At 45.5% G+C, this 71229-nt stretch overlaps 3 protein-coding genes across 9 annotated transcripts in view; 1 reads left to right on the top strand and 2 right to left on the bottom strand.

The window, feature by feature from the left end:
- The window catches only part of CDKL2 (cyclin dependent kinase like 2), a 31770-nt gene extending 10115 nt beyond the window's left edge, over window positions 1–21655 (bottom strand). Inside the window, exons 1-12 of one of the 3 annotated variants that reach the window (XM_080976794.1) lie at window positions 21504–21655; window positions 19030–19178; window positions 18137–18334; window positions 15041–15235; window positions 12686–12864; window positions 11939–12051; window positions 10923–11062; window positions 9110–9198; window positions 7635–7758; window positions 5569–5861; window positions 3142–3235; window positions 1–74 (exon numbers count right to left, since the gene is read on the bottom strand). The exon at window positions 1–74 is cut by the window's left edge and continues 44 nt beyond it. In XM_080976794.1, the coding sequence (XP_080832920.1) occupies window positions 1–74; window positions 3142–3235; window positions 5569–5861; window positions 7635–7758; window positions 9110–9198; window positions 10923–11062; window positions 11939–12051; window positions 12686–12864; window positions 15041–15235; window positions 18137–18304 (1469 nt within the window). In that variant the 5' untranslated portion in view covers window positions 18305–18334; window positions 19030–19178; window positions 21504–21655. Of the gene's footprint in view, window positions 75–3141; window positions 3236–5568; window positions 5862–7634; window positions 7759–9109; window positions 9199–10922; window positions 11063–11938; window positions 12052–12685; window positions 12865–15040; window positions 15236–18136; window positions 18335–19029; window positions 19179–21409; window positions 21425–21503 lie in introns of those variants that run through there. The other 2 variants (XM_080976796.1, XM_080976795.1) reach the window with 2 other exon arrangements.
- Window positions 21656–28465: 6810 nt separating this feature from the next.
- G3BP2 (G3BP stress granule assembly factor 2) lies at window positions 28466–65687 on the bottom strand. Of its 2 annotated transcripts, XM_080976859.1 has the most exons (12): window positions 65489–65687; window positions 56999–57117; window positions 52605–52686; window positions 49044–49217; window positions 48529–48619; window positions 46129–46231; window positions 44232–44412; window positions 42556–42654; window positions 39386–39488; window positions 38064–38192; window positions 37780–37898; window positions 28466–29786 (listed from the first exon to the last, which is right to left on the bottom strand). In XM_080976859.1, exons 2-12 carry the CDS (start codon window positions 57091–57093, stop codon window positions 29514–29516), a joined length of 1449 nt encoding a protein of 482 aa, XP_080832985.1. In that variant the 5' UTR covers window positions 57094–57117; window positions 65489–65687; the 3' UTR covers window positions 28466–29513. The 2 variants fall into 2 exon arrangements, with proteins under 2 accessions (XP_080832985.1, XP_080832986.1); XM_080976860.1 differs by lacking the exon at window positions 42556–42654.
- Window positions 65688–69355: 3668 nt separating this feature from the next.
- Window positions 69356–71229, top strand: part of USO1 (USO1 vesicle transport factor) — a 54397-nt gene continuing 52523 nt past the window's right edge. For all 4 annotated transcript variants that reach the window (XM_080976589.1, XM_080976587.1, XM_080976588.1 and 1 more), the window contains exon 1: window positions 69356–69541. In XM_080976589.1, the coding sequence (XP_080832715.1) occupies window positions 69476–69541 (66 nt within the window). In that variant the 5' untranslated portion in view covers window positions 69356–69475. The remainder of the gene's footprint in view (window positions 69542–71229) is intronic.

Raw genomic sequence — 71229 nt, 5'->3', positions numbered from 1 at the left:
GGCAAACGTACATCTGTTTTGGAAAACTCCCATCGTTTCTTGTTTGTCTGAAGAACGTTGTTTTCATTCGAGACCTGTTACCAAGCCGTTAATTGGCGAAAACATGAAGAAAACGTTGCTTTTAAAAAACAACAACCCTAATCCATGGTCTACATTTAGTACTTTTTAAAGGCCACTTTCCATAACATACAAAGATTATACAAATTACCAACATCCACTATCTCTGGGCTCCCTCATCTGACTGGCCAAGGCAGGAATGGTTAAAAGCAGAGTTTCATTCAGATATACTAGGCTCCAGACAGGAAACGAGATCTGGACCAAGAGAGATACTATTCAAAAGCATAGCTGTCAACTTACAGATTTGAAAATAAGGGACCAGCGGCCTCGAAAATAAGGGATCAGCAGCCAAAATAAGGGATTTTTCAGAGCACAGGTATGTTCAACTTCTGAGCCCCTCCGAGCCAAAGGCAGAAAGCCCAGCCAGCAGCCAAACGAAGCCTCAAGCGGTGGTTCCCACAGCGCAGCAACCCGGCAAAGGGGATGCAGCAAGGAAAACCACACTGTCACCTCTCCGCTGGGAAGCGCTGAGCAAAGGCGAGTCCCCAGGCAACGCCGTCAATTTGATCGGCACAAGGCATGCAAGCTCCACCCCCCCGGTCGTTCTTAGACTCCTTATTGGGTGAGCAGTGCAGCCAAGCAACACAGTTGGAGCCTCCCTCCTCCCTGGCCGACAGGGAGGAGCTGCTTCCTTTGAAACCTGGGAAATTTAAGGGACATCATCAATAAGGGACAGCAGCAGGACATGGCGCTGGGATAAGGGACTTTCCCGCCAAATAAGGGATGGTTGACAGCTATGTTCAAAAGCAGTCTAGATTTGAAAGCAAATCAGCCCAGTTGGCGCGATGTCTCCCAAGGCTGAGAAGGAGGAAGCCGTGGAGAAGGGAGCCAGTGGAGATATCCAGTACCGTTTCAGGTGGGGGTCTCTCCCAGTCCTGCCTGAAAATGCTGGGACCCTCCTACATGCACTCTGACATTGAGCCGTAGTTCTGCGTGTTATAGGAATTCTAAGGTCTCAAATATAGAATAAATGCTGTCGAAATATGATTTTTTTAAAAAAATAATTGTCCATTTATTTTATATATTTCGATTGCGTCAGACCAACCTACCTGAATCCAGAATAAATGCTGATAATTGCACACACACATACCATATTTTTCTGTGTATAACACCCCACCGTGTATAAGACTTTTTGGGGACTCCAACTTAAGGAAATGGGGGGAGATTGCCCAGAGTTTTTGAGCTTTTTTGGGGGGGGGGAGTTGCCAGAAATTAAGCTGCCTATCGTCTGTCCCCTCGCCGGCAGAAGCCGCCAATCGCTTGCCCAATTGCTGCAGCAACAGCAAATCAACACCAGTCCTTGTCTCAGCCACCAATAAGATGCACAATAGCCTCTGACAATCTCTGGCTAGCGGAAGCAACCAATCCCATGTCACCAATATGCACTGACCGTGTATAAGACGTCCCTGCCCCAATTTTTTAATATCATTTTAAAAGAAAAAGCCATCATCTTATACACAGAAAAGTACGGTAAGTATATAAACCACATGTCTAAGATAGTACAGGGGAGCAAACCAAAGCCATCTTAGCTTTCCTAAAGACTCTCAGTATTTCCTCTGCCTCCTTCATCCCCCTTGCTTGAGAACACTTAGGCAGAGAACAACCAGGGGAAGTTCCTGAAGGGATTCCTCTCCTATATCTAGGAACCTCCTTTGTATTAATTGTCATTGTTTGCCCAGATGCTCCACATTGAGGGATGTCTGAGGGGCATCTCGATGGTCTTATTCAGGGGTCAGCAAACTTTTTCAGCGGAGGGCCAGTCCACTGTCCCTCAGACCTTGTGGGGGGCTGGACTATATTTTGGAAGGGGGGAAATGAACAAATTCCTATGCCCCACAAATAACCCAGAGATGCATTTTAAATAAAAGGACACATTCTACTCATGTCAAAACACCAGGCAGGCCCCACAAATAACCCAGAGATGCATTTTAAATAAAAGGACACATTCCACTCATGTAAAAACACGCTGATTCCCGGACCGTCCGCAGGCCGGATTTAGAAGGCGACTGGGCTGGATCAGGCCCCCAGGCCTTAGTTTGCCTACCCATGGTTTTATCAAATGCTAATGTTTTGTGTAAACTGTGTCTGGAACTATGTAAAACTTGCTAAATCCTCAGGAAAATCACACCTTGGCCTGTCTGAGGCAGAGTAACCCCACCTTACGTGTGATGTAATTTCTGACTTTTCGTAGAGAGGATGTCCTCCTTCTCCACACCAAAATGAAAACCCTTAAAAGAAAGGTTTTCTTCTGGGTTCTGGGTCTCTCTTGCCTCCTTGCTGGGGGGGGGGGGGGAGGAATTCAGTTGCAGCAGAAAAATAAAGATCTGTCTTGCTTTCACTGCCTCCTGCCTCCATCCATTCATATCTGAAGGAGCGTCTCCACCTCCATCGTTCAGCCTGGACACTGAGGTCCAGCGCCAAGGGCCTTCTGGCAGTTCCCTCACTGCGAGAAGCCAGGTTACAGGGAACCAGGCAGAGGGCCTTCTCGGTAGTGGCACCCGCCCTGTGAAACACCCTCCCACCAGATGTCAAAGAGAACAACAACTACCAGACTTTTAGACGACATCTGAAGGCAGCCCTGTTTAGGGAAGCTTTTAATGTTTGATGCATTACTGTATTTTAATATTTTGTTGGAAGCCGCCCAGAGTGGCTGGGGAAGCCCGGCCAGATGGGCGGGGTAGAAATAATAAATTATTATTATTATTATTATTATTATTATTATTATTATTATCATCATCATCATCATCATCATCATCTCTGTCCGATCATGGACTTAGAGGACTCAGTCCCTTAGGGAGCTGGGCAGCAAAAACCAACCACTCCTATTGTTTCTATATCATGCACTTCAAGCAGAACACAGTGCTTGCATTAGGACGTTAGCCAAGAATTGCAACACAACCAACTCTCAAACAAAGAGAAAGGAATTGAATTCAAACCTAGGACAGGTATTAGAACAAGGCGTTCCGTGACAGAGTCTCTGAAGCATGCTTGCTCTCACTGAAATTTTTTTTTTAAAGAGCTTACCGATGCGGTCAGGTTGATGTTATAGTGTCCTACGGGTGATTTTTTCCCTTGCTTTAGGAAAGGGTTGAGGTATCTTTTAGACTTCTCATCAATCCTGGAAATGCAACACACAAAAATCCAGAGATTGCGTGAAATTATTTTAAAAACCCATTTCCAAACATTGCATCATGGCTAACAGACAGAACTATTTCCGGGCATGGCTGGGAAGCAAGCATCGTGCAGAAACGTTGCTGGAATTAAATACAGTGGTACCTTGGGTTAAGTACTTAATTCGTTCTGGAAGTCCGTTCTTAACCTGAAGTACCACTTTAGCTAATGGGGCCTCCTGCTGCTGCCGCGCCGCCGGAGCACGATTTCTGTTCTCATCCTGAAGCAAAGTTCTTAACCCGAGGTACTATTTCTGGGTTAGCGGAGTCTGTAACCTGAAGCGTATGTAACTTGAAGCGTATGTAACCCGAGGTACCACTGTACTAGGCAGCAAGCCCAGGGAAGAGTAATGAAGATAGGGGCTGCAGATAGGGTCTCTGGCCTGGTTCAAAGAGTTGCAGGGCACCTAAAAGACTGGAAGATTTATCGTGGCGTAAGTTGTTGTGGGCCACTTCCCTAAAAATCACACAGGTTCCTCAGCCCTTCACGTCAAAGAGTGGAGCAGGTTGGCTAGGACTGAGGAAGACCTGTTTGTCTGCAAAAGCCTTTAGAGGGGCAAAACGAAAAAAGAATGAGCTCCACTCTGAATCCAGCATTTACCAATCAAATCAAAAGTCGTATCTTGAGAATACCATCCTGTTTCCCCCAGTGGCCAGCCGGATGCCTCTGAGAAGCACACAAGCAGGAAGTTATAAGCTCAGAAGACAGACGTGGGCTTAATTAGGCCACTTAATTAGCAAATGGAAGTTGTGTCAACACGCTACTCTAGCACAGTTAATGGGAAGAACTCACACATAAAAAATCCATGATAGTGAACATGGGATACTTTTAAGTACCTATTCAGTATATGTCCTATGGAAAACAGACCTAACTTTGTCATAAAAAGGTATACCAAGGACTCAGAAATCCTGGAACCCAGAAAAGCCAACCAAAAGCCATGAATCACCGGGATTGATCCATTCACTTCAACTTAAGCCTGAAGCTGTGTCAAGTCCTGACTCAAATCTCGCCTCAGTCACAAATGTACCCAGTGGTTTTAGGACCAGCAAACTTAAGCCCTCGACCCCCATTCCCTTTCTGCAACGCAAGGATAATATATTAAGAGACACTGAAAGGAGGTTGACTATTTTATCAGAGCACTGTAGAAAGTGCTAAGCATTAAGGACTGTTTCATACAACAATATCCTCAGCACCAACCATGGAGGTTGGTGCAGCCAATCACAGCTCCCTAACGAGCTACTATGCTTGTTAAAATATTTACATGGTTAAAGGTAAAGGTAAAGGGACCCCTGACTATTAGGTCCAGTCGTGGCCAACTCTGGGGTTGCGGCGCTCATCTCGCTTTATTGGCCGAAGGAGCTGGCGTACAGCTTCCGGGTCATGTGGCCAGCATGACTAAGCGAACCAGAGCAGCACACGGAAACACCGTTTACCTTCCCGCCGGAGCGGTACCTATTTATCTACTTGCACATTGATGTGCTTTCGAACTGCTAGGTGGGCAGGAGCTGGAACCGAACAACAGGAGCTCACCCCGTCGCAGGGATTCGAACTGCCGACCTTCTGATCGGCAAGCCCTACGCTCTGTGGTTTAGACCACTGAATAAACGCTTGTAAATATGCTTACATATGCCTCTGTCTGCTACTTCCGTTGCAAAGAGTTCTTACCTCTGCTGGCTTGCGTGCTCAGTCCCTAATGGTCTCTGAGGCTTGAGTCACAGTTTTGATGCTGTTCTGAGAACCAGAGTTCTCCCAGCTGCTGGCCAGTGGCCTGGAGCCAGCTGGGGCCTGCCAAATGCCCCCGCCTCCCCAGACGCATCCCAACACTACTATTCTTGTTAAAATATTTACCGTATTTTTTGCTCTATAAGACTCACTTTTTCCCTCCTAAAAAGTAAGAGGAAATGTGTGTGCGTTTTATGGAGCGAATGCAGGCTGCACAGCTATCCCAGAAGCCAGAACAGCAAGAGGGATTGCTGCTTTCACTGTGTAGCGATCCCTCTTGCTGTTCTGGTTTCTGAGATTCAGAATATTTTTTTTCTTGTTTTCCTCCTCCAAAAACTAGGTGCGTCTTGTGGTCTGGTGCGTCTTATAGAGCGAAAAATACGGTACATGGTTAAACAAGTATAATTATTCTTGTATAATTATAAATGTAATGTGTGAAGTGGGTCTTAGCTTGAATTAGGCAAGATGCAAGGGCATCTACATGCTCAATATACAGCGCCAGACCTATGCTAGAATGAAGCAGGGAGCCCTGAAAGGTACTTTGTTATTTTACTTTACCTGTAATTATGCATTCCCAGTTTTGACCCCAAGCCAGGGTTTCCACCGATGCTGGAGGATATGGTGGAATAATTCTGTGTAATGGGAGGGATCACAGTGCCGGGATTTTTCACATAATCCAGGCTGCTACTGGAATCTTTCAAAGCTGTCGAGGGAATCGCCTTGACCTGCCCAGCTCCACTCTCATACAGGAAACTCGCATTTGAAGCTCTGTCCGATTTCTCAGTGTCAACCTTGGACAACTTCATTCTGAACAGCTTGGAGTCTTTCAGCTTGGATTCCATGCCTAAGTCCTGTTTCAAACACAAGCATCGTAGTGTTAAAAAAATGAGTGTCAGGTGGCTTGGGGGAAAGCCCTGGAGAAGAGGGGATGGGTGACTTTGGGGAGAAGGGGAATTTCAGTCTCTGTAACTGATTCATGGGTCCAGAACGACTGGGGATAAGCTGCTCAGGCCTGACAGCTAAGTCTGCGGATATCGTGTTGTTATAAGAATTCTAAGGTCCCAAACATAAATTAAACATTCATAAATGTACAAGGCAAACACATACATAATTAGAAATTATTTATTGTAACTGTTGAGTGGATTTCTGTCTAACTTTTATATGTTGATATTCAACAATTATTAGAATAGTATAAAATAATAACGTTACTTTTTTATGTAGGTTGCTTATTTTAAAGTTCTGTTTCATTATCACATTTTTGAATTGCATTAGATTGTTATAAGATGCACGTTTTTTGTTTCTTCAGCTTGTAAACCGCCTTGAGTATTGTTAAGATAGAAAGACGATGATGAAAATGATGAAGTATATAAACCACGTGTCTGAAATAGTACAGGAGAGCAGTCCTGAAGCCATTTTGATTCTCCCAAATTGACCTCAAATATTTCTCTGCAAGGAGAAAGGAAATGGGAAAACCTCCCCGCTGTCTTTTGCTTGCAAATCCTGTCTGTAGGGCATATTTTTGTATGAATAGGTCGAGCCTGTGTCCTGCAATCAGGAACTAAAGCAAGCATAGGCAAGCTTGGCCCTCCAGATGTTTTGGGACTACAATTCCCATCATCCCTGACCCCTGGTCCTGTTAGCTAGGGATGATGGGAGTTGTAGTCCCAAAACATCCGGAGGGCTGAGTTTGCCACCACCAAAGAATGGCCAGGCTGCCCAGGTAATGCAACCAGCGACCATTAACAGGTATCCTGGCAGACAGGATTTCTGCTGTAGACCCGCCTCCTTCTGTGATGCGTGTATGATGTTTTAGGGGGGTGGTCTTGGGCTACAGGGTGGGCAATTTCAAAAGTCTATATAAGGGCTTGCACACCATTGTTCTGGGTTCCTCCTCCCTCCTTCGTGTGATGAGTGGGGACCCTGTTGCAACAGTTTAATAGAGATCAGGCTTACTAGCTGCTTTGCTTCTCAATATTCTCTGGTTGGCCTCTGTTATTTTCTCCTGCCAATAGGGAACCCACATAAGGACTCTATACGGGCTCTTGGATACCCCATAAGGGGAAAAGAGCACGTTTTCCCCCCTTATAACAGTGTTTTTGCTAACAAAGAGTTAATTCCAACTTTGAACAGTGTGATTTACTGCCTGCTGGCATCTACCGTATTTTTCGCTCTATAAGACGCACCAGACCAAAAGACGCAGCTAGTTTTTGGAGGAGGAAAACAAGAAAAAAAATATTCTGAATCTCAGAAGCCAGAACAGCAAGAGGGATCGCTGCGCAGTGAAAGCAGCAATCCCTCTTCCTGTTCTGGCTTCTGGGATAGCTGCACATCCTACATTCCCTCCATAAGACGCACACACATTTCCCTTTACTTTTTAGGAGGGAAAAAGTGAGTCTTATAGAGCAAAAAATACGGTATCTTGCATGGCATGAATTTGCTAGTGGCATCACCAACAATTCTTCTTCCTAATCAGGAACTATCCTCCTTCCTTCTTGTTCTCCTCCATTCTCAGCAACTTTTAACTTGAGAACTTCATCAGCAGAGACAAGACCAGTGGAGATGGTCTGACTCAGAACATGGCATTACAGATAGGAATACGGAAGAATAAACCAAGTTCCACATACCTGGATTACAAGCGCTTTCTTTTCATCACCGGAATCGTCTTTGTCTTTCCTGCTTATTTTCGATTTCTTGGGCAAAGGGTGGTCTCTTTCTTTCTGGATCTTTGCTTTAAGTTCCTGGGTGAATCTTTATTTTTTGTGTTTGAAGAAGAAGAGCACATGTACAAAATGAAACCTTTTTTAAATTAATTGCACTGTAGACGAAATTCTGAACACACTGAAGGCAGCCCTGTTTAGGGAAGTTTTTAATGTTTAATGCTGTGTTGTGTTTTTAATATTTGGTTGGGAGCCGCCCAGAGTGGCTGGGGAAACCCAGCCAGATGGGCGGGGCATAATAATAAATTATATTATTATTATTATTATTATTATTATTATTATACTGGAATCCTCTCCCTTGCGACAAGGACTCTGGATAATATGTTCTGCCTCAACCTTAATATCACCACAAACTTGTAAGGTAAATGAACAGCGAAACTCAAAGCGACCCTTGGAGATAAAAAAGGAAGAAGAGAAATATAACTCCAGCATCTTCAGAGGGGAAGGAAAAGAGATCAGAACAAGAAGCATGCATATAATCTGTGGACTTAAAATTCACACATGATATCCCATTGCTCCCCTCTCTCCATTTCCCCCCTCAGTTCATACGGCTCACGTGAAAAGATGGTAATCTGAGCTGGGGATTCAGAAATTTCACTACAGCAACTTCCATGACTGCAAATGGTAGCTTTTTTTTTTTTTTTTTTAAAGGACAATGTGGGAAATCACACATTCTACTCATGTGAAAACCCACTGCCTACCCATTGCATGGGTAGGCAAACTAAGGCCCGGGGGCCGGATCCGGCCCAATCGCCTTCTCAATCCGGCCCCCGGATAGCCCGGGAATCAGCATGTATTTACATGAGTAGAATGTGTCCTTTTATTTAAATTCATCTCTGGGTTATTTGTGGGGCTTGCCTGGTGTTTTTACATGAGTAGAATGCGTGCTTTTATTTAAAATGCATCTCTGGGTTATTTGTGGGGCATAGGAATTTGTTCATCCCCCCCCCAAAAAAATATAGTCCGGCCCCCCACAAGGTCTGAGGGACAGTGGACTGGCCCCCTGCTGATGAAGTCTGCTGACCCCTGCCTTAAGGGGAACCGCCCTAAATCTGGTGGTGGTACTAGACATTTGGCAGTGGTACTTCAAAATTCACTTCCGACAGCAGAGAGTGGGGGTTTGTAGTGAAGTAGTCAAAGGAGAACCAGAAAGTACTAAACCTTTTCTTTGCACCTCTCCCCTGGAAAGCTTTCATTTCCCAAGATGGGCTCTGAGATCCAGTATGTAAATTTAAAGCCCACTAGAAGCACATTCTTCCCCTCAAGGAATTATGGGCACTGACAGAGTTATAGGAAACCCTTAACTGACTGCAATGCCCAAAAATTCTCAGTACTGTTTCCTTTTAAGGCCCAGCTCCGCTAAACAAGGAAAAGCCACACACCTTTCAGTGAAGGAATCTTTGTTGAACAGATCACACTGCAGCAGCTCAGTACAGGATGGTCTTTTGTCCGGATCAGTCTGCAGACATTGCTAACATAAGATCAAAATTTTTCTTGTAAATACAGTGGAGGGGGGAAAAGGAAAATCCCAAAGGTTGAATTTCATTGATATTTGCCGGGATCAAAAGAACAACGCAAGCAGTTCTGCACCCGCAAGGTTTCAGGTAAACCGTAGCTACTCTCCTCGTACCACATAACAAACAACGTTTGAAATGGTGAGGGCTTTTAAAAACAGTTTGCAATATTATGGGGTTGTAAGGACATTGCAAGGGGACAATCAACTGAGCATCTTCAAGCAAGCTTAAAATACCGTATTTTTCGCTCTATAAGATGCACCAGACCACAAGACGCACCTAGTTTTTGGAGGAGGAAAACAAGAAAAAAAAATATTCTGAATCTCAGAAGCCAGAACATCAAGAGGGATCGCTGCGCAGTGAAAGCAGCAATCCCTCTTGCTGTTCTGGCTTCTGGGATAGCTGCGCAGCCTGCATTCGCTCCATAAGACGTACACCCATTTCCCCTTACTTTTTAGGAGGGAAAAAGTGAGTCTTATAGAGCAAAAAATACGGTAGCTCACCGGGTCCTGTCTATTAAGTCATGGAAGGAAAGAAGGAGAGAGAAATGATTTACCATTGACTTTTAGAGAAAGAAAATGCAGCTTTCTCTAGGCTAGGGTCTCACTGTCGGTCACAAACTCTATGGCTGAGACGTAACTACACATACGACATTATGTGCCCACTGGTGAAACTGGTTAGGCCGACAAGCACATGAGATTACGGGGCCTTCTTGATGGTGGCCCTGCAGTTCTGGACCTTTCGGGCCTTAAAACCACAACTTTTTGCTACTGCCTCTCCTTAAAGGAACTGTGGCTATCTAATTCCGCAGCTGTCATGCCCCGGTTTATCTCCATTCACTCAGTGCTTCATGTGTTGCCTGAAGTTCTGTTGCTTTATTTCTGTCTCTCCACTGCTTTGTGAGGACTTGACCCTGATAAGCAGCTAATAAATAACTGGAATATATAGTGTGTTACAGCTTATAATGTGCGTATGCATGACAGGAGTTTGAGAGCAGCAAACAGAGAGGTACTGCTCTGCTGACCAGGCCAGGACAGGTTAGGCATCAGGTATTTATACGAGGGGATGCGGGTGGCGCTGTGGGTTAAACCACAGAGCCTAGGACTTGCCGATCAGAAGGTCGGCGGTTCAAATCCCCGTGATGGAGTGAGCTCCCGTTGCTCGGTCCCTGCTCCTGCCAACCTAGCAGTTCGAAAGCACGTCAAAGTGCAAGTAGATAAATAGGTACCGCTCTGGCAGGAAGGTAAACGGCGTTTCCGTTCGCTGCTCTGGTTCGCCAGAAGCGGCTTCGTCATGCTGGCCAAATGACCCGGAAGCTGTACGCCGGCTCCTTCGGCCAATAAAGCGAGATGAGCGCTGCAACCACAGAATCGACCACGACTGGACCTAATAGTCAGGGGTCCCTTTACCTTTATTTATACAAGGCCTGGCTAATTTAGGGGCTTTATACTTCCTGCCAATCTCAGGGGCTGATACTGGACAGCTGTATTCCTTTCTGTGTCTGAAAAGGCCTCTAGCCCCTGAACAAAAGCAAATCTGGGTAGGCTGACTCAGCTCACAGTTAAGTTCCCACTGATCTCAATCTTCCTAACTCATTATCAAGGGCTGGCTGCTGAAAGCAAACAGAAGGCTTTGCCAACAGGAACAAAATGGAAAGCTACGGAATCGGCAAGGCACGTACCTTAGCAAATTCTATGACGGCAACAGAGAGTTTGGGATACCGTTTTTCAAGCGGTTCGAGTTCCTTGACTTCAGGCAACCGCACGCCAGCAAAAAGAGGGTTTTTGTAGAACAGCTCTTGGTGCCTTGGGATTAAGTTACCTGGAATTAATAATCATTTATAAGACTGTTCAGTTTTCAGAACGCAAAACTGCAGACAGCTTAAGCCAAATTATTTGATCCCTGAGTTTTCTGCTACTTCCCTGCGCTTGGCTTTGAACCTGGTGTTTTAATCCACTGTTTCCGCTTACCTTGCTTTAGGATAGCTGTGTAGTTTATCTTTTATTTGCTTTCTTTAATTCTGCAAACCGACTCTGTGTGTCCTGGAGACAAACAGGTTGCTGCTGATAATAAATTACTGTGGGTTAAACTACAGAGTCTAGGACTTGCCGATCGGAAGGTCGGCGGTTCAAATCCCCGTGATGGGGTGAGCTCCCATTGCTTGGTCCCTGCTCCTGCCCACCTAGCAGTTCGAAAGCACACCAGTGCAAGTAGATAAATAGGTACCGCTCCGGTGGGAAGGTAAACGGCGTTTCCGTGCGCTGCTCTGGTTCACCAGAAGTGGCTTAGTCATGCTGGCCACAAGACCCGGAAGCTGTACGCCGGCTCCTCGCCCAGTAAAGCGAGATGAGCGCCGCAACCCCAGAGTCGGTCATGACTGGACCTAATGGTCAGGGGTCCTTTTACCTTTACCTTTAATCATGAATTATTATTACTAATCATAATCCAGTTGTGCTACATGGATCAGACCTATTGCACTCTGCCATCCTTAATGGCGTGCAAAATCTCTTGCTGTCAACTCATAGAAGGGCCATCTGGATTTACAAGCCAGGACCCTGAAGGATTTAGGAACTGATCAACATAATCTTATCCAACAACCTAAGTATTTCAGGCTCTCTTTCTTCTGCCTTCGCTATCAGCTTGAAGGTTCCAAAGCTCTGCTGGCTGCACAGAGGAAAACAAGGGATGCTTTCTCACCCAAACATTTCATAATATGGTACAATTGGTCAATATCCGAGTCTCCAGGGAAAAGCGCCTCTCCGGTAAGCATTTCTGTTACCAGGCAGCCAATGGCCCACACATCAACAGCCCTGGGGAGGGAAAACAGGCGCCATATTTAGAGACAGCTCCACCAAAAATACGTTTTACAACAGTAACAGGCAGCTGATTGTGACTGGCTACACCTGAGGCAGCATATATTCATTACGGCCTCGGCCCAGTATACCTGAAGGAGCATCTCCACCCCCATTGTTCAGTCTGGACATTGAGGTCCAGCTCAGAGGGCCTTCTGGCGGTTCCCTCGCTGTGAGAAGTGAGGTTACAGGGAACCAGGCAGAGGGCCTTCTCGGTGGTGGCGCCCGCCTTGTGGAACGCCCTCCCATCAGATGTCAAGGAAATAAACAACCATCTGACTTTTAGAAGACACCTGAAGGCAGCCCTGTTTAGGGAAGTTTTTAATGTTTGATGTTTTATTCTGTTTTTAATATCCTGTTGGAAGCCGCCCAGAGTGGCTGGGGAGGCCACTTGTAATTAATTAATTGTAATTAATAATAATTACAGGGATGGTGCCAAAACCAGCCTCCCTACAGTGACCAAACCTTGCTTTGGCTGCAATTTATCACCCCCTGAGCTTGAACAGCAACATTTCTGTTGTCATTAATAATAATAATGATCTATTCCTGGAAATGTAGGGGAAACCCCATACCGTATTCTACGATTCCTTACTTGCCATATTTGATATCTCCAACAAGCAGCTCAGGAGCCCGATACCATCGCGTTGCCACGTAATCTGTGTAAGCTTCGCCAGGGGCTGCCAGGGTTCGAGCAAATCCAAAATCGCAGAGTTTGATAATTCCAGAATAGGAGACCAATATATTCTCAGGTTTAATATCTCGGTGTATGATCTTAAAAAAAAAGCAGAATGCGTGTGTTTAGATTAGCCCTGGTTCTTTGCCCTTAAGCACCAAGGTGGCCGGCTAGTCCACATGGAAACACTCCAAATTTGATGACTGCAACATCGAGTGATGATTTGCAACTACTGGCCAAAAAACATCCATCTTTATCACATCACATACCATGCTTTAAATATATTAATGCAAATTGAAGCACACTAATAAAATAATAATATAAATTTGCTACAAGAAGGCAAAAAACCTGAAGCAATTCCTTTTTATCCATTAACATGTACGGAATGAAGTAAAATGTCATATGTACTGTCCCTGCACTAAAAGCGCTCTCCACACAATCAGAAATATTGTTTCTCAGGCTTCCAGATTATGCAGAGTGTTTTTAAAACACTGTGTTCCTGATCCTAGAAGCAGATTTTTTGTTTTTGTTTTTTTAAAAAAATAATATTTATTACTTTTCCAAAAACATTAAACACTAAAAGAAAAGAAAAAACACATACAATACAATACATTAAACTAACAAAACAATGCAACAACAATAAAATAAATCAAATTTCATTCAATATCTTATATTTCATTTACTTATTTCCAGTGACTTCCTCACACCTCCCTTTTTGTATTCCACTTCTATTATTTGTTTCAGCAATTCCTTTCCATCTTACTCTGTTTTCTGTTCTATAATTATCTTAACACATTCTTGCCATACTTTTCCTTTAATTTTCTATTAATCTATTTATACTTAATTCCTTATGACATTTCTACTAAAGCCATGTAATTTCATTCCAACATTTTTCTAACATTCCTTAATTTTACAATATTTCTGTAAATAGTCTTTAAACTTTTTCCAATCTTCTTCCACCGACTCTTCACCCTGGTCTCGGATCTTGCCAGTCATTTCCGCCAATTCCCTATAGTCCATCAACTTCGTCTGCCATTGTCCAACACTTCAGTGTTTTCAAGAAGCAACCATTCTCTCAACCAGCAAAAGGCAGATGGTTCACAACGAAATTTAAAGGTCTGGCAGGGCAGGTCCACCTCCTTCTTTAGCATCCATCAATATCTTAAGTTTAACTCGAGGCTTCCTGCCCTGCCAAACAACTCTAGGAGCATCCCTCTGCCACCTCCTGAGACCCTCCATCCCATCCAGAGCTTGCAATGTTTGAAACAAAAGCAACATCCCCAGCAACACAGCAGCCCTCATCCCCACCACAAAAAATTTAGAAGCAGATTTTTTGAATGTTCAAGAGGAGACTATGAAAACTGTTACCTTACATGAGCATAAAATCTACATGCAAAAACATTCATATGCTATCATCTATGCCTATTTTCCAGAGGAATCCATATTGTGCCATAAGGCTGAAGTTATATTGCATCTTAAATTATGAGGCCAAACCATTTTTCCTTGACAAAAAAAGATGGCAAGATGTTTAAGAACCTCATTTTTTTCTATACCGAGGTCATCAGTCTAGACTGTAGTGAAAACCCTGAAATTACACCACAAAATTCCTAAATTCTCAGAAATTCTCAGAATTTCCTAAATTCTTAGAAATTCAAAAGCAAATGTATTTTGAGTAGATGGAATCGGCACATCTAGCAAACATTCTACCCAGCTAACACTCAAAATTAGGTTTGTTGCAATGATAATTCCCATTGTTAACTTGGGTAATTTGAACTAACTCTTACTACTGTAACATATAGGTAAAGGTAAAGGGACCCCTGACCATTAGGTCCAGTTGTAGCCGACTCTGGGGTTGCGGCGCTCATCTCGCTTTATTGGCCAAGGGAGCCGGCGCACAGCTTCCGGGTCATGTGGCCAGCATGACTAAGCTGCTTCTGGCAAACCAGAGCAGCGCACGGAAACGCCGTTTACCTTCCCACTGGAGCGGCACCTATTTATCTACTTGCACTTTGACGTTCTTTCGAACTGCTAGGTTGGCAGGAGCAGGGACCAAGCAACGAGAGCTCACCCCGTCGCAGGGATTTGAACTGCTGACCTTCTGATTGGCAAGTCCTAGGCTCTGTGGTTTAACCCACAGCGCCACCTGCGTCCCTTACTGTGACATATATTTGAAACTAAAAGCTCAGATCCTTGAATCGATAAATCTGATGTGTTCGACCAAGAACAAACAGCACAGCAACACAAATAACCAAGCGGACGTAACAGCTTACTTACATTATGACTATGGCAAAATCCTATCCCTTTTATAATCTGAAATAAGTATTTCCGAACTCTGTTGTAATCCAGGCCATTTGGAAACATCTCAAGATCATCAAGGACTGTGTGGTCCACGAATTCAAACACCAGATACCATCGTTTCTTCTTCTTACAGACTTCCAGCAGGTTCACCAAGTTCTCGTGCCTTAATTGCTATCAGGAGACAGCAAATGCGTCACAAAACTACAGCAGACAGAGAGTCTGAAAACACTCACTATAATTGCCCCTTGGATACATACAACGCTAAGGAAATAGAGAATAATATTTGCAGCCTGATCCTGTGCATGTTTACTTGGAAGCAAGTCCCTCTGCGTTCCACAGGGCTTACTCCCAAGTAGACATGACTTAGGATTGCAGCTTTTGTTTTCACACGATGCTTTTTAAAATTACTCAAAATGCTTCACATGCTCCAGCAATCCCGACAAACGCTCTCATATAGTTTATTTCACGGTACTAGAATTGCAACCTTTAATACATACAGCTAAATGTAATTGACGGAAGAGGCTGAAAGTTAAGAACTGCCCTGGTTCTGGCGCCTAACTTGTATTAGGGAATTTGTCGGAGGGAAGCCCTCTTTGCCTAACAATGTCTAGAACATAGTGGCTTCTTTGAATTTAATGCTAAGCAATACTGTGGCTGAACACGAACAAGCAAATGTGTGCGTACTCAAGAGCTAAAATTGTGGCGACTTGGCGCCTGCCCTGGTTCTGTTGCTACCATGCTACCCAGCGCTGAATGCACGCCAAAGCTTATGATGGTTTGTATTCCCCAGAAAACCCACAAGCTATAAGCCAAGAACATAATAATAATAATAATAATAATAATAATAATAATAATAATAATTTATTATTTGTACCCCGCCCATCTGGCTGGGTTTCCCCAGCCACTCTGGGCGGCTTCCATAGAAACCAAAAATACACTAAAATATCACACATTAAAAACTTCTCTGAACAGGGCTGCCTTAAGATGTCTTCTGAATGTCAGGTAGTTGTTTATCGCTTTGACATCTGATGGGAGGGCGTTCCACAGGGCGGGTGCCACTACTGGTTCCCTGCAGCTTTGCTTCTCGCAATGAGGGAACCGCCAGAAGGCCCTCGGCGCTGGACCTCAGCGTCCGGGTAGAACGATGGGGGTGGAGACGCTCCTTCAGATATACTGGGCTGAGGCCATTTAGGGCTTTAAAGGTCAACACCAGCATTTTGAATTGTGCTCGGAAACATACTGGGAGCCAATGTAGGTCTTTCAAGACCGGTGTTATGTGGTCTCGGCGGCCGCCCCCAGTCACCAGTCTAGCTGCCGCATTCTGGATTAGTTGTAGTTTCCGAGTCACCTTCAAAGGTAGCCCCACATAAAGCGCATTGCAGTAGTCCAAGCAGGAGATAACTAGAGCATGCACCACTCTGGCGAGACGGTCCGCGGGCAGGTAGGGTCTCAGCCTGCGTACCAGGTGGAGTTGGTAGACAGCTGCCCTGGATACAGAATTGACCTGCGCCTCCATGGACAGCTGTGAGTCCAAAATGACTCCCAGGCTGCGCACCTGGTCCTTCAGGGGCACAGTTACCCCATTCAGGACCAGGGAGTCCTCCACACCAGCCCGCCCCCTGTCCCCCAAAAATAGTACTTCTGTCTTGCCAGGATTCAACTTCAGACCTTCGTTACAACTTGTGGCTTGCTGGGAGTGAGACAAACCATGAGCCCGGGTTTTCATAGAACGCTGAGCCAAACCGTGGCTTAGTTCTGGGTACTGCTGCTGCAGCAAAGCATTGCATCAGATCTGGTGTAAATGGAAGTTAATGCTAATCAAGTTCCATCTTAACCACAGCAGTCAGTTTCAAAGTCTGATTAAAATGAAACCCTGGTTAGCACTTATTGCAGAAGAACCAATTAACCATGGTTAAGGTGAGCAGGGGATTTTCGTTCTGGAGAGTGGAGGTGTTGGGGAAAGGGAACACATAATCCTGTTCCCAATCTTTCAAGCACAGATTAGAATGCGTGCATTTGTACCAGCCCATATACTGTATTTTTCCGTCTATAAGACGCACCCATGTATAAGACACCCCTATTTGGGGAGACTCCGATTTACGAAAATGGGGAGAGATCTATCCATGTATAAGAGGCCCCCAAATTTTGGACATTATTTTTAAGGGGGAAAACCTAGTCTCATACACAGAAAAATACGGTATATGTGCCCAATATTAGCACGACAATTGCCCAAGCCATGTGGGAAGCTGTATCAAAAAAAATCTTACCATATGGAGTTACAGAAACCAGAAGCCACCCGCAAAGTTGCCTAAACGTATAAAATCAGAGCTGAGCTGCAGAATGAATGCAGATAAAATGCGTTCCCAGAACAACTTTGCACCTGCTTGCTCCTATCTACCTTCAAACGGGCACTGAATTCTAAGGGGGGGCGGGGAGACTGTAGGAAAAAAAATCCACCTAATTCTTATTGTGGGGCTAAAGAGAGCTGGGAGCAGAGGCCCATTCAAAAATACCTCCTATGGAAGTTATTTAGAATCATATTTGTTTCTTAAAGCATATATGACATTACTGTTATATAATGCAGTTAGGTAAAGGTAAAGGGACCCCTGACCATTAGGTCCAGTCGTGACCGACTCTGGGGTTGCGGTGCTCATCTCGCTTTATTGGCCGAGGGAGCCGGTGTACAGCTTCTGGGTCATGTGGCCAGCATGGCTAAGCCGCTTCTGGTGAACCAGAGCAGCGCACGGAAACGCCGTTTACCTTCCCGCCAGAGCGGTACCTATTTATCTACTTGCACTTTGATGGGCTTTCAAACTGCTAGGTTGGCAGGAGCAGGCACCGAGCAACGGGAGCTCACCCCGTCACGGGGATTCGAACCGCCGACCTGATCGGCAAGCCCTAGGCTCTGTGGTTTAACCCACAGCGCCACCCGCGTCCCATATAATGCAGTTAGATACTGGCAATTGTTCTGCGCAAACCTGACTTTTGACTATGAGTATCCAAAGTCAGGTAACTTACACCGATTAAAGAAAAGAGCTACACGTTTCTGAAGATCCCCAGCAGCAAGCTCACCTTGAGAAGTTTGATTTCTCTCATGGCGATTTTTTTAACCATTTTGTCATCCTCGCTTTCCAGAAACTTCTTGACGGCAACGACTCTGCCGGTCTCCTTGTTCCGGCATTTCATCACCATTCCGTAGCTTCCTTCTCCCACCAGCCCAAGGATCTCATACTTTTCCATTTGGGTTCAAGCAGCTGATGAATCGCTTGGCTACGAGAGAGAAATCAGCATCACCATGTGCAAGACGAAGCCGCTCGTTATCCTTTTTTAATGAGGCATTTCAGTTTGACACTCAGGCTGAAGACAGAGGCTGTCTTCTCCACGGCAGGCCTGTTACCAGGAGCGCAAACCCATATTCGCAGCTTGCCTTGTGCGCCATAACAGGATGTTTGAAAAACACAGTCCAAAAGTTGTCTCCAGTAACCAGAAATTTAATTCAGGCAACCAACCAACTGGGATAGCCTCTAGTACGCTTCCCATCACAGGAGGAACGCTTTTTCTTTTTTCTTTATTAATAAATTTTCTCTAAGATTCAACAATAACAATAAATCACCAATAACTAGCACATCAATTCGTTATTCGCTATGGCGGACCATCTTTAACAATAGTTAACAAACTATTCGCTTCGAATTAGTCTTCATATTTAACTCTGTCCCTTTCTTAGCAGAGAAAAAGGAGGGAGAGAAAAAAGAAAAAGTGAGAAGAGAAGAAAATCATGAAGAAAAAAGGAAAAAGAAAATAGAAATCAATAATGAAAAGAATAAAAAAGAAAGAATAAATACATTTAACTTCCGATTAGACTCATTGTATTATTATTTCTATTGTTCTTTCACACACAGTTCCAAATACTATATTGCATTTCTTTGTTTTTATCAAATAACTAGAAACACATGGTTCATACTTACTATTAAAACAGCAATGCAGCAGGTGTGTATGGAAAAAGCTGTAACTAAACAAGCGCATGGGTGCATCTCCAATCCTTCTTCCCACTTTCCAACAACACTACGAGACAAAACGAACACACTACCACCTTGCAGCAGCTGACTGGCAAATCCTTCATAAAATAAAACAAAACATATTTATATAAACTGCTTTCCAACCCCCTTCAAAGTAGCTTAGACGTTAGAACACAGTGCATAAAATTTAGTAATCGGCTGTGCTTTTTTTCTGGGGGTACTCAACAGTGGTAATAATAATAATAATAATAATAATAATAATATTTTATTTATATCCCGCCCTCCTCAGCCGAAGCCGGGCTCAGAGCAGCTAACAACAATAAAAGTAACACAGTTTACATAAAATCACAATCAATTAAGCGGAATCAGCACCATTTTCCACCCAATTTTTAAAAGTGTGGCACTTGGCTGGCTAAAAAAAAAGGCAAGCATCTGTAGCAAGATTATAAAAATTATTACAAATCACCAACACATGACCCCTTGGGAGAGGAGGTAAGAATCATGGAATTGTTGGATGGGGGTCACAAGGCATAGCTGTCAACTTTCCCCTTTTCTTGCGATGAATCCTATTCGGAATAAGGGTAAGAGGTAAAGGGACCCCTGACCATTAGGTCCAGTCGTGGCTGACTCTGGGGTTGCGGCACTCATCTCACTTTATTGGCCGAGGGAGCCGGCGTAAACCTTCCGGGTCATGTGGCCAGCATGACTAAGCCGCTTCTGGAGAACCAGAGCAGCGCACGGAAATGCCGTTTACCTTCCCGCCAGAGCGGTACCTATTTATCTACTTGCACTGGTATGCTTTCGAACTGCTAGGTTGGCAGGAGCAGGGACCGAGTAACGGGAGCTCACCCCGTCGTGGGGATTCGAACCGCTGACCTTCTGATCGGCAAGCTCTAGGCTCTGTGGTTTAACCCACAGCACCACCCGCGTCCTCGGAATAAGGGAATTCCCCTTAAAAAAAAGGAAAACATTGAAAGCTATGGTCACAAGGTCCATTTAGTCCAGCCCCCTGCAACGCAAGAATCTTTTGCACAACATGGGGCTCAAATCCATAACCCTGAAATTCTGAGTCTCATGCTCTACAAGCTGAGCTATCCTAATACAGTGGCACCTCGGGTTAAGTACTTAATTTGTTCCGGAGGTCCGTTCTTAACCTCAAACTGTTCTTAACCTGAAGCACCACTTTAGCTAATGGGGCCTACTGCTGTTGCAGCGCCACTGGAGCACGATTTCTGTTCTTATCCTGAAGCAAAGTTCTTAACCTGAAGCAATATTTCTGGGTTAGCGGAGTCTCTAACCTGAAGCGTATGTAACCTGAAGCGTATGTAACCTGAGGTGCCACTATAGTCCTGCAGCATCCTCTGGAATTGTCCTATTAGGCTTGATCCAAACAAGAAGAACTACAGTGGTACCTCGGGTTACATACACTTCACATTACAGACTCCGTTAACCCAGAAATAGTGCTTCAGGTTAAGAACTTTGCTTCAGGATGAGAACAGAAATTGTGCTCCGGCGGCACCGCGGCAGCAGGAGGCCCCATTAGCTAAAGTGGTTAAGAACGGATCTCCGGAACGAATTAAGTACTTAACCCGAGGTACCACCGTACACAAATCTTACAGGCTGTGCGTGACTCTTTTTCACCCGGCCACCCTAAGGAGCTGCTACTGCTGCCTGCGGTTCCCTGTTTGTCCCTTCTCTGTACCATTGCATCTTCCACTCATCACCTGCCCCTGGACCCAGGGCCAGCCCAAGACCTTTTGGCCCCTGAGGGGAACGAAAAAACAGGCCCCCCTCCTCCTCACCAGGGAAAAAGGGGTGAGGGAAGGAACGGGGAAGATGGAAGGAAGCTACTGCGAAAATAGCTCAGTCGGTAGAACGGGAGACTCTTAATCTCAGGGCTGTGGGTTTGAACTCCACATTGCAGGGGGGTTGAGCTAGATGACCCCTGGGACCCATGCCAAGATCTATGCCAGAATCTGCTGCCCCTGTAGAACTTGCCTTAGCCGGCCTCTGCTTTTTGGGCAGCGCATCCAAGGGGCGATCCAGCCCCCTTGCGCCCGATCCTGTGGGAAACAGGCAGGGCAGAGACGGCAGGAGGCTCTCCTGGCAGCGGCTCCGACGTGCGAGGAAGGGAGGCGGCTGCGAGGCACCCTCTGGGGTGGCACAGACTGGCATACTGTCGAACATAGGTGCCGACTCCCTGGGTGCCCGAGCACCCACAAAATTCCCCATGAAGGGGCCGGGCACCCACAGAGGTCGGCGCGAGGGCCGTGCACCTTGCATGGCACCCACGGTCGCGGGGCCCAGCTGGCACCCCCCCAAAAAATACCTTTGCTCCGGCTCCTGGGAGGTGGGTGCCCGCACCTCCTCCTTGAAAATCACACGCAGCACCGGGGATCCCGGAGTTGACACCTGCCACTCACCTGCCGCCCTCTCCGCCGTGCCCCCGCCAGCAGCGCGCCCTCCGACGGCGCAGGGACTTCTTTTGCAGCTGCAGGAGCGCGCGGGGGCGGGCGGCGCGCGAATGGAACGTCGGGGCCCGGGCGGTAACCAGGGGCAACGGCCAGCCTGCCGCTTGCACAACACGCTCTCTCGGGCGCGCCGCCGGTGGAAGGCTGGGCGGGGGCGCGCGCGCAAGGGGCTGCGGCTCCTGCAGCAGCTGCAGGTGGTGGAGGTTAATAATAATTTTTATTTATACCCCGCCCTCCCCAGCCAAGGCCGAGCTCAGGGCGGCTAACAAGCAATAATAAAAATAAGTTGAGTGAATGCAACTTAAAAACAAAATTAAAATACAACATTAAAATATTGAAGCATTAAAATATTAAAATGTAGCCTCATCGCAGGAGGAGAAAGGAAAAGAAAGAGGGGGAGGGAATCAAATTGGCTCCAAGCCAAAGGCCAGGTTAGAGCCCCACCCCCGCCTTGCTGCTGCCAGCCTGTGCAGGAGTGAGGGGCCCTCCCCACAATGGGCACGCCGCTGTTGCATGCCTGCATCACACCGCACAGCAGTCTTTGTCTCCCGACGGAACTCGCGGCAACTTTGGTGGTGGTAGCCGTCGCCGCAGATGACACAACCTCGATGGCAGAAAGTGAGGAGGAATTAAAGAACCCTTTGATGAGGGTGAAAGAGGAGAGCGCAGAATATGGTCTGAAGCTCAACATTAATAAAACGAAGGTCATGGCCACTGGTCCCATCACCTCCTGGCAAATAGAAGGGGAAGAAACGGAGGCAGTGAGAGATTTTACCTTCTTGGGCTCCATGATCACTGCAGATGGTGACAGCAGCCGCGAAATTAAAAGACGCCTGCTTCTTGGGAGAAAGGCGATGGCAAACCTAGACAGCATCTTAAAAAGCAGAGACATCACCTTGCCAACAAAGGTCCGTATAGTAAAAGCTATGGTTTTCCCAGTAGTGATGTATGGAAGTGAGAGCTGGACCATAAACAAGGCCGATCACCGAAGAACTGATGCTTTTGAATTCTCTTGAGAGTCCCATGGACTGCAAGAAGATCAAACCTATCTATTCTTAAGGAAATCAGCCCTGAGTGCTCACTGGAAGGACAGATCCTGAAGCTGAGGCTCCAGTACTTTGGCCACCTCATGAGAAGACTTGACTCCCTGGAAAAGACCCTGATGCTGGGAAAGCTGGAGGGCACAAGGAGAAGGGGACAACAGAGGACGAGATGGTTGGACAGTGCTTTCAAAGCTACCAGCATGAGTTTGACCAAACTGCGGGAGGCAGTGGAAGACAGGAGTGCCTGGCGCGCTCTGGTCCATGGGGTCACAAAGAGTCGGACACGACTAAACAACAACAACAGCCGTCGCTGCCTCCAGCAGCAGCGAGTTCCGCCGTTTAACTATTCACTGAGGACATCGGAGAGAACGTTCTGGCGGCGAGTGCCCTTTGACTGTGGAACGGTCTCCCTCGGGAGGTGATGGGCTCTTCCCCTTCCCAGGAGGTTTTTCAGCAGAAGTTGGATGGTCGTCTGTCAGGGATGCTTTCCTTGAGATGCCTGCATTGCAGGGGGTTGGACTAGATGACCCTTGGGGTCCCTTCCGCCTCTACGATGCTATAATTCTATGGTGCCCACTGTTCGATAGGTGGCAGTAGGCAAGGCTTGCTGCTCGTCTAAAGCATAGGATTATAGAATCGCAGAATTAGAAGGGACCCTGAGGGTCATCTAGTCCAACCCCCTGCAATGCAGGAATCATTTGCCCATGGGGCTCGAACTGAGATTAAGATTCTCATGCTCTACAGCAGGGGTCAGCAACCTTTTTCAGCCGTGGGCCGGTCGACTGTCCCTCAGACCATGTGGTGAGCTGGACTATATTTTGAAAAGAAGAAAAAAGTGAACAAATTCCTATGCCTCACAAATAACCCAGAGATGCATTTTAAATAAAAGTACATATTCTACTCATGTAAAAACCACGCCGATTTCCGGACCATCTGTGGGTGAGATTGAGAAGGTGACTGGGCCACATCCGGCCCCCGAGCCTTAGGTTGCCTACCCCTGCTCTACAGACTGAGCTGTTTTGTTGAACTTTGAGTTGCAGTACAGTGGTACCTCTGGTTAAGAACTTAATTCGTTCTGGAGGTCCGTTCTTAACCTGAAACTGTTCTTAACCTGAAGCACCACTTTAGCTAATGGGGCCTCCCGCTACTGCTGCGCCACCGGAGCACGATTTCTGTTCTCATCCTGAAGCAAAGTTCTTAACCCGAGGTACTATTTCTGGGTTAGCGGAGTCTGAAACCTGAAGCGTATGTAACCTGAAGCGTATGTAACCCGAGGTACCACTGTACCTAGAAAAGAAGGAAAAGACCTAAGATTATAGAATTATAGAGTTGGAAGGGACCCCAGGCAATGCTGAAATCCTGGGCTGGCTCAAAGCAGCAACCTGCTGGTTAATAGCCCTGGCCCACTGTGGCTCCGATAAGGACAGGAAAATGGTTGACTCGGAAAAGAAAAAAAACATTACCAAAATGGATGTTAAATTCACATTGGTAATGGGTTTCTGGGCTTTTCCCCAAGAAGCTGAAGGATGAGAAGTCAGCGTATGTTGAGGAACGTCAACTGGCAGAAGACAGGAGGCAGGTGATGGAAGTTAGAAGTGCTAGACTGTACAGCTGCCCACTACAGAAAACGGTAGGTGCTTGATTATTTCCATTCCTGCTAGCAAAATCCACTTGGGTCTCAGTGTACGAAAGAAAAGCACTGCAAAGCTGGAAGAAAACCCTATGTGAAATCCTGAACAGCCACTGCTACTCCATGTAGATAATACTGAACTAGATCTGACTCAGTCAGTGTTAGAAACTCATATATATATATATATATATATATATATATATATATAAGCTAATCGCCAAATAGCACCTTAAACCTTGGTTATGGCTGCCACAACAGAATGTCTAGGCACCATTCCCCCACCCAACCATGGGATTTATTTTTATTTTTCATTTCATTTCTATACTGCATTATAAAGGGGGGTAAATCTCAAAGTGGTTTACAAGACAATAAATCATCAAACAAAACAGTCCACAGTAAAGGAAATTCAAACTTCAAGGAAAATATTTCAGATCCTTCTCTAAGTGACATTTTGCTTTCCCCATATTTACTTGCTTGATTTAAACAGCTGCCCCATTGCAGGAGGACGCCTGGAAGGCAGTGCGGTGTGGTGGCTAGTGCTGGACTAGGACAGGGGTAGGCAACCTAAGGCCCCGGGGGCCGGATGCGGCCCAATCGCCTTCTCAATCTGGCCCGTGGACGGTCCAGGAATCAGCGTGTTTTTACATGAGTAGAATGTGTCCTTTTATTTAAAATGCATCTCTGGGTTATTTGTGGGGCCTGCCTGGTGTTTTTACATGAGCGGAATGTGTGCTTTTATTTAAAATGCATCTCTGGGCTATTTATGGGGCACAGGAATTCATTATAGTGGTACCTCGGGTTAAGTACTTAATTCGTTCTGGATTAATTAGTTCGTTTCAGGTTTAAGAACCTGAAACTGTTCTTAACCTGAAGCACCACTTTAGCTAATGGGGCCTCTCACTGCTGCCGCACCGCCAGAGCACAATTTCTGTTCTCATCCTGAAGCAAAGTTCTTAACCTGAGAAACTATTTCTGGGTTAGCAGAGTCTGTAACCTGAAGCGTATGTAACCCAAGGTACACTGGATTCCCCCCCCCCCAATATAGTCCAGCCTACCACAAGGTCTGAAGGACAGTGGACCGGCCCACAGCTGAAAAAGTTTGCTGACCCCTGGACTAGGACCCGGGAGATCAGGGCTCAAATCCCCACTAAGGCATGAAACGCACTGAGTGACACCTTGGGCCAGCTGCAGCCTTTTAACCTACCTCACAGGGCTCTCGTTGGGATTAACGGAGGAGAAAGGTGAACTATGTACTCCTTGAAGGTGGGATATAAATGCAATAAGCAAGCTCTTCTGCTTTGTTGCTGAAGAAAGCTGGAGGAGCCAGCCAGCCTAGCATCCAGAGATCTCTACATCCAGAGATCTTGTTGCTTTCAGCCAGAGAAATGCAGAATCTATGAATGACTCACACGAGAGCTGCAGTGAACACACATTGACTTGTACAAGTCAGACTAATGGGCCACCTGGCCTCTAGTCTCACCTAACTGGCTGTGGGTTAAACCACAGAGCCTGGGACTTGCCGATCAGAAGGTCGGCGGTTCGAATCCCCGCGACGGGGTGAGATCCCATTGCTCGGTCCCTGCTCCTGCCAACCTAGCAGTTCAAAAGCACGTCAAAGTGCAAGTAGATAAATAGGTACAGCTCCGGCGGGAAGGTAAACGGCATTTCCATGCGCTGCTCTGGTTCACCAGAAGCGGCTTAGTCATGCTGGCCACATGACCCAGACGCTGAACGCCGGCTCTCTCGGCCAGTAAAGCAAAATAAGCACCACAACCCCAGTCGGCTATGATTGGGCCTAATGGTCAGGGGTCCCTTTACCTTTAACTGGCAACAGCTCCAAGGTTTCAAACAGATCGGGCACTGAACCTGGGACCTTCACCATGCACCAAGCCATGGGCCCTCTGCTGGAATGCAAAAGACTTTTATCATCACTGTGCAAAATAACCAGCTGGTACTGAACTAGCCACTTGTGACAAATAGAAGTCAACGTGTTGCTGGCATCTGTCTCGGGAAACAATGGAAGTGTACAGGTACAACAAAACAATTTTTCAAGCTGTCTTAAGGTCTATGAGCTGTCAAGTCTTGAGTTGCCCACACGTGTATCAAAACACCACTGAGTGGTTCAGTCCAGGGATAGTTTCACCTCTTCATCAGCTGCCTGCATGAACCTCAAGATAGAATATACAAATTCAGTTTGAAAATTTCAACATTTCCGTAAGTGACAGGCTTACGGTGAAGTAGCAGCGGTGGAAGAATAGCCTTCGCCTTGGAGAGCGAGAACAAGAGAATTCAACAGCAAAGGCAATGGATAGTGCAGTACATATGATCTGATAAGTTCTGCTTAATGCCCTACAATACAGACTCTGCTCTTCTGATGGCATAAAAGATCTAGTAGGTTTAGAAAGGGCCATGGGTTCAGCATGCGTGATGGACAATTACAACTGTGTCAACGTGCATATATTTTCACAGCAGCTACAGCACAAATAATTTTGACATGCGGATTGATAGCGCAAGATGCAAGTTGTTGCAAGGTGCAGAATCCACTGCTAGTTAAATTATCAGATCAACAGCAATTTTGGGATCAACAACACCGGCACGATTGCCTTTCCATGTAGGTAACTGCCACGGAGGAACACCAATTCCACTGAGAAGAGAATTCGGGACCATTGATGAATGCTGCAGACATCAGTAGTTTATTGGTATGTTTAGTCAAAACACATTCAAAAATGGAAACTTAAAAAGTAAATACTTTCCACCTGCAACAATTAAACTAGATTCTACTAGCATATAATGCTCAACACATTACAGCAATAAAGATGGTAGTCCACTGTCTTGCATACCTACTAAAGCCAAAAGATGGTTAAAGCAAGTTTGTTGAAATAGGACTGCAATTATAGCAATACTACCCCATTGTCAACAAATCAGCAGTTTATAACAGGTCAAAGGAGATCTGTTGCTTTTTTCTTCTAGAGGTACATTTATTGAAAGGAGGGACAAGAACACTATGAGTCCACAGTACAGTAGGCGAACGGTCACCATGTAAACTTCTGTGTATGCTTCCAATATTGTTAATTCATGGCATTTAAAGAAGCCGGCCGGGTAAGCTGAATGGCTCAGTAGCTCCTCTAATTGTCAGTTACGTATTTTTCTGATTATTTCTCCAGTGACATTTGCCTTTTAAGAGTTTTTTCTTTTAAGATCGCAGGGCAATACCATAGCACTAAAAAAGAAAAAAGTCAAGGAACACAAAACACTGGTAAGCAAACCGCTTGCTGAGAAGCGCAGTTTAAAGAAAGGCTTTCATCTTAAAGGTTTATGGTTTGTGGTGAGGCATTCAAGTACATTTCCAGGCATCATCTGAAAATGAAACAGTTCTAACACAAAACACACCCCCAAATATAACCATGGAAAGAGAGAAATGTGTCCCAGAAAGTGTATGAAAATAGTGCAAGACTTACCGTCAAACATGGAAGACCTCAATTATTATTATTATTATTATTATTATGGGGGGGGGGAGAAAATGATGCAAACTCACTCCCCCTCCCCCTTAACACACAGGCAAGATTTTCCACATTCATAGGAAACAGCAAATGGTCACTTTTAACCAAATGCTCCTTGCATTAGGCATTTTTGTTACATTAAAACAAGTGAGGTCTTCCATGCTTAGAGCAGCTCTGAGTGGTCACATATTTTTGCCTCCCCTCCTCAAGAGTAATCCCGAGGCTTACTGAGCTGTCCAGCGTGAAGCCGGGGGAGCATCGTTTTGCTACATTTGCAGTTTTCTGGAATGTGCGATCTATGCAAACAGGAACCTGGAAACAGCAAACCTCTCACCAAAATTCAAGACGCTCTAAAAAAAAAAAATCCAAATACACAAGAGGAGGGCCTCCCTCCATGTACAAATCTGAGCTGTGTAGGCATCAAAGTCGCTTCGAGGTTGTGCAAAATGGGTGACGACAGTTCAAAAACCAGAAATAGCAATTACTTTGGGCTATTCTCCTGCCCTGTGAAAATTGCAGTATCCTTGAGGTGTAACAAGTTTTATGTTAAATATGCTTATCCGAAGTATACTTGAAATAAAGGTACGTGCTTGATTAACTTTGGACTTGTCTATGCAAGAATGCACACACGCTTTCGCAACTCCATTTCTGTTAAAAATGCAGCCATTTTCTTTCCTCCCTCCTTCAAAGGCTTCAGAAACATGTCAACCGCAGAGCTAGGCAAATAATATTCCAGTAACCTTTACCGATTTAAAGATACTGCAATTTTTATACAATGATTTTATAAACATTTTTTTTTTTTACAGCTGTTAAAAGTTTTGCAGCACAGTCATTCATACCACTATACTGTACAAAATCACCAGCAACACTGGAATGATGTATTTAACAGAAGGCACCATCATGCTTATTACATTACCAGAGACCTCAATACAGTAGAGACAATTTTTCACTGTACACTGCTTACAGAAAGGGGAAAGGGGAGAAGGAGTGTGTTGAGCGGTTAGGGATCCCTGTTCTGGAGAAAGGCGGGGGAGCTCATTAAATCCTTTTTTTAAAAAAACAAAAACCAAACTTGTTTCGTATTCAGGACTATGATTTTTGAAGTTTTTACATCTGTGTTTACAGCTAAATGGTTTCCTTCTGGAACATACTTGTAGTCTCGTTAAGGTTTGTGTGTGTGTACATATATTGGTCAGAGAGCAAGCAGAGCAGATGCCTACATCGTTTCACAAGCTACTTTTTCCTTGCTGCTTTCAGCAGATGTCAACGTAAAAGGAGTCAAATACCCATTAGTGCGCTTTTGAGTTCGTAAAAACGTGAGTTGTTTGGAGCCAACTGTTCTGTAAGGGGAAAAAAGGGTAAGCTTCTCCAATTGCAAAGATTGCACTAGTTGCGTTTCCAACAGTAATAGGCAGAAACAGTAACACTTACACAAAATGTGTAGCAGGAGGGTGCTTTTTTTTTGTTTTGTTTTACTGAAAGGACCTTAACTCAAATTAGGCACGCCCTTGTCCTTTTTTTTTTTTTTTAAGTTGTTGCTGCAGAAAGTTTAAATGGTCATTTCTCAGTTCTTAATCTCCAAGTCTAAGTTATACGTTAACAGTGTGACTTCTTTGTGAAATTGGGGAAAGAACGTCCACCTCAATTTAACTGGTAACCAAAGGATGTTTCTCACATCAAAGAAATGATCAAAAAGGCTGTGTTACATTCCAAAGCCAGAAAATTAACAAGAATGCAAACACGACGAATAATGTATCACTGCCAAGACTGCCTGCCAACATTTGGGTCTTCAACGACGTTGACCTGTGAACCGGCCTTCCATCTGCCCAGTTCCTCTTCCGGAGCCAAGTTTGTGGGCCATGCCACCCCTTAGAGGAGGCCCTCTTCCATCGCGGTCTCGCATCATTCCACCACCCACAATGCCACGTGGACCCCCTGGACCTCGGTCGTTGCGCCGGATATCTCTGCGGTCATCGCCACCACCTCGGGTCTCCCTTTCACGAGCAGCTCTGGTCTTTTTTTCTTCTACGTTCAAGCGCACTTCACCACGAAACATAACAGGCTTGAAAGGGCGGGGAGGGAAGGAGAAGATAAAGCGTTAATACCAAAAGCTTAGCTAGTTTTATAGTGTCCAAAGAGGTTCATTAGCTCACTTAGTAGAACATATGCAGAAGGCTCCCAGAGTGGCTGGGTATAATCATCATCATCATCATCATCTCCATGTCATGCATGCAACATTAGTGCACTGAGTGTGCATAGCTAACCTAACTGCTGACAGTCATTGGCAGACCAGATCAGAACGCATCGTTTCTTTAGAGTGTGTCAATCACAATGCTAGTTAGTATTCAGGTTTTCATATCATTAGCAATTCTTATTACTGTTATCTTGCTAGCTACAATACACAGACCCAGTGGATGTTATTTTGCACCATCTGTGACAACGTTTGTATGGATGGCAGAAATCTATAATAATAATCCATTTTATTTATACCCCGCCCTCCCCAGCCAAGACCGGGCTCAGGGCGGCTAACAACCAATAATAAAAACAAGTTGATTGAAATGCAACTTTAAAAACAAGATTAAATACAACATTAAAACATTAGGATGCAGCCCCTTCACAGGAGGAGAAAGGAAAAAAGGAAGAGGGGGAGGGAATCAAATTGATTCTAAGCCAAAGGCCAGGCAGAACAACTCTGTCTTACAGGCCCTGCGGAAAGAAAGCAGATCCCGCAGGGCCCTGGTCTCATGAGACAGCGTTCCACCAGGCCGGAGCCAGTGTTGAAAAGGCCCTGGGCTCTGGTTGAGGCTAATCAAACTTCCTTAGGGCCCGGGACCACTAGGGTGTTGCTATTTATGGACCTTAAGGTCCTCCGTGGGGCATACTGGGAGAGGCGGTCCCGTAGGTACGAGGGTCCTAGGCCGTGAAGGGCTTTAAAGGTCAAAACCAGCACCTTAAATCTGACCTTGTACTCCACTGGGAGCCAGTGCAGCTGGAAAAGCACTGGGTGAATATGCTCCCATGGCAGAGACCCCGTGAGGCAGAAGCTGCCATACTTTGAACATTCCTTACAAAACTCCACTTTAGAAGCAATGCATGTTCTTAGTTATCCCAGATCACTCCTTTCTTCAGGTCTAGGATCTGGGTGCAAGGATGGCCAATTCTCAATTGAGCTGATTATCCAAACACAGTAAGCAACTGGTCATTAAAAAAATAATAATTACAAGAATATGACTTCCCGTCAGGGTCTGTCAGCCAGAACTCAGGTATGTGCCATTCCCATTCTAAGAGAACGAGGGAGGTGTTCATCGTGAGTTCTGGCACCTCTTTTTCTAGAAAAATAGCACTGCTTCCTGTGATGGGACGATGAGCTGCTTGTGTGTAAAATCCTAGTCCCTCAGAGTTTGGTCAAGTTTGCAAACCTCTGTCTGTAACGGAGCCCCTTAAACATGGCTCCGTCAGTCGCTGGCAGATTCCGACAGTGGTTGCTTTCGGAATCGCTTCCAACATAAAAGCTCCTTAACGGAAACACGTCTTCTGGACTCTCTGCGTGACAGTTTCCGGCGAGGAGTGGGTGTCCCTACAGGAGGTCCTGAAACCTCCCCACTGTTTTCGCTGGAAGTGTCTCTGAGCCATCCCTCCAGCTCCCTTTCCCTCAGCTCAGCTCCTCTCCCCCTACTGGTTCCCTCTTCAGCTGCTGAGTCTCTCCCAACCTGTGTGAGCCCTTTCACTTCCCTTCCTTCCGATGGCAGTTCCCTGACATCCACCTCCCCTCCAGGGCCCCTTTCATCCCCTCTCGCCCCCTCCTCTACGGGCGGTGAGGAGGCAAAACCCCGGAATGAACTTCCTTCATCTTCCGATGTCCCGAACACTTCTCTCCACCTGTTGCGGTTCCTGGTCTCGAAGTACTCCTCCTCCTCAGAGTCCATCTCCCCTTCCCCTTCCGATTCCGAGAATCCTTCCAACTCCTCCTCCTCATCGGTGGTCCCAAAGTATTCCCTCCGGAACCTCTCCACAGGCTGAGGTTTCCTTGGGAACCTTTGATGGAACGTTTCTATCAATACCTCGTCATTGATATCTTCTGCCATTACCCAAGTGTTTTCTGACTCCGGTTCTCCTTCCCACGCTACCAAATACTCCACCTGATCCCCCTTCCATCTGGCGTCGAGGATTTCTGCCACATGGCTGCTGCATTCCCTTTCTTCTATGACCGGTCCCCGAGTGGCCATCCCTTCTCGTCCCCCCTCATACGGTGACAGTAACGACCTGTGAAATACTGGGTGCAGTTTCATGTGGTTGGGTAACCGGAGCCTGAAAGCCACTGGGTTGACCTGTTGAATGACCTCAAAGGGACCCAATCTCCTGGGTCTTAATTTCTTACAACCTCCTTTGAACGGCAACCCTTGGGTTGACAGCCACACCCTATCTCCCACCCTTATGGTTTCACCTTCCCTTCGGTTCTTGTCTGCCTGCCTCTTGTATTCTTCCTTCGCCCTTTCTAAGTTGAGTTGGAGCTGACGATGGATTGCTTCCATTTCTTCTACAAAATGCTCGGCTGCCGGGACACCCCATCTCTCCCCTTCTCCCCCTGGGAAAGCCCTGGGATGACACCCATAATTAGCCAAGAAGGGGCTCATCCCTGTGGACACATTCTCGGCATTGTTGTAGGCAAATTCCGCCAGCGCCAACTTTTCTACCCAGTCATTCTCTCTGTCATTGACATAACACCTCAGGTATTGCTGGAGGACCCCGTTTGCTCTTTCCGCCTGCCCGTTGGTTTCAGGGTGCCGGGCAGTCGAAAAGTTGACCTCCACCTGCAGTAAGCTCATGAGCTTCCTCCAGAACCTGGAAGTAAATTGTTTTCCTCGGTCTGAGACCACCCTCAATGGCACACCGTGCAACCTAAAAATGTGTTCTACAAATAACTTCGCTGTCTCTTCCGCCGTGACTGCATGCGAGCAGGCTACAAAGTGGCACATCTTTGTTAGTAGGTCTACCACCACCATGATGGCTGTTTTCCCCTTGGACTTCGGCAGATCAGTCATAAAATCTATCGACACTGCCTCCCAAGGTCGTTCTGGGGTTGGTAAGGGTTCTAATAGCCCCGCCGGTGCCCGCCTCTCCCCTTTGGCTCGCTGGCATTGCTCACACCCTCTTACATACTCCCGTACATCTTCCCTCACCTTAGGCCACCAAAATTCCCTGGTGACCAACCACATGGTTTTGTGTTGTCCAAAATGCCCCGCCGTGGGGCTGTCGTGCAACTGCTTGAGTACCCTCCCCCTTAAGTCTCCTTCAGGGATATACAGTGCCCCTTTGTAATACAAAGCTCCATTTCTTTCCTCGAAACCCCCTGGTTCCTCTCCCTCACCCCTAAGACCTCTGAGCTTATTCTGGGCGTATTCATCGTTCTCTGTTTCCTCTACCAGTTCTCTTTGTCCCACCAATGCCGCCCCACACACCCAGCGGTCCTCTGGAATGACATGTCTCTCTTCGGGTGCTCCCTCCCCCTCCAAATATTCAGGTTTGCGTGAGAGAGCGTCCGCCCTAATGTTCTCTGGGCCTGGCACGTAACAAATCTCAAAGTTAAATTTGGAGAACTCCTGGGCCCATCTCACTTGCCGTTGGTTGAGCACTCGTGCCGTCCTCCAATACTCTAGGTTCTTGTGGTCAGTGCACACTTGCACCTTATGTTGTGCGCCAATTAGCAGGTGCCTCCATCTCCGGAACGCCTCATGAATGGCTAGTAGTTCTCGGTCATACACCGTGTAGTTCCTCTCGGATTTGTTCAGCTTTCGCGAAAAAAAGGCACACGGTCTCCACTCTGACTCCTCCTTCCCTGGCTGCAGAAGCACCGCCCCAATAGCTCTGTCTGATGCGTCAGTTTCCACTCTCATCGGTTTTTGTAAATCCACATGCAGGAGTTGTTGTTCCGAGGCGAAGGCCCTTTTTAGTTCCTCAAATGCTCGCTCCGCCTCCTCAGTCCAAACGAACTTCTTCTTACTGCTGAGACAGTCCGTAATGGGCGCCGTCAGGTGGGCAAAGTTTCGGATGAACTTACGATAGAAGTTCCCAAATCCTAGGAACCTCTGCACATCCTTCCTTGTTTTGGGTGTTTTCCATTCCAGCACCGCCTGGACCTTGCCGGGATCCATGGCCAATCCCTTGTCTGACAGGCGATACCCCAGGAATTCCACCTCCTTGGTATGAAACTGACACTTCTCCAGTTTCACCCACAGCTGGTTGGCTTGCAGCCTGCTCAACACTTCTCTGACGTCTCTCACATGCTGCTCCTCATTCTCAGAATACACCAACACGTCGTCTAAGAAGGCCACACAATTCTTGTAAAGCAAAGGCCCCAGGACGTGGTTCATAAACGATTGAAAGCACGCGGAGCCTCCTTGTAGGCCGAAGGGCATAACTAAATATTCAAATGCCCCCAAAGGGGTGAACATGGTGGTTTTCCATTCATCCCCCTTCCTTATTCGTATCAGGTTGTACGCCCCCCTTAGGTCCAGTTTAGTAAAAATCTTTCCCTTCCTGACCCTTGTCAAAATGTCGTCAATCCTGGGCATAGGGAAAGCCACTGGTTCTGACACTGCATTTAAGGCCCTGAAGTCACACACAAGCCTCGGCTTGTTCGTGTTTTTTTTTATCCACAAAAAACACTGGGCTGCCCCCCACCGCCCTGGACTCTCTGATGAACCCTCTCTTCAGGTTCTTGTCAATGAACTCTCTTAGCTCCTGCATCTCTCTGTCTGACATGGCGTACAGCTTGCCTACAGGGAGCTGTGCCCCAGGGAGTAAATTGATTTGACAGTCAAAGGGTCTATGCGGGGGTAGTTGGTCAGCTTCCCTTTCGCTGAAGACGTCACGGAGATCTGCGTATTGTCGTGGTACCTTCACGTTCTCCGTTACTTCAGTCCCTGCTAGGGTGGCTTGGGCCCCTGCCAAACCCTTTCCCTCTTTGCAGTGTTCTAAGCAATGTGCTGAACCAAAAGAAACCACTCTCTGATGCCAGCCCACCAGCGGATCATGTAACGCTAGCCAGCTCATCCCCAATATAATGGGAGCTCCTCCCAAGGTGGCCACATTAAACGCTATCAGTTCGGTGTGCCTTGCCACCTTCATTATCATTGGGACGGTCTGCAAGCTGACTTCTCCTCCCAACAGCTCCCTGCCATCGATCGTGGTCACCTGCAGGGGGTTGCTTAAAGGGATCGTCTGTATCTGGTGTTCAGCTGCAAACTCTTTGCTCATGAAATTGCAGGAGCTGCCTGAGTCCAACAGCGCCTTTATCTTTAGAGGGTGTCCGTTTGGCAGCTCTAGCGCCACTTCTATCACTAGGGCGGGTTTAGGAGGTTCTGGCGTGGGCACTTTCACTGCTCTTTGGCCTGGCTGCTGTGCCCCGACGGTGGCAGCCAGGCGTTGGCTTTTACTTGCTTCGGTATTTCTTCCTCTCTTCCCTCCACAGCTCCTACCATCCCTTGCCATTCCTTCCTCTGGGGGCAGACTCTGGCAAAGTGACCTGGCTGTTGGCAGAGATAGCATTTCCGGGCGCCTTTTCCCTCCTTCTTTCCCCCCTCACTGGGCTTTGAAACTGCGCGCGCGCGCGCTGTTCCGATTTCCATCGGCTCTGCCGGCGGGAAAGTTGGCTCTGGAATGTCTGGAATGCGGAACTCCTTCCAACGTTCCCCCTTCCCTTCCCGCCTCTCCAATGCTCTCGCCTCCTGGCGCGCTCCTATGGTCAGCGCTGATTTGGTCAGCTGGTCCATAGACTCCGCCCTGGGCGCCCGGGAAAGTTCGTCTTTCACAGCCGAAGAAAGCCCTTCTTCAAAGAGCATTTGAATGGGTTCCGCCGATAGATCCCACCCCAATTTATGGATCAACATGGTGAACTCAGTCCAGTACTCACGGACAGATCGGCTCCCCTGTTTGCAAGCCATTAACTGTCTGCGGACCACTCCCTGTTCAATATCGCTGGAAAACATCAGATCCATGGCGCGAAAGAACTTCATCGTGTCCTTTAGGACGTCACTATTCGCTGCCATCAGGGGTCTAACCCAGTCTCTCGCCCCCTTTTCAAGATGCCCAATCACGAAAGCCACTCGTGATTCCTCGTCAGGGAATTCATCAAACTGCAGATTGAGGGCATATTGCATCTCTGTCCGAAAGCCATGATAGTCTTTGGGCTCCCCCCCAAACTTCTGCACCAATCCTGGTACCTTTCTGACGAGCTGGGTGTCTTTCCCCTTTTTGTCTGCATCCTGAGCCCTCCTCTCCTCAAGCCTCGCCGTCTGCAGCGCTAGCTGGACCTCCAACACCCGGTACCTTTCTTCCAGGCTTGGACCCGCTCCAGCTCCTGCTTCTCCGGTTCCGGCTGGGTTGCTCATGATGCCTTCTCCTGCACAAGCTGCTCACGAAGACTGTCGGAATGCTGTGATGGGACGATGAGCTGCTTGTGTGTAAAATCCTAGTCCCTCAGAGTTTGGTCAAGTTTGCAAACCTCTGTCTGTAACGGAGCCCCTTAAACATGGCTCCGTCAGTCGCTGGCAGATTCCGACAGTGGTTGCTTTCGGAATCGCTTCCAACATAAAAGCTCCTTAACGGAAACACGTCTTCTGGACTCTCTGCGTGACAGTTTCCGGCGAGGAGTGGGTGTCCCTACAGGAGGTCCTGAAACCTCCCCACTGTTTTCGCTGGAAGTGTCTCTGAGCCATCCCTCCAGCTCCCTTTCCCTCAGCTCAGCTCCTCTCCCCCTACTGGTTCCCTCTTCAGCTGCTGAGTCTCTCCCAACCTGTGTGAGCCCTTTCACTTCCCTTCCTTCCGATGGCAGTTCCCTGACACTTCCTGTTATCTTGAAATATTGTGAAGTTATTCTCTTGCCGCTTTCTACCGTACATTGTAATTCTGTATGCGTTCTAATCAACCGTTTTGTGCCTCATCTAAAGTTATGCCCTCAAATTCACTCCTTTCAAGAGCGGTAATTTTCAGTAATAACACTTTGCAATTTAGAACACTCTCAGTATTCAGTGGTGTCGCAAACAAATAGCTGTGACCTATTTTCGGATAGGAGAGGATTATTTTCACTATTACATTAACTAGGGACTGGTTTACACTGCACTTTGCCTCTCATCAGTTCAGCTATCGCTTGCTATGCATTAACTGTGGCCTCTTCATAAACTTTCAATTCAAATCCTTCTTTTAATTGAGGTCTGGATTGCGGAGTTAGGGAGATCCCCGTTTGTTTGTTTTAAAGCCACTACAATAAATGTGCAGTGGGGAGGAAGGCGAGGAAGTGCAAAACTTGTTCCTAGACTTCACTGTGAAGTATTGATCTACAAAAGACAGGCAAGTGCCATCTGAACAGGCCTACAGCCAGATCCTCACCCTGTTGGGATTACACTCCTCCTGAGCTGCAGATATGTGGGATTGTTACGTCTGTTTACATTCCAGCACGGATTGCTGGCGTGAGCGGAACTTCCGCTGTGTATTGCTTTTGTTTTCTCTCTCCCTGAGAAGAACAAGGAGAGAGGCCATGTTTTTCTTGGTCCTGATTTATGTATAATAAATGCATAGCTTAGTATCGTATCCACGCCTCAGGCCTGATTCTGTTGTGTGATTACTCTGCTGAGTAATATGTGCTCCAGCATGCACCGCAACTTGAGTCGCAGAAGCACGTCGGAGGAGGATGACTGATGGATCTCCACAGCGGCAAGGCTGAGAGGGAGATGGCCGAGCCAGCTGGCTTTTCACCCCTCGGTTCCAACACTCCCCACCCCCCTGACAGAATGGACTCTTATCACTTCAGGCTGCAAGTGGAAAATAGCATTATTAAGCTTTTTCCAAACAGAACACTTACCTACAACCCCCCCCCCCAATAGCACCTCAAGGAGAAAGGCTTTTAAGCCCGGTCTTTCACTGTCTTATTCCATTGATGGATGAATGTTAAGTGGGTGGGGACTTACAAAAGTCTAAGACAGCAGAATTCAATGTGTCATAATGAAAACAGAATCTAACACTAGTTTATCACATGGTGACTAGGGTAGATTACTTACTTTTGCCAATAAAATCTTCTGAACTGGCTCAGAGTCATCAAACACCACAAAGCCAAAGTTTGGGAGTTTTCCTCCAACACCTTTAGTATTGATGCGAAGTTCCACAACATTCCCAAAGCCTGTGAAAGCAGGGTGTAGATGGTTATGGGAAAATGTATGACATCTATTAGGCAGCAAGTCAGTTTACTCAGAAGGCAATTTCAGCAATGCTAATTAGAGAGGTAACTTAATATGTGACTAGCAAGAATCCCCACCACCTCAAGCTTCACTTATGTGCCACTTACTCATGAAAAACTCTTTCAGTTCATTCTCGTCAATATCATGTGGTAAATTGCCAACGAAGAGCTGATGACTATCCGGATAGCGAATTATTCGTCGATTGTCTGATTCATTTTGATCCATATCTCCTCGACCTGCATTCATACAAAACCAGGACACAAACAGCAGTCAGCTTACAAACATATGGAATGTTCCTGCTGTCGAGAATGAACTCTGGATTCAATCCCATGTTCAGTTCTATTTCATAAAATGGATGCTGTCTTTGCTTATTATCTGTTGTAACCAGGAATGTCAAAATTCAGCCGGGGACTTCACAGTTAGGAGAAAATGAAGCCTGAAAGTTTTAAGGGGAGGCAAGAGAGAAACCTAACAGGTATCAACGACTAGAAACTTATCCTGGATTCTATTCCCTTTCTGGCAGGCTAAAAGGTTAGGAGAGAAAGTTGAAGTAACATTATATATATATATATACAGTGGTACCTCTGGATGTGAACGCAACCCGCGTCTGCGCGGGTCGTGATTTGCCACGTCTGCACATGCGCGTGACATCATTCTGAGTGTCTGCGCATGTGCGAGCGGCGAAACCCAGAAGTAGCCCATTCCGTTACTTCCGGGTTGCCGCGGGACGCAACCTGAAAGGATTTAACCTGAAGCGTCTTTAACCCAAGGTATGACTGTATATATATATATAGAGAGAGAGAGAGAGAGAGAGAGAGAAGGACGAGGGAATTAAAAAGAGCAAAGATAGAGCACTGAAGTACTATAAAAGGGGCTGGAGCACTGTGGAAGTTAGAGAGCACACTTGGAACACTGCAAAAGAGAAGACTGCAAATGGAACTAGAAGAGGAACTCCAGCAGAAATGGAAATGCCTATTTATTAACTTAAGATAGGTAAATAGTCAAGTTCAGATTTAGCTGGATGTGTTTTCTTGTTGTTCTTAGAGGAAAACAGGTGGGCTTTTTTTAAAGAACGTATTTTCAGAAACTGTTCACTTGTTACTTGGCAAAAACCTTTGGGAAAAAGCCCTCTCTCTGTGTGTATGTGTGTAATTGTCATGTACCTTCAAGGCCATAAGGGCCTTTCACATTCAAATTTAAAGCTAGAGGACTTAGGGTAGGCCACAGAATCATAGGATTGTGGAGTTGGAAGGGTCCCTGAGAGTCATCGAGTCCAACTCCCGGCAATGCAAGAATCTCAACTAAACATCCATAACAGATGGCCATCCAACCTGTCAAACCAGGTGAACGACCTGATTTTCTAAGGAAAACCCAGAAAACCCACTGTAAGCCAAATTTGCAATACTGGTGCTTGGATTTTTTTTTTTACCTGGTCTGGGGCCCCTTGAGGGAAAGCCTGGCCGCTCCCGCGGACGCTGTTCACGCACACGAGGAGGTTGAGACTGGGTTTCAGGTTTTGTTTCTACTCTTTGCTGGAACGAGAAAAGGCACGGTTAGCAAAAATTCTAAAGGTAACTTGGGCAGCCGAAGCAGAGCAACTCATAAATGCAGAATAAAGCTGTTGGGGTTTTTTGTTTTGTTTTGTTTTGTAGTTGGAAAAACATTCCACTTATGAATTCCTCTGTACCAATCCAGGACTGTAGGGCTTACTTTTTGTTATAAAACAGAAAAACAGAGCACTGAATCGAGTTCTGAACTACATCGAGTAGTTCTGAACTCAGACTAGCTAAGGCCCAAAGCACTAGTGGTGATGAGGGTTTTCAAGGGTCAGCCCCTGGCAACCCTGAAAAGCCCCCCCCCCCAAGTCAGGGGCCTTCTTAAGCACCATGCCATGAGAGCTACTATCAAAGAGCAGCTTAAGCACTGGGAGAGCTGAGAAGCAGAGCTCCTCCCATTGGCTCTGCTGCGAAAGGCCAGCTTGGTGCCTTGGTGGGAGAGACAGGAAGCCGGGTGCAAGTCATCTGCTTTGCTGGAGGCCAAGCTCCATCAGGCACCTCCTGCCACTGAGCTATGAACTAAGCCAGCTGGTCAATATAGGAACAACTGCCTAGAAATTGGGGCCTAGGTTTCGAATTTTATATTCCTCTTCCACCCTCATCCCCTCTTTCCCTTGTGTGCCGTATCTTTATTAATTTGTTAGACTGTAAAGCTAGCGAGTATAGGGACGCGGGTGGTGCTGTGGGTTAAACCACAGAGCCTAGGACTTGCCGATCAGAAGGTCGGCGGTTCGAATCCCCGAGACAGGGTGAGCTCCCGTTGCTCGGTCCCTGCTCCTGCCCACCTAGCAGTTCGAAAGCATGTCAAAGTGCAAGTAGATAAATAGGTACCGCTCCAGCGGGAAGGTAAACGGCGTTTCTGTGCGCTGCTCTGGTTCGCCAGAAGCGGCTTAGTCATGCTGGCCACATGACCAGGAAGCTGTACGCCGGCTCCCTCGGCCAATAAAGTGAGATGAGCGCCACAACCCCAGAGTCGGTCATGAATGGACCTAATGGTCAGGGGTCCCTCTACCTTTTAAAGCTAGGGAGTGTTTGTTTTTAAATGGATTTATTATTATTTATTTCTACAAGCAAAATACCTCCCTCTTATTTCTCAATGACCCAACTTTGACTCCATTCCTGTTGGTATTCAGTGTTAAAGGGATTGATGGCAATAAAACATGTGGCTTCTTTCTACATTAACCAATCCTACCGACTCATTAGTGAGAGAGGCCATCTCCAGGCCAACTTGAGTAAAATATTTTGAGGGGTGGGCAGGTAATCACCACCCCACATAATCGATCACATGACACAACAGACACACACCATTTGAATGGCAATGCCCATCAATTTTGGGAGGGGGGTGGCCCCCTCAAATATTTTATGACATGGGCACAGGAGACAACTCCTATGCCCATGTCAATAGATGGTTTTACACATAATGATTTTAACACTCGGGAAAACTATAAATCTTATATACACTGCCAGCAATGTTTTACTGTAAAGGTTTTCAACCTTTTTGAGTTCATGGCTCTCTTGACCAACTACATTCTATCTGTGGCACCCCTGTGGGGCTCACCCCTTGCCTGAAGAGCTGGTAGCCCCTCACCCTTTTTTAAAACCCTTCCTTGTGGAGTGTTCCCTCAGCCTCCTCTCCTCTCCCCTCTCCTTGGGAGTCCTCCGGGCAGCCGCTGCTGCCGCCCCTGGTCTCTGAGCTGCCCCCAAAGAGAGGTGCCTCTTCACATTGCTCCACAGGGGCCTGGGACTTGTCTGTCCATTTCCAACAGCAAGGGCTGGTGGACTGGCTGGCTGGGCTCTCTGAACTGCTTGCTTGCTTGCTCCGAAGCTGCCTCAGCTCCTGGAAACCAGCACCCCCTGGCCAGCCCCAGAGGCACCATTCGCCTGTGGAGCTAGTAGCCAGGGCTGCTGCAACAAACAGCTGTGCAAGCCTTTGGGAGGCAGAGACAGAAGAGGACATCAGCGGTGAGAGGGAAGGAAAGAGGGACAGAGGCCAGTGTTGTCCGTGGCAGCCCTGACCGTCATTCAAGGCACCCCAAGGTGCCACAGCACACTGGTTGAAAACCACTGCCCTGTTCATTTCAACTAAGCTTGCAACAGTGGGCAGTGTCAAAGGGTCCGATTATGCTGCCAGTGTGACATCTTTAAATGTCTACTAACAGAGCTGGGTTCTACACCTTGCCTCTTGGTATGGTAGCTGTGTTTATGCAGTTTTGCTAAGTTTTTTTTTAAGGGGAAAGCAGCAGCATTGTGCTTAAACCTATCTCCGTGTCCTCCACAAAACATTCTCTAGTAATTTTAAGGTGCAGAAAGATGAACTCAACTACCTTTTCAACTACTCGTGGTTCACTCTGGGACAATCTGTTAAGACGGAGAGCAGAAGACCCTTAACTGCTATAATCAGCTCTAAACTATTGTACAAACCTGCTTAATGTTTGACTGTATCATTTATTTTGCCTATGAATGGAATGTTTCTTGGGGGTATACAGGGATTGTTTATTATATGTATTTTTTGAAACAGAAAAATAAAGAAGTTTTTTGTTTTAAAGAAAGTAACTGGGTATAATATCCTGAATAATGAAATATGCACACATAGACTTCTCAGATTTTCAAAATACGGTTCAAACGAAAGTGTGGATGATCCCCAAGGGATCCCTTCTACACCTTTGTTCCAGACAACTTATATATCGCACTGCCACAAACATTCTGGAAATAGGAGTAACAGTAATACTGGTAAGCAGGGCTTTTTTTCAGCCGGAACTTGCCAGAATTCAGTTCCAGCACCTCTCAAGTGGGCGCCACTGCCATTATAAGAGAACAAGGGAGGCATTCATGGAAAGTTCCAGCACCTTTCTCTAGAAAAATAGCACTGCTGGTAAGAAATGAATGAACCAGTCTACAAAACAGTCATAAGTTGGTACAGGGTGCTGGGATATATATTAAGCAGCCAATTGGCATAATTCGAGGAATTGTAACTTGCTTTGTTAGTGAAGCAGTTTGTAGATGTAAACAAGCAGACAATCTAAGGTGTTCACAGACTGGTTACCTGTGAGACTGGTGCTTTAACATGGGGTGGAATTCCAGAGGAAGAAACAGTACCACTAGGAGGCAGGTTTTTACTGGTCACTGAAGCCCAAGAGAAAGCCTGCAGGAAATGCAACAAACCTGGGCTGCTCATCATGGAAAACCATGGACATTTCTTATGGGAAAACTAGACCAATAGAAACATTTGTTCTACGGCAAGACAGTCTCAGAATTAAGTGCAATCATAATACGATGCCAGCAAAACAGATTGTGAATGTTTTTACCATTTTAGTTATCTATTCGTTTCAACAGATCATGTTCATCACCTTAGGCTGTAATCCTATACTCACTTAACCGGGGGTGAAAGAGAGGGCAGTTATGTATGAGTACATTCTTCGTGCTTTATCATTCTTGGGGGGCTAGTACAGACTTAATATTCCCAGAGACTGGAAACACGCCAAACACAGGGACTATCCACAATCCTTTTGCTCTCAGGACCAAATTCCCTCACACTTTCCCTGTCAGTCTTAACTGTGGTAGCATGCGATATCGTTTCTGTCATTAGCTGCAATCAGAACCAACCAGGGTCTTCCCTAACTAGGACCTCTCCCCCCTAGAAAAGAAAATTCAGTTTAGAGATGATACTGGGTTCTGTTCTCAATTTTTACAACCCAGTGGCATTTGTAGCATGAAGTGCCTTTTACCAACTTGGGCTGGTTTGCCAGCTATGGTCCCACCAGAAAGGAAATAGGCAGATCCCCTTGGTAACTTCCCATTTAGACTACTGTAAAGCACTGGATGTGCTTTGAACAGTCAAAAGCTTCAGATGATTCAAAACAGGTTAGAATACTGACTGGGACCAGTTATATGGAATTTACCTTGTCTGTTTTGAAGCAGTTAAAACTGATTGCTGGTCCACTGACAAGCACAATTCAGAGTGTTTGAATTGTGCTCGTCAGTGGACCAGGAATTATTTTAACTATTTCAAGTGTTGCCTTTATGACTTGGACTAAAGTATTTTATTTACTTTTAAAGTATCTTATACCAGAGGTTAGGTAGGCACAATTAGGGAACAGGTCTAATTGGTTGTGATCCCTATTTATAGAATGGAACCTATCCAAACTGATTTATAGAATGTTCTCCTGAGGCACCAAACATGATTACTCTGTAATAGCTAAATATGTCATAGCTAAAAAGCAATAGGTGTAAGTACTCAAAATCATAACCTTGTGGGTAAATTTACTGTGACTTCTTCCCAAAGCTCTCAAATTATTAGGCTGTCATAACAGAACACAGTGCCTGCAATATTTTCCCCTTCTACTGGGAGGGAAGGGAATCATGAGACTGGATGCATTTCAATTTACATTGTAAGAAAGCAGTAAAGAATCAATTATGTTAAAAACTTGCTGTCCTATATCAACAGTACTAATGAGTTTTTATTTTTAAGAAGGTTCTTAAAATACTTTTACTAGCCTCAGTACCCATTAGAAACATTTTTCATTTGGCTTTGTACTATAAGTAATGTGAATGTCCATTTGTATGGACGGGGCAATGGGAACACTCATTTATACTGAATACTCAACGCCAAATCTACTCCCACCAGTTCTATTTGTGATTATAGCTACCCAGGTTTCCTCACAATCCGAGTTTGACAGCCATCTTCAGTTTAGTTACACGAAGCATCGAAAATTAACCAACCTTTGGTGGTTCTTGTGGTAGAGAAACTGTTTCTGCAGGAGGTGGGGATGGAGACTTTTCTTCTAGCTCTTCAATATTTTTTTCTTCTGCTTCAGGTTTTAGTTCCTCAGCTTTTGATTCAGATTCCAGCTCGGGCTCAGGTTCATGAGTAGATTCTTCCAACGTTTCTTCTATTCCATTACTGGAAGAATTGGATGCAGCTAAATTAATTCTAAAATGCTAACAGATAGCAGAACCAGATATACTGACTAATAATAATAACAATATTAATAACAACAACAATAATGATAAATTATACTTATACCCCGCCCTCCCCGGCCAGAGCCGGGCTCAGGGAGGCTAACACCAATAAAATCACAGTAAAAACATAATAGGCAAAAAAGGGGGAAGGAGAAGGAAAAAACCCCAATTTAAAATACAGGTTAAAATGCAATTTAAAATGCAGTCTCATTTTAAAGTAGCTGATAAATCAAAACCATAAGGGGAGGGAAACGTAAGGGTCAGACCAAGTCCAAACCAAAGGCCAGGTGGAACAGCTCTGTCTTGCAGGCCCTGCGGAAAGATGTCAAATCCCGCAGGGCCCTGGTCTCATGAGACAGAGCATTCCACCAAGTCGGGGCCAGAGCTGAAAAGGCCCTGGCCCTAGTTGAAACCAATCTAACCTCCTTGAGGCTCGGGACCTCCAGAGTGTTGTTATTTGTCCTCCATGGGGCATACCAGGAGAGGCGGTCCAGTAGGTACGTGGGTCCTAGGCTGCATAGGGCTTTGAGGGTCAAAACCAGCACCTTAAACTTGACCCTGTACTCCACCGGGAGCCAGTGCAGTTGGTAAAGCACTGGATGAATGTGATCCCGCGGCAAGGACCCGTAAGGAGCCTCGCCGCGGCATTCTGCACCCGCTGGAGTTTCTGGGTCAGCTTCAAGGGCAGCCCCACATAGAGCGAGTTACAATAATCAAGCCTGGAGGTGAACGTCGCATGGATCACTGTGGCCAGATCAGGGCGATGAGCAACGGTAGCTATCGGTGGGGAAAGCTGACTGTACATCCTACCAGCCTTTACCCCATGTTGCATATGCATCTCAACCATCCTGCAATCCATGATTTTGCTAAACTCTTTTCTGTTGAAGCACAATTTCACTGGCCCCTTAAACTTTGACTACTGATAGCTGGACAAATCCATCATTCCTATAGTGCCATAAAAAAACTACATAGCCATTCTTCCACTAGTGTGCACACCAAGAAACACAGTTTAACAAATTCATTTCCTTCCTAGATGATTCCCAAGGATTAAGTTTGCCTTATCAATTACCTCATCCCCTTACAGCCCTAGCACTTACTGCTTGCACACATAAGCCAGTAATTTTTGGTTACAAGTAAAATTAACCAAAAGAGAAATGCATTTTCTTTTATATATGTATCTCAGTCACACCCTTCCTCCCCAAAGCCAGGGCAGCTCACACACAACTGACAAAACATCTAAAAAACATCTCCAGCACAGAAGCAGAGTGGGAAAGATCTCTACTTAAAATGGATTTCAAGTAGGCACTAAAAAGACAACCGAGACGACATCTGCCTAATATTTAAAAAGAAGACTACACATTAATGCCTCACATAAATTCTATTCTGATTTCTCTCTACACTACAAGAATCACTGTAAGGCAATAATCCTTACAAAAATCTTCCAGAGGGAGTATGTTGTTGCTCAGAAACACAACGTGAACAACCTTTCAACGCCTTTTGATTATAAGTTCCATACATTAGATTTCATCACAGGCTAAAGATAAAAGACCTGAAAACAGGATGTCTCAATATTGTTAAAATGGAATTTATGTAATTTAAAAAATGAAACGTATTTTGCATAGACTGGTTGCAATGTAAGAATATAGAGTTGTCTTACGTTACAGGGTGATTATCGTAATAAGTACTGCTTGCATTCTCTTGAGCTGGCTCAGGGGACGGCTGCCTTTCTTCATGCTCTTCTTCTACTTCATCTTCTGACTCTAAAACATTAGAGAGAAAGTCATTTTAACTATTGGTAATTAAGCAGGAGAACAGCACTTTTAAAGGAATATGCCTCTTTACTGACAGCAACAACGTTGTATATACAGTCATACCTTGGGTTACAGACGCTTCAGGTTGCATTTTTTCAGGTTACAGACGTGCCAAAACCCGGAAGTACTGGGACGGGTTACTTCCAGGTTTCAGCGGTCACGCATGCGCAGAAACGCTAAATCACACTTTGCGCATGCGCAGAAGCGCCGAACCGCAACCCGCGCATGCGCAGACGTGGCACTGCAGGTTGCGAACGTGCCTCCCGCATGGATCACGTTCGCAACCTGAGTGTCCACTGTAATATGGAACAGTGCAGACTGAAGTAGAGTGGCAATGCTTAGTTAGTTAGATTAACATATTAAAGTCTTTTAACCAATGAACACTCCCTCATGGATCACTGCCCTGTCATGGCGAAGGGGCTTGAATAACTGAGAGAAGCTATGACCTATGCCGTGGAGGCATTATGGTGCTGGAGGAAACTCCTGAGAGTCCCATGGACTCCAAGAAGATCAAACCTCTCCATTCTGAAGGAAATCAGCCCTGAGTGCTCCCTGGAAGGACAGATCCTGAAGCTGATGCTCCAATACTTTGGCCACCTCATGAGAAGAGAAGACTCCCTGGAAAAGACCCTGGTGTTGGGAAAGATGGAGGGCACAAGGAGAAGGAGACGACAGAGGACGAGATGATTGGACAGTGTTCGCGAATCTCCCAGCATGAGTTTGACCAAACTGTGGGAGGCAGTGGAAGACAGGAGTGCCTGGCATGCTTTGGTCAATGGGTCACAAAGTGTCAGACACAACTAAACGACTAAACAACAACAAACCAATGAACAAGTACCCTCCAATTCACAGGGCAGCAAAATTTGGTACTCTTTATATGTCAGTCACATGCTCTATTTCAGAACTCCTTCCCATTCAAAAATAGTTGACATTCCTTTATTTCTTTGACTCATCAAGCTTTTCTTTGCATTTAGCCAGTCTAGCCTCCAAACTGTGGAGGCTACGGTGGAAAGTAATTTAGGTTGGAAGTAGCCGACTCAATAGCAACAAGCACAATTGTGGAAATAGACTGTTTACTGAAGAGAGGTGTCACAGAACATTGCAGTTCTCTTTGGCTTCACCTCCATCACTGTATAGTCACTGCTCCCTTCTCTCATTCATCTTTCTCAAGGAACATGTGCTTAGTCTCTGAATGAAATCTGACTCACACAGCACAATACTACTGCAATGCTCAGCTTAACCACCCCCACACCACTGCATGTCTGCACATAGGAGACTTGCTCTTTTTTAAGAGCAAGACAAAATTTTCCCCCCAACTACAATTTATTCCTAACAGCCACCTCTCTGATCTTTCCTGGAAACTGAAAGAAAGAATTCCGGTCAAGTTGATAGTTATATGAAAGGGTAACAGAATGGTCAGCCCCCCGGGGTCAACAACAGCCATGATAATATCAATCGGATTCATTCAAACGTCATTTAAATTGCCCTTTGTGGGAACTGGATCAGAATAGCAACAGGCAAATAACTGCAAGGTTAGAATCTTGAATAATCTAGTCAGGCCCTGCCAAGTGCAAAATTGCTTGCAGGGCTTGTTACCAGGCTGGATTGTGGCAACAATAACCCAAGCAGGATTAGGCCACACCAGCACAGATACTAACCTGAGCAGCACTCAGATAAGCATACTTTTATTCAAAGGCTAGGGTGTTATTCCTTCGACCTGGAGCACAAAATGTTTGTGGAAATATGTGCCAGCTCAGCTTGGATTGCCTCTAAAATGGTACCTCTAGTTGTGGACACAATCCGTTCCGGGGTGCCGTTTGCACCCTGAAAAGTCTGCAACTAGAGCAGCACTTCTGCACATGCGCGGAGCGCAACAGAGCGCTTCTGCACATGCGTGAAGCACACAGAACGCTTCTGCGCATGCGCAAAGCGCACAGAACGCTTCTGCGCGTGCGGTGAAACCCGGAAGTATACGCCTCCGGGTTTGCTGTGTTTGCAACCCGAAAATTCGCAACATGAAGCAAACGCAACTAGAGGTATGACTGTATGCAGTTTCCACAGTGAGTTGTGCTCAGGTTCATCTCCTGAATTTCTGAGTTCCAGCATGCTGCTCCCCTGAAGTCCTGCTTTTGGACTTCCTATAGGTATCTCGTTTGGCTGCTGGGAGAACAGAACGCTGGATCAGAGAGGCCTTTAGTCTGAACTAGCAGGGCTTCCTACATCCCAACTCTGAGCGATTCCCTTACCTTCATCTAGTTCAGCTTCAGAGTCACCAAATACTTCATCTTCATAACGGAATATGTCGTTGTGTACATAAAACTTATTTGGAACAGATCCCTGTAAAAACAAACACACCATGGGTAAAAACAACAACAACTCAACTGTTGATTAACTAACTCTCTGGCAATGCTACATATTGCTTTCAAATTCCGTTGCCCTTTCCCTTTTGCATTCATGTGTCTACCAATGTAATGACACGAAATGTAAGACTTCTCAGCCATAATGTTCAATTCATTTGGAACACTTGGCATCTCATATATATGAATGGCCTTTACCTGGAAGCTATAATTGCAGCTATGTACACCTAGATAAGATTGCTGGTGGAGGGACCAAAGCAAGCTTGCAGAAATAAGTGCTATGTTTAGTCTAGGAAGATTTGTTCCAGCCACAGATGGTTGAAACGTTTCTGAAGTGAGGGCGATCATTTGGGTTCAACTCGTGTTTAGGTCCCTGCTGCTTGAAGTTCACTGTGGTTACTTACTTCTGGAGCCAGTACAAAGGTTTGCATGAATTTCCTCATTGGCTGCCCATTATTTGTCAACTCCCCCATGACTTGCACAACTACTCCATCGTTCAGAGTTGCATGAGCGTCCACATGGCGGATCTTAGTGCGGCATTCACTAAACTGCAGGGACATCACCTTCTTGTGTATGTCCTAGAGACAAAATAAAAGAAACTTAAATCCCACTTAGTCAAAAATTAAAAATAAAACCCCAAGCTCTCAGTACCTGATTTTGATAACTACAATCATACCTCGGGTTAAAGACGCTTCAGGTTGAGCGTTTTCAGGTTGCGTTCCTCGGCGACCGGAAGTAACGGAACGGGTTACTTCTGGGTTTCGCCATTCGCACATGTGAAGATGCTCAAAATGACGCCACGCGCATGCGCAGAAACGGCGAATCGCAACCCACGGGTTGCGTTCTGCTCAGGATGAGTTCGGGGCTCCGGAACGGATCCCCTTTGCATCCAGAGGTACCACTGTATAGATGTTTTCCTTTGTTAGGTAGGGCCTCTTAATACCGAATGCATTGCTTTAAAAATGCTGAATATGGAAATGCTTTTCCTTCAATGTAGAGAGCATGTAAGACACATTCTTCCTTTTCTATCTGTACAAGCACTCTCTCTCTCTCTCTCTCTCTCTCTCTCTCTCTCTCTCTGTGTGTGTGTTTTGGTCAATAACCAGTAGATACAAGCTAGTTGATAAAATTCCATAATGCTACATAGCTTCATAACTAAGTTTAACATAAATTAAAATGTGGCAGAGTGAAGATGTGACTCTTTAAGGTTCCCTCCCTCTTCCAAGGCTCCTGCTTACCTGTACGGCCACTGACCTACTGCCCTGGTGCCTCACTCTATGGCTACAGCTAAGGCTGCTGCAATGTTCCATTGAATGCATTTGAGAGAGAGCCACACAGCTGGTTAGCTTGGCCAAGGATGGCACTATCCTAACAAGCAAACAAAGCAGCCATTCCAGCTATCCAGATCCACCTCCAGTAAGCTTTTCTCAGCACAGGCCAAGGAAAGGCTGCTGCAGTACTTGCAACAGCAGTGCCTGAATGGTGGAGCCTGGTTAAACACTAGAAAGAGTAGGGGAAAAGTCCTAGGGAAGAAAGGTAGTAAGGGGGGGGGAGAGGAGGAGGAGGAGAACACACATACACTTTCACTCACTAGGAGGTTTGGGAAAGGATGGAGTGAAGAAGGAAGGGGCAAGGATTTTTGCCTCAACCTCCATGAAATTCCACAGGCCTTTCACAAGTAATTTTGTGAAACTCTGAACCTTTTGCTTCCGCCCCAGCCATGAGCAACTCAAACTGCCTACATCTTCTCTGCTCAAAGAATCTAAAGGGGAAGCCAAGAAATTCTCAGACGTTTCTGCACATCAGATGCTGGTAACGTAGCTCAACAGCTATTGTGCCACATTATGTGGGTGAAATGCACTTCTGATAGAAAATAATAAATAATGATGATGAAAATAATAATACAGCCATACCTCGGGTTGAATGTGCTTCAGGTTGAGCGCTTTCGGGTTGCGCTCCGCAGCAACCTGGAAGTAACGGAGCGCGTTACTTCCAGGTTTCGCCGCTCGCGCATGCGCAGATGCTCAAAATGACATAATGCGCATGCGCAGATGTGCCATCGCGTCTTACGTTCTATTCAGGATGCGAACGGGGCTCCAGAATGGATCCTGTTTGCATCCCGAGGTACCACTGTAATAATTTTTAGAGCATGCTACAGTGTTTTCAAGAAAACCCAAACCTCATCCCCATGGCTAATTTTCTCTATTTTCCAGTAAAACTAGGTATATTTTGTATACTTTTATTTACATAATTAATACAAGGAGGATTCTGGCTGCAGGCCAACGGACTACACTGCAGCTCTTTCATGTGGTCATAAACTTAATCTAGTATTTTAAAATCTGGGGGGGGGGGGGATGAGGACATGTAATTGGGCTAAGTTTTGCTTTAGGTGTTTTTTTTTTAGTGTCTAATTAGGAAAGCAAGAGAACAATGCAATAGTCTTTAATATAGTTTTGAAAGCATGTGCCTCAGGGCAGCAACCATGAAATCAGGGATCCCGGGCTGTCTTAAAACATTTCAAGGAACGGGCTGGCCATTTCCCTGAAAATACCAAATCTGGATGACAACAGAGAAAAACAGAAGGCTACAGGTGTGGAACTACATCATCTTCATAGAAAATGCATCCGATTCGAATGTGCAATATGCAGCTATCCCAGCAAGCGCTGAATAAATATTTTGAAACTCTGGGTGCACCTTTTAAAGACTGAAGCATGTTCTACTACATCACAACTGTATCACTGCTAGGGCAGAGGTGGAGAGTCTGTAGGTCTGTAGGTTGGATTAAAACTCCCATTACCCTGGACCATTGGCCAACGTCAAGAAGGCCTAAGATTCCCCTATCCTTTTGTTAAGAGCATGTTACATGGATACAAAGGCATGGATTACTATCTACATGTCTTGATGCTGGTTCAAGACTAGAGCTCTTTTTCTGGCAGTTTTTGAAGTCAAAAATCAGGTTCTATTTTAAAAACTGGATCATCTATTGCTAAAGTAACAGAAATGAAAGACAACGAAAAATGCATAGACATTCAGTACAGAATTACCAAGAACACTGAAAACCAAAAGCCCTAGGCACTTGATAATCTCTATGCTGCCTTTTTAAATAGGTCACTATTATTCATTTTTGCATAGAAGCCTCTGAAGTGCATAAATAACTGACCTGACCCAATGTCACACCATGAGGCCTTGAAAGAAGTGGTCTCCCACAATCCAAGCCCAATATTGTCTGTTGGATATCAGCCTCTTACATTAGCACTGCCAAGCAAGAAACTCTATGGGAAATCAAATGTATTTGAAACTTTTCAGAAGCCTTGTCTGTCTTTCCCCAACTTTAACAAACCTACCCCCACAAAGGCTCCGGATAATCGTGCCTACCATCTTTGCTTTTTCACATTCCTGTGTGTGTTCTGTGGCACAGCACTCTGGGAAACAAAGATGGCGGACACAAATGTCCACACCTTTGCTTCGGAGGACACCCTATCTGTTAAAAAAATAAGGTAGGGGAAATGTTAAATGCAACAGGATGTGCCCCATCACTTGACCCTAGTGCAGTTCAGGGTAAAAAGTAAACAGAATTCACCATTTCTGGAGTTCTCTCTCAATGTCCATTTATATCCCTATTCCTCCTTGAACTTTGATTGTATAGTATATCAGTCATATCCCATATTTTTACACACTGCAGGGGATAATTGTTTCCAGCATCTGGCAACTAAGGGTTGCATCCAACTAAGCCAAACTCAAAGAAGGCCTATAGTAATCAGCATACATGACAAAAAAAGCCCATAGGTTTCAGCTCTGCATTGGAAACAACCCTAATATTTTTGCTGCTGCAAACAAATGGCTATGCTCTCTCTAGATTACTGCTTGATCTAATGGAAATACCATATTTAACATTATGTATTGCCAAAGGCTATGCCTTTATTTATTGTGACTGAACGTGATAAAATAATTGGTTGGGTACATACAGCCTGGCCATAGACGGCTTCCTGTGGTTTGCCACTGGCATCCAGTCCACCATGCACATAAGAAGAATTCCTGCCATAAAACCTGCAAAGACATTCGAGCATGAGGTTTAGGACAGTCACATAGGAGCACATCTGGTTTTCAGCAAATTAAAAAAAGAATGCTAAGAAGTTTAATGTAAGCTTTAGATAAGAGGAATATATGGTTTTTAAAACCTGGTATAATCAATAAAATTCTGATGCAGTTCAAAAGCCCATAGCAAATAATAATAATGTTATAAGACATGAGATAACGCTAAATCTGGTTTGTATCCAGTTTTGGTATCTAGGCACCTTACGAAAGTTTCTTTTAAAATATATCCCACCATTCTTCCATAATGGTACCCAAGGTGACATAAGTGGCTATTGGTTTATTTTGCTTTTGTTTTATTATGTATTCTGTGTTTGCATTTTGTATTTTTATGTTGTGAACCACCCTGTGATCTTCGGAAGAAGGGTGGTATACAAGTTTAATTAATACGTAAAATAAAAACAAATGGTTCCCAAGAATTCTCCTGTTCTGGAACTGACCAGATCTTGACCTGTTTAGTTTCAAGGGAAACTACTAGGGTGTTCAGGGGGTGGCAACTTTACCCAAATCCCTTTCCAGGGGCAATAAAACTACATGGATGAAACAAACTGTGTCTTTTAAGCATCAGTGTACATAATTCCAGGTTATCTGTGGGTACAGTCCTAAAGGAGATCACTGAAAATATTCAGAGCCGGAACAATTTCAACTATAACCAAGAGGGCTCTTCTTCCATTAAGTTAGCAAAATACAATGCTGATATTTACAGTTCTGAAATCATTAAGGATTATTTTTACTATTTGTTCTCTGTATTAAAATTATGATTACTTTTTAAACTTAATATACCTCCCTTCATCAGATCTCAGGGAGGTTCACAAGATAAAAATACCAGGAAAGAAGCATAAAATAAATAGTTAAAACAAAAACAAAACAAAACAATAACCCCATCTCCCACAAACACATTTCAAAGGCCACATCAGCCAAAGGCCTGTTTAAAGAGGAAGGTTTTTGCTGGGCGCCTAAAGATGTGTAAACAAAGGCGCCAGCCAAACCTCATTGGAGAGCACATTCCACAAATGGGGAGCCACTGCAGAAAAGGCCCTTTTTTGTATTGCCACCCTCTGGATCTCTCATGGAGGAGGCACACGAAGAAGGGCCTCATATGATGAACAGAGTTCAGATCAGTTTATATGCCTTTAAATTGGAAATAATTTTTATTTATCACTAAATAAAACAATTAAAATACAGTACTCTGAAGCTCTAATACAATCTCCCTGATCTCCCCTGCCCACATCCAACCACAAGGCACCAGTAATTTCAAAGTCATTACAGTGGTACCTCGGGTTACAGACGCTTCAGGTAACAGACTCCGCTAACCCAGAAATAGTACCTCAGGTTAAGAACTTTGCTTCAGGATGAGAACAGAAATTGTGTGGCGGCGGCGTGGCGGCCCCATTAGCTAAAGTGGTGTTTCAGGTTAAGAACAGTTTTAGGTTAAGAACGGACCTCCAGAACGAATTAAGTTCTTAACCCGAGGTACCACTGTACTATAGTAACTTTTTAAGCGGAGCCAACAGAATACAAAACTAATCAAACAATATATTGGTCTCCAAGAGCAGCCTGAAACTGGAAGCAGCTGTAAGGAGTACATCAATATGCATTTATGATTCAGCATTTCTTGTTCATGAAATTCTGAAAGCTTCCAAGATGCTAATACCATCAAATCTAATGGCAAGAGATGCAATAGGAGAAGCAATGACTCCTGAACTATTGCCCAGGTTCTTCACACATTCAGATTGTGACCCAAATCATAAGACAAAGACAGAAATGCTAGGTCATCATCACAGTAAAGGGGTATGTGATGACCCTTGACATTCTTAATTTTCTTGTCAGCTACCACTATGTTGCCAGTTAAAGGTAAAGGTAAAGGGACCCCTGACCATTAGGTCCAGTCGTGACCGACTCTGGGGTTGCGGTGCTCATCTTGCTTTATTGGCCGAGGGAGCTGGTGTACAGCTTCCGGGTCATGTGGCCAGCATGACTAAGCTGCTTCTGGGGAACCAGAGCAGCGCACGGAAACGCCGTTTACCTTCCCACCGGAAGGTTGTGCGCTTATCTCGCTCTATAGGCTGAGGGAGCCGGCATTTGTCCGCAGACAGCTTTCAGGTCATGTGGCTCTGGCGAACCAGAGCAGCACACGGAAACGCCATTTTACCTTCCTGCCGGAGCGGTACCTATTTATCTACTTGCACTTTGACGTGCTTTCAAACTTCTAGGTTGGCAGGAGCAGGGACTGAGCAACGGCAGCTCACCCCATCGCGGGGATTCGAACCGCCAACCTTCTGATCGGCAAGTCCTAGGCTCTGTGGTTTAACCCACAGCGCCACCCGCGTCCCTTTGTTGAAGTACAGACCTACTAATCATTTGATTAGCAGCAGACTACCCCAGTGGGAAGAAAACCAGCATCAGTATTAGTCATATGCATTTTCTGGGATAGTTAAGATGCATATTTATCTCAACACTTATCGATGGGAAAGAGATGCTCTATTTCACAGTTCAAAACTGTTGCTTGAGGACCTCACTGCCCTGTTGAATTCTTTACGGCGCTTGTCATTCTCCATAACTGTGTGGCACAGGAAGCCGAGAAACCACAGTTGAGACGCTTAACCATTTACACTTCACTCTCATTGGCTGTTGTCAGTAAGCAGCTCCTGGGTCAGAAATCACTTCAAGGTATCCAGGATGTAACAGGTCTTCTACTGCTTCTCAGCCATGCATCATGGAGAATGAGCTTTATTGCAAGGAGTTTTCTTGCAACAAGAGATTTATCTGGTGCATATAACAGAAAATCATGGCAATAGAAAAGAAACTGTGGCCAGTGGAGACTAACTGAAAAGCTACATCACAGTGTTATAATTCTGTCAGTCAACAGGAGGGTGTTTTCAGGCAAACTCTGAAGTTGCTTTTTTGAAAACTGGTACAATAGTGGAGAACCTTTGCCCCGCAAGTGAAATTAGGTCCACTGGGAGTCCTAATTTGGCCCACAAGGCTGCTTTCTCCAAACTATACCCACATGTTCCACCATCATGGAAACAATTCGGAGCCTTGGCAAGAAAGGCTTGCTGTAAATGTTGATCAGCTGATCACTGCTGACAGCAAACTCCACTGTGATCAGCTGCAGTATGGAATTCCCAATCAAAATATTTGTTTATTGTATTTATGAGATCACTCAAAATAACTTCTCTACGTCTCTTACATGTAAACAGAACATGTGTATGCTTAATTTGGCATCATTTGGAACATAAGATTGGCTGATGACCGCTTGTCTTTGTACCTACCCATATATTTAGACCCTCAATGAAGGACCTCTTATAAACGTCTCTCTCTCTCTCTCTAATGTAATGGGGGAGGGTATGAGAAAATTTCTCAGCAGTGGCAACTCCAGCGTGGAACACTATCTCTAGAGAGGTTTGCTTGGTCTCTTACCTTAACATCTTTTCAGCACCAGTAAGGATCTTTTTATTTTTCCAGCTTTTAAAGAAACAATTTTAATCTTGCTGTATCATGCTGATTTGGCGGCTTTTTCATTTGCTGTATTTTCTTGCATTCACACTGTAATTGTTTTTGTTTTTGCAAACCACCCTGGGAGTATAATTGTATAATACTTTCATAGGGTTGTATCTGGCTAAGCCATGCCCAAACTAGGCCCACTGAAATCAATGGAATTGTTAGTCATGAGCAACTGAAGTCCAATGATTTCAGTGTGTCAATACTGAATATGACCTGGTTGAACAAAGCCTTCAATAAATAAATACACAGGAATAGGGGGCAGGGTATCTGTGCTTTGTTTCTTCTCTCAACGCTCCCAATTTGTGTTGTTCGGGTGCTTTTTCAATTGCTTATTCTTTATTAATGAAGCCCACAATTATAATTTTTTTAAAAAAAACACTTCAAGTTTAGATAGAACAGCTGTTTTAGTCAGAACCTAAATTAAAACCACACTTCGAAATATAATTTTTTATGGCTTGAAAGGGTAGATTTTCTTTGTGCGTGAAACAAATTATGGGACACAAAATAAACATAGCCCAAGTTGCCTATGCTTGTTGTTTAGTTAAAGAACACCCATTTAATTTAAAGATTTTAAAGCCACCCTTTAGTAAACTATAAAGGCTGCATACAATAAAATAAAAACATCAAGGCGGAACTAGTGCATACAGTCAAGTTAAGCTGTCCATAAGAAGATAAACAGTTACATTTGGAGGAAGTGGGGTCAATTCAACTTGCTACTTTTGTCAAGACAACACCAGCTATTGATATATTTAGAATTTACCTGTGTAAGAAGTCGGGGGCTTTATTTAGCAGGGTATAGTACTGCCTCACGAACTCCCGCCCTACAAGCAGCGGACTTGGCTTCTCCATCACCATTTCTTTGGTAGACAGTGTCAAAGGCTGTAATACAAGAGAACACACACAACGTAAGATGAAATGTACTCCATTGGATAATGAACATTAAATGCAGTAGAATCTTATAACTGCAGGGAGGGAAAGAACTACAGCAGTTCCTATCCAGCAAAATTCAATTTCAAAAGAATTTAAGGTTTCTGTAATTTCCCCTTCCAAGTGTTCACTTCACTTACATATGACTGATAAAAGCATAAAAGCTGGGATGGGCAGGTACAGCTTTTACAAGCAGCAGCTGCAATTCTTTATTTTAAAATATTTGTCCGATATCCTGAGTCCCCTTTGGACTCAGAACGCGAACTGTTCTGAAAGTTTGACTCATACAGAAGCCCGGCATGAGTCTACAGGTTACAAGCCATTAAAGCAAGGCAGAGTACGAAGATACATGGCTAGGCTCAACTAAGATTTGATCCTACACTTGGCGTGCTCCCTGCCCTCTACGTTTGAAGACTGAAGCAGGCACATTCGTGCATTTGACGTCCCAAGCCTTGGGACTGAGAAGCAAATGGGAACTCCTCTGTAGAGACTGGGCATATATGGTCTGCTTGCACCAGCAATGTTGCTTCCACATCCTTGGAGATGACGTAGCCAGCTCAAAGAGGAATTCTCTTCACTTTCAGGGTACAGTGCTGCTGGAACCACCTCCACAGCTGGTGATGTATGGCTTGGGAAGTCCATCTCTGACAAGCCACTAGGCCCTTCTCCTGAATCTGGATCCCCTCCTCCCAATCCACTGGCCATTTCCCTAGGGCTGCAAGTTCTCAACCCACTAGAACCTTGCCTTGGCAGTTGGCCTCTCCCAATTCTCATCGACATCTGACAACCCTCTCTGTGACATGTCCATGGGATGCACATCCTATGTGGGACTTGCACTATTTGGATATACAGTATCAGGAATGTACTACTTTGATGCCCAACGTTCTGACCCAATGTATGTTTACTCCAGGGTAAGTTCCAGGGTAAGTTGCAGACTGCAGATTTAGAATCTATATCAGGAATGGGAAACCTGTGGTCCTCCAGATGTTGCTGCATTACAACTCCCTGATCATTGGCCACACTGGCTGAAGTTGAAGGAAGGTGGAGTAAAACAACATGGCTTTGGCAAAGTGCAGTCCTGTGCTGCCTTGCCAACCTTTCATTTTCTACAATCATAATCATTTATTATTGAATACCGTATTTTTCGCTCTGTTAGACGCACCAGACCACAAGACGCACCTAGTTTTTGGAGGAGGAAAACAAGAAAAAAAATATTCTGAATCTCAGAAGCCAGAACAGCAAGAGAGATCACTGTGCAGCGAAAGCAGCAATCCCTCTTGCTGTTCTGGCTTCTGGGATAGCTGCGCAGCCTGCATTCGCTCCATAAGACGCACACACATTTCCCCTTACTTTTTAGGAGGGAAAAAGTGAGTCTTATAGAGCAAAAAAATACGGTACTTATATACCGCCCATCTGACTGGGTTGCCCCAACCACTCTGGGTGGCTATCAAAAAATTAAAGCATGATACATCAAACATTTAAAACTTCCCTGAACATGGCTGCCTTCAGAAGTCTTCTAAATGTCAGATAGTTGTTTATTTCCTTGACATCTGATGGGAGGGAATTGCACAGGGTGGACGCCACTACCGAGAAGGCCCTCTGCTTGGTTCCCTGTAACCTCACTTCTCTCAGTGAGGGAACCACCAGGAAGCCCCTCCGGGCTGAATTATGGGGGTGGAGAAGCTCCATCTGGTATACAGGGCCAAAGCCTTTTAGGAGTTTACAAGCATGTAGATATGCATGATTCAGTAGAGATTATATACTCTGGCGTCCAAAAAGCTTTTGACAAAGTACCTCACCAAAGTCTTCTGAGTAAATTTAGCAGTCATGGGAGAAAGAACAGAGATTCATTAATTTGCTAAAGAACAGGAAGCAAAGAATTAAAATAACATAAAATTATTTCAATGATGGGAAGTACAATGAATCATTATATAAGATACTGATACTATTTAATTTGTTCTTAAATGATCTGGAGACAAAGAGTGAACACGAAAATGGCCAAGTCTGCAGAGAACAGCAAATTATTCAGCTTACCAACTAATAGAAGCTGAAAAATCTCTCCCAACTGCATGAATAGTCAATGAAACGTAGGTTCAATGCAAGTTAAGTGAAAGCTGATACACGTTGGAGGGGAAAAACCTGTATATTGATGAGATCTGAACATGTGGTGACTAAACAAAAAAAATGTACATTATGACCACCGTGGATACAGCTCTGTGAAAATCATTAACTAAGAGCATGGTGGTAATGGAAAAGGAAAATACCGTGCTCGGAATTACTACAAAAGGAATTTAAAATGAAGCAGTTGCTATCATATCACATTTATATAAATAAACCTATAAAGCACTTGCATTTGGAATACTATCTACAATTTCAGTTGCTCCATCACAAAAAGATGATATAGAGTTGGAAAAGATGTTAAAAAGCGCAGCCAGGAAGATGACAGGGTTGAAGCACCCTACTAAGAAATGCTCAAGTATTGGAGATGGCTACGGGTGCAAGCCTGTATTTATGCTGGCTGGAGAGCTTTAGGGTTTGATGTTAAGCCCCCTGCACCAATGTACTACCCAAGCTAAACCACTGTAGACTCCACCACCCCATGCAAATAGTCAATTGTTGTTGTTGGCACCTGTCTGTCTCAAGAGACAATGAAATGCACCTCCGGGGGTGAAGTCAAACTGCTGCTCTATCTTCTTGACCCCCACTGTGTCTCCCTTTAATCATTTTCCAGTCTAAACATACCCAGCTACCTCTGTCCAGCATGTGTTTCCAGACTCACCATTCTAGTCACCCTCCTCTGGACAAACACTAGTTTGTCAGTGTCTTCCTTAAATTTGGTATGTCATGTAACATAATTAATACAATTCAGAACAATTTGAATAGATACAATACTCTGGAATAAGGTGACTGTAGGAAGCACACTTATTTGTTCTTTCGGCATGATAAAAGTTCAGATGTTAACATGTGCAGTGCCTTCATCCCTCCTCTGCCACAGAAGGAAAGTGTATTCTATTGTTAAACCTTAAATTATTTACAAATATTCCAATAAAAATAATTTTCAAGTGAAGTTTTGAATCTGCTTGAATACAACGTTTCAAACTACATTTGAAGCACCTGGGGGGGACGGACGACAAATTTCAGTTCGAATACTTATTAATATTGGAAAACCTTCGGAGATGTTCATACAACATGAAAAATTAATAGAGCACACATTTAATAAAAATTAAAAGTCAAACAAATGCGCTAAATCAGAACTCAAATGCCTTAGGGCAACATAAATTTTCCAGTCCAAAATTTTCTGGAAAACCTGTACCACTGGGATTCACCTTGCTGATGGGCGCTATGCAAGGACAGTAGCTCAGTGGTAGAACATCTACCAGTCCGGAAAGATCTTCATTGGCTCCCACTACGTTTCCAAGCACAATTCAAAGTGTTGGTGCTGACCTTTAAAGCCCTAAATGGCCCCAGTCCTGTATACCTGAAGGAGCATCTCCACCCCCATCATTCAGCCCAGACACTGAGGTCCAGCGCCGAGAGCCTTCTGGTGGTTCCCTCGCTGCAAGAAGTGAGGTTACAGGGAACCAAGCAGAGGGCCTTCTCAGTAGTGGCGCCTGCCCTGTGGAACATCCTCCCAGCAGATGTCAAGGCAATAAACAACTATTTTCCTTTTAAAAGACACCCTGTTTAGGGAAGTTTTTAACGTCTGACGCTGTATTGTTTTTGATATTTGGTTGGAAGTCGCCCAGAGTGGCTGGGGAGACCCAGTCAGATGGGCGGGGTATAAATAATAAATTATTATTGTTATTATTATTACTACATCTAGGTCCCAAGTTGTTCAATACCTGGCAACTCCAGGTAACATGGTGAGTGTGGTGGAGAGGCTCCTTCCTAAACACAGGAGAGCTCCTGCCAATTGGTGGAGACAGTAGGTGAATCAACGATTTGGCTCAGTATAGCACAGTACCGTATGTTCCTAAAGTGAAAGAGCACTTTCCACAAAAAGCTTATCCTCTAAATAGCATTATGGGTACTTCTAAATAGTATTATACGGGAACTCCAATGCAACAGGAACTGCTGCTCTGTTACCCCAGCAAGGGAGGAAAGGACAAGGCACCCCACAAAACTAAGAAAGGGATAGGAGGTAACATGCTTACTCGACAACACCTTTTTGGTTAAACTTTTTGCATTACAAAGCCTTCCTCTCCCAAAGCTAGTAATGATGTCTCCATGCAAATCTAAGTACACACACTTAGTGGGGTGGGGGTGGGAAAGTGACACAGGCTCAGGTGCAGGTAAGCTTTGTGTTGCCACTACTGCTAGTGCCAGCCAAACAATCATTATTCCCTTTGCCTTCCAGGATCACAGTCTGAAAAAAAGTGGACATTGCACAAAGAACTCCACTGCAGCTCCCCACAGGAAAAAGAGCAAGTACTGTCTCAGTGATAGCTCCCTTCTGAAAGGCTGGATGAAGCTGTGACTAGGCAGAGCCTATGTTGCAGATTCCTGACCATTGCTCATTAATGTCCCCAACTCTTCCTGGCTCACAAGCAGTCCTCTAAGGAAAGTTCCTACTAAGACTACACGATAGGACTACAATGTTAGTAAGAGCAGTGATCGGTGCTATTCCTTGTGTTTTGCTGCCTTTCCTGTTCTACTAAGCTCCTGTATTTTTTTGTAAGCTGCTTGGGAGACAGCTATGTATTGTCGAAGCCCTAGCCAACACAGAGATGGAGCACTATGGAGCAGTACACCTGTTCCTTTGCTGTTGGCCACATAGCAAAGGTGAAGGAGCCCTGCTGAGACAAGGTGACTGGCAGCTATGTTCATATTTTCTGCTTCCAGATCTCATTCCGCTTTGTTACAGCTGCCATTTCTGTGTTGATGGGGTTTAGGAGCCGATGACCCTTTCCCACCAGTGTTAGAAACTAGAAAAGCTAGGAGCCAAATGGCTCGTGGGACCTGGGTTGTGGGTGCCAAAACAGAATATCTAGTTGCGATTAGGGGTGGGTCCAGCAACACTTTTTATTTATTATTTTGATAAGCATGAACTAATATGCAATTCACATAAGTGACACATTGTTAATATCCCATTTTAAAAAGAAATACATGTTTAATTTGGTGTTTACAATAAAATATTGGTACCAGAGTTCAGTTTTCAAAACACTCTACATTATTAAACTCCTTAATGTCTATTCTTAACACATACTTTGAGGCTTCAAAGCACATACATTTCAATAATCCTTGAGTGTCAGCCAGGTGCAAAAAAATGGAACCCAGACCTTTTGCGGTGCTCGCAAATGGAGTATCTTTAGGCGCGAAATGTGCCTGGTGCCCTGCTAATTTCGAACCCTGCTTCCCACGCCTGCTGGTTCTTATTCACAGGAGCTCGTGTCAGGATAGAATTATGAAGAGAAGGGGGCTCAAAGGTTTCTTTTCCACCAGGTCTTGGTGTAGTTCATTCCTTCTTTGGCCATTTGAATTCCAGTGAGGTAAGGGGGTTGAGACCCCCAACAGTTGAAAAGCCTCCTGGTTACTTCTGATGTGATGAATTATGCAGTGGGCATGTGAAGGAATGAGTAAGTCTGTTGTTGGGGGAGAGAATTGGGGACGTCTTTTCTCAAGACATAGTGAGGAAATAAACAGCAGTGCCAGACAATAATGCATATGAACATGTGGAATAGTGTGGCTAGGTTATATGGCAGGAACTGAGTGCTGCAAAAGCAAACTGGGTCACGTGGGAGTCATACAATTGACTGATGTGGTATTTCCTCTGAATGGCTCAAGACTCTGAATTCACCAGGGCATCCTAGGTATACAAAGTCCTTCCAGAATTTTCTAGTGGGAAATGGCAGTCAAGGTTTGAACTTGGGGCCACTTGTATGTGAAACCTGGGGTTCCTGGGGCAACCCTCTAGGTCTTTGCTGGGTCAGGATGCTGTGCCCCATAATATACCCTCCTGCTGTACCTGAGTGGTTGGAAAACTGTTTGGGGAGAGTGAAGGTTGGATTGCAGTTTTGCTTGCTTCTCCCTCCCCACTTATCTTTTGGCATGACCACTTGTTGTCTGACATGCAAAAGGAGAATTTGGCCCGAATTCAAATACTTCCCTCATGGGGGTTTGTGCCTAATTCACCTATTTCCTGCCCCTATGCCCTATAGGAAGAGCTAGCAAGAGGCTCCTGTAAGAGCACAATTGCAGCTTCACCCAGTTAATGAGTTTGCAGCCTAGTCTGGCCCTTCAGAGACTGCTAAGTAAAAGTAGCCCACACTCTCCTCTTCAACTCTGCTTGGGGGTTTTCCATTAGCATTTGGTTAGCTACAATGGAAAACAGGATGAGGAACTATATGGATCTTTTAGCATGCATACATGCAGTAAAGCTGCTGTTTTTTTCTGAATGGAAGAAAGATCTATTTTTGTCTCTAGGGTATTTGCATATGAATGCATTGGAGTAAACATTAAGGTGGCTAGGGTTCAGAACTATGATAATACATCTTAAGGGAAATCTATTTTTTATTATCCTTTTAACCAAACAGAGCTTTGTTTTCAAATCAGGTCTAGGACCAGCTATAATGCACAGTAAATAAATACATCTGTCAACAGGTAAAAGAAAAGGTTAAAGCCATTTGTCACAGTGGGGTTGACAAGCTCAGCAATCCTTGATGTGTCAGTAGGTACAAGACAGGTTCACAGCACCCATTTTCACATGTGAAATGGAAGCTGATATAGCATAGTAGCTAAGTGTTATTAAACAGGAAATCCCCACTTAAGATCTTAGCCACTGCAAGTCACTTTCACTCTTGTAAGATCTTAAGAGGAGTCAGCTGCAAACAGGCCAATGCCTTATCTAGTGCAGCACCTTGTTCTCACAGCAGCTGACCAGATACTGATTATGGGAAATCCACAGGCAGAATTCAGGCGCAAGAACCTTTTCCCCTCCTGAGGCTTCCAGCAGCAACTGGTATTCAGAAGCATGACAGCCTGCAACTGCAGAGGCAGTGAATATCCATCATAGTTAGTGGCCTTTGATAGCCCTCTTCTCCACAAATTTGACTAAATCCTCTTTGAAAGCCATCTAGGTTGGGTGAGCATCACAACCTCTGCTATGGGAGTGAGTCTGTCATAGCCTAACCATGCACTGTGTGGAGAAGTACTGTACTTTCCCATCCTGAAGCAGGGGTTGGACTAGATGACCCTCAGGGTCTCTTCCAACCCAACCATTATATGATTCCTAACACTCATATTAGCTGGAGGTCCACACGCTTCCAGCAGTGCCACCCCTACCTTACAGGGCTGTTTTTGCCAGGAAGCATGTTATTCTGGTGTGCTGGGAACTTGAAAGGCGTCACATGAGCACTAAGTATCTGGGAGTTGTCACTGAGCCCGCAGTGAAGGAAGCTGTGTGTGTATGTGCGCACATACGGGGACACACATAACTGTACATGCACACATTAGAGAGAGAAAGAGAGTGAGTGAGAGAGAGACCTGCACACTCACAATCTTACCCTTTCAAAGGCGGGCTTGTGTACCATAGAATCACAGAACCGAATAGTCAGAAGGGGCGCCCGGGGGGTCATCCAGCCCACCCCCCACCATGCAGGGAACCTCAGCACGCGTCCCCCCCCCCCAGTCTGAACCCTGCTTAGCATTGCAAACGGGGTAGCAGTTTCATGGCTGCAGATGCTGCCGCAAGCTGCGAGAGCACCTAAAAAGAGGACTTATTGCACATTATTATTACTATTATTATTGGTACCGCTACTACTTACACACACACACAGAGAGAGAGACCTGCACGCTCACAATCTTACTCTTTCAAAGGCGGGCTTGTGTACCATAGAATCACAGAACCGAATAGTCAGAAGGGGGCCTCCGGGGGGTCATCCAGCCCACCCCCCGCCATGCAGGGAACCTCAGCACGCGTTTTCCCCTCCCTCCCCCCCCCAGTCTGAACCCTGCTAAGCATTGCAAACGGGCTAGCGGTTTCGTGGCTGCAAGCTGCGTGGGCGCCTCAAAGAGGACTTATTGCACATTATTATTATTATTGTTACCGCCACTACTTGCACCTCCTCGGCCCATTTCCCCCTCAGGGCGAGGCCGGAGGGAAGAAGGTCGCGCAGCCACCGGCCCCGCACCCCTCTGGGCGCCCGGGGAAGGGGCCTGCGGGGCTGTTGACAGCCGCCGCTCCTCCTCCTCCCCCCGCTCTCTGAGGAGAAGCTGCCCCGCTTCGCCCCTTCCCACACACCCCCTCACGGGGGAAGGCGGGAGGGAGGGAGGCCGGCCTTCCCCGCCCGGCCCGGCCCGGCCCGGCCCTCTCCCCCCCGGTTACCTAGGCGCTCTTCTTTCTCCGTCTCAGGGTCCGGGGTTCGCTTCCCGGCCGAGGGCGCGGGGGGGGGAGGAGCGACTGGGGCAGCGCGTCCGTCTCTCCCTTTCTCCCTCCTTCCCTCACAAGCACGGATTCGGGGCGGAACCGGATGTCTCGTCCGCTCTCGCTCTCTAATAAGGAGGAGCGGGCGGGGGGCGGGGGGGGGAGGGAGGGAAAGGAAGGTGGCGCGCGCGCAGCTTCTGGAAGATCGGCCCGGACGTGGGCGGGGTCAGAGGCGGCCGGAGCGGAAGGCGCACGCGCGTGCGCACGCGCACTCGGGCTTTTTTTTTTTTTTTTGGTTAGGTAGGGCCAATGGTAGCTTTTTCGAATTTTGGCCGGAAGTGGCGGCTTCATCTCTATGGTTTCCGCCCGCCCGCTTCCTCCCGATTGCGTTTCCCAGGTCAAAGGGGCGCCGTTTACAGCGCCGTCGCAGGCCGAGTGACGAAGGGCGCGCCGAGTGACGACATTCTAAATTTAATTCTAAATTACTTTAAATTTGAATTAATTTAAATTTAATTCTCAATTATATACCGGAAACGTGGGAGATTACAAGGGGTCAAATATATATATATATATGGATGTATCGTGCCATATTGGAAGCAAAAAAACTTGTCTTGATGAATTGGAAGAGCTGCAAAAAGATCCCATTGAGCACATGGATTGACAATGTGGCCAGACTAGTTACCTACGAACGAATTGCATATCGACACAAATTAAGAATGGATAAATATGAAGAAATCTGGAAGGAATACTTAGGTGATAAGGCGGACAGTGGTGGAAGTAGGGGGAGGAGAGGTGGGGAAATATTGTTAACAAGGTGTAGTTATACTGAAATCTGAATTGTTAAATTGTGTTATTAGTGTTATTGTGGTTTTGTTGTATATTTTGTTGTTGTTTGTATTGAAAAAATGATTAAATTGTTATTTTTTTTAAAAAAAGAAATTCTCTCTTTCTTTCAAGAAAAGGAAAACGTTTCCATTTCGACCGCACTTCCAGCCCCTGTCAGAGCCGGTCTGGAACCTGGGTGGACTGTAAAGGTAAAGGGACCCCTGACCATTAGGTCCAGTCGTGGCCGACTCTGGGGTTGCGGCACTCATCTCGCTTTATTGGCCGAGGAAGCCGGCGTACAGCTTCCGGGTCATGTGGCCAGCATGACTAAGCCACTTCGGGCAAACCAGAGCAGCGCACGGAAACGCCGTTTACCTTCCCGCTGGAGCGGTACCTATTTATCTACTTGCACTTTGGTGTGCTTTCGAACTGCTAGGTTGGCAGGAGCAGGGACCGAGCAACGGGAGCTCACCCCGTTGCGGGGATTCAAACCACCAACCTTCTGATCGGCAAGTCCTAGGCTCTGTGGTTTAACTCACAGCGCCACTACACGCGTGTTAAAAACGTGAAAATGCTTTTTTTTTAAAGTCATCGTTTTGAAAAAAGCTATAGCTTTTGAATTTGCTATAGCTCATAGTCACCATCTAGTGCCATATACAAATTGTATATCGCAGTGTACAACACATTCAAAACGCTTCATTTGCAGCTGTATTAACTGAGTCCCTGGGCCCCACATTGGCTGCGGCGCTTAGAAACATCATCATCGGTATTATTTTTTATTTTATAGCTATATGCCACTCTTCAGCCCTATAAGTTTAAAATACCATTGTTGTTGTTTAGTCGTGTCCGACTCTTTGTGACCTCCTCATGGACCAGAGCATGCCAGGCACTCCTGGCTTCCACTGCCTCCCGCAGTTTGGCCAAACTCATGCTGGTAGCTTCGAGAACACTGTCCAGCCATCTCGTCCTCTGTTGTCCCCTTCTCCTTGTGCCCTCCATCTTTCCCAACATCAGGGTCTTTTCCAGGGAGTCTTCTCTTCTCATGAGGTGGCCAAAGTATTGGAGCCTCAGCTTCAGGATCTGTCCTTCCAGTGAGCACTCAGGGCTGATTTCCTTCAGAATGGAGAGGTTTGATCTTCTTGCAGTCCATGGGACTCTCCAGAGTCTCCTCCAGCACCATAATTCAAAAGCATCCATTCTTCGGCAATCAGCCTTCTTTATGGTCCAGCTCTCACTTCCATACATCACTACTGGAAAAACCATGGCTTTAACTATACAGACCTTTGTCGGCAAGGTGATGTCTCTGCTTTTTAAGATGCTGTCTAGGTTTGTCATTGTTTTTCTCCCAAGAAGCAGGCGTCTTTTAATTTCATGACTGCTGTCACCATCTGCATAAAATACCATAGATTGTTTTAATTAGCCAAATGCCTGGAAGAAGAGGAATGTTTGTGCCCGGTGCCTAAAGATCTATTCTTGATCTTGTAAATGTGTGTACTATTTGACTGCAAAAAAGGCCTCAGAGCAGCTTTCAAAAGTTAACAGTAAAACCAAGAAAAAAACAACTTCAAAAGTTAAAATACCAAAACAGGGTGAAATTACTTCAACTTTCTAAGCATATCTTGCATTCCACACACATAAGGAAGGTAACCCAATTTATTTTGCTGAGTGGGTGCTGGGAAAGAGGCTGGGGAAAACTCAAAAGTTAGTTCTAGTTACAGGGTAGCTGTGTTGGTCTGACATAGTCGAAACAATATTTAAAAATTCCTTCCAGTAGCACCTTAGAGATCAACTAAGTTTGTTAGAGATGGATGCAGGTGACGCTGTGGGTTAAACCACAGAGGCTAGGGCTTGCCGATCAGAAGGTTGGCAGTTCGAATCCCCTCAACGTAGTGAGCTCCTGTTGCTTGGTCCCTGCTCCTGCCAACCTAGCAGTTTGAAAGCACGTCAAAGTGCAAGTAGATAAATAGGTACCGCTCCGGCGGGAAGGTAAACGGCATTTCCATGCGCTGCTCTGGTCCGCCAGAAGCGGCTTAGTCATGCTGGCCACATGACCCGGAAGCTGTACGCCGGCTCCCTCGGCCAATAAAGGGAGATGAGCACCACAACTCCAGAGTCGTGTGCAACTGGACCTAACGGTCAGGGGTCCCTTTACCTTGAAGTTTGTTATAGGTATGAGCTTTCATGTATCTGAAGAAGTGTGCATGCACACGAAAACTCATACCAATAACAAACTTAGTTGATCTCTAAGGTGCTACTGGAAGGAATTTTTTCAAAAGTTAGCGTTCTGTGTATGTTGACAGTTAAACGGACATTGTGAAAGGCAAAATAGGGTATTTGAGAAATAAAGCAAGCTTAAAAAAAAAAAATAGCAGGGAACTGAATTCGTAATTGTGGGTGGGAATGGGCTATTCGCATTTAAATGCGTATATTTCATGACTAAAATACTATTTATGTGTGTTTAGTACAACCCGCTATTTTTTCAATTCTTTAAATTAAATATCTGTTCTGGCAAGCTCCATTCTGTTTATGTGGGACCAAGTGAAAGGGGTAATAAACGTATACTATTTCAAGGGTTTCTCTAGGACATGGCATTGTTTATTTTTATCGTTTCATTCCATCCTTTACACTGTTAGCAAAACAAAACGAATTAAAAAAAAAACCCCGCCACGCCTAATAGCAGCTGCGCTCCCTTGACTTTGCTTGCAGACACGTTGCGATTGTAAGCGCTTTTAATGGGATGAAATAATAACTGCCCCAAATCAGAGCCTGCGCTGAAAAAACAAAAGGAAAAAAAGCCCTCGATTTCCCTTCCATGGGCGGGTTTCTCTAACCTCGGGGGAGGAAAGAATTAAAAAAAAAAGAAGTCTACAGAAGCCGGAAGTTGAGGCGGCGTGTCACTCTACCAGTTTCCTCTCTCTAGGGTGGCTACCTTTGTGCCCGACACCGGAAGTTCAGGCAGGGTGTCTCTCCGGCGTCTCTCTCCGTAGGATGGCTACCTTTGTGCCACGTCTTGGCGCAGGCGCACTGGCGGCGCTGCTGGCTGCTGACGGGAGCTGACGCGGCCCGAGGAGAGGAGCCGCGGCCTAGCGAGCCTGGCGAGGCGGGGAAGGCCGGCCGGGGAAGATGAACTTCTTGCGGGGCGTCATGGGCGGCCAGAGCTCCGGGCCCCAGCCCTCCGGAGCCGAGACGGTGAGTCCTCCGCCGGGGAAGTTCGCTTAGGTCCCCCCCCTCCCCGGCGGCGACCCGGGTCGCCCTTCCCCGGCGAAGTCCCTCCCTTGGGGCGCCCGGTTGCCTGACGGCCGGCTCCCTGTTCCACTCGCCCTTCCTCACCGCCCATCACGTCATCGGGTCTGATTCACACGTTACGTGTAACACGCGTGTTTTGGCCTTGCGTGTACACAGCCTGTTCGTCGCTATGCTTTTCAGTGTGGTTTTTAATAACACTGATTCTCGGGGGAAGGGCGGTATGCAGGCTCGATATATGGCGATGGTATTATTATTTTATTTCTATATTGGGCCGATGAACATCTTGTTGTTGTTTAGTTGTTTAGTCGTTTAGTCGTGTCCGACTCTTGGTGACCCCATGGACCAGAGCATGCCAGGCAATCCTGTCTTCCACTGCCTCCCACAGTTTGGTCAAACTCATGTTAATAGCTTCGAGAACACTGTCCCACCATCTCGTCCTCTGTCGTCCCCTTCTCCTTGTGCCCTCCATCTTTCCCAACATCCAGGTCTTTTCCAGGAAGTCTTCTCTTCTCATGAGGTGGCCAAAGTACTGGAGCCTCAGCTTCAGGATCTGTCCTTCCAGGGAGCACTCAGGGCTGATTTCCTTCAGAATGGAGAGGTTTGATCTTCTTGCAGTCCATGGGACTCTCAAGAGTCTCCTCCAGCACCAGAATTCAAAAGCATCAATTCTTCGGCGATCAGCCTTCTTTATGGTCCAGCTCTCACTTCCATACATCACTACTGGGAAAACCATAGCTTTAACTATACGGACCTTACATCCTTTCAAAGGTGTTGGGGGCGTGGTTATTAGTTTGTTCTTTTTCATGTGTTCTGTGCTTTTATGCTGTGAGCCAGCCTGCGATCTTCGGGTGGAAGACAGTATGCAAATTAAATAAATAATGCCACTTTGCCATTTACCAACCACTGTTTGACCTCATCTGCTTTTTCAAACTTGCTGTCCCACCCACTGTCATGTCCATTTATTTGGTGTGAAGGACCTTATTTGTCTTCTGTATAGTGCTACTTTACCAGGCCTTTTCCATTTAATAAGAGAGAGTTTTGGTAGGTACATCTTTGCTAGCTCTACGCTACAGTTTGCTAAAATGCTTTCTACATTTGTGTGATCATATATTACCCAAAACACTTGTTGCCACTCTTTCCTGTCTCCTTTGTCCCCAGTAGTGACATAACTTGAATACAAAATAATTTACCAGACTGACTTCTTGTACGTTGTTGTGTAACTTGTGTGTGGGAGTTTGGATTTATGTCACACTATAAATGAGGGTTTAGTAACCTGTGATTCTGCATATGATGCACGCCCAGCACACTTCATATGGTCATATGGACATCAAATATGATACCAATAACTCCCCAAGAAGTAGTACAATCGAAAAATGGGGGGGGTGTCTATAAAAAGGTCCACAACTTTCAGATTTTCCTTAAAAAAAGCTGAACAATTAAAAGCTCAACAACTTTTGGGTGTCCTGGTTTTTACTTTTTGAAATATGGCAACCCTCTTGTTGGATGATTTATGAAAGATTTCTGATTCCCAGTTAAAATAAAAAAATCCTTCCGGTAGCACCTTTAAGACCAACTAAGTTAGTTCTTGGTATGAGCTTTCGTGTGCAAGCACACTTCTTCAGATGCTTGCA

The sequence above is a fragment of the Podarcis pityusensis genome (genome assembly GCF_964106645.2).
Source record: "Podarcis pityusensis genome assembly, chromosome: 13".
In the NCBI taxonomy this organism is placed as follows: domain Eukaryota; kingdom Metazoa; phylum Chordata; class Lepidosauria; order Squamata; family Lacertidae; genus Podarcis; species Podarcis pityusensis.
Note: the sequence above shows the minus strand (reverse complement) of the source record. Positions and strands in the feature narration are given on the sequence as shown.

Coding starts and splice junctions, on each gene's coding strand:
- G3BP2 (XM_080976859.1), bottom strand. CDS start 57,093: ATGGTGATGGAGAAGCCAAGTCCGCTGCTTGTAGGGCGGGAGTTCGTG. Junction 49,218..52,604: donor AAGCCGTCTATGGCCAGGCT/GTATGTACCCAA, acceptor TTTTGTCTCTAG/GACATACACAAGAAGGTGAT. Junction 38,193..39,385: donor CTCAAGGGGCCCCAGACCAG/GTAAAAAAAAAA, acceptor GTATGAATGCAG/GTCGAGGAGATATGGATCAA.